A 62502-nucleotide genomic window follows, 5' to 3' on the forward strand; every position below is an offset into this window, starting at 1 on the left:
ACGCTGCCTGATCCCCAACGAGTCAAAGACTCCAGGTACAATAGATGTTGAGTTAAATATGACATCTTGTCAGTACAGTATCAGTAACATTAACAAACCAGTCTTTAACCTGTTTATGAGTATTTATAGAGACTTGGTTTGTGTTTCCAGGTCTGATGGAGAACTTCCTGGTTATCCACCAGCTCAGGTGTAATGGTGTTCTGGAGGGGATCAGGATCTGCAGGAAGGGCTTCCCCAGTAGAATCATCTATGCTGACTTCAAGCAGAGGTACACACACACACAAATCTTCTCTAAGGGTTATCCCGACATCAGAATAGCCTTATTATTTTACGTAATATAACCAACCTATTACAAGTTGACATTTCTCCTGATTCAGGTACAAAGTACTGAATGCCAGTGTCATCCCCGAGGGCCAGTTCATGGACAACAAGAAGGCTTCTGAGAAGCTGCTTGGGTCCATTGATGTGAATCACGAGGACTACAAGTTTGGACACACCAAGGTCAGTCAAATACCCCCCAAGCAAAAACAAATTTCCTTGTAAAAAACAACATGTATGAGGTGAACAAAAGTTAAGTAAAGAAATAAAAACAACTGCAAAAACATTTCTACCTGTTTCCACCTGACTGGTTCTATAATTGACCATGTCAACCTGTGTCAGGTGTTCTTCAAAGCCGGTCTGCTGGGTGTCCTGGAGGAGATGAGAGATGAGAAGCTGGCCTCTCTGGTCGGCATGGTCCAGGCTCTCAGCCGTGGATTCCTCATGAGGAGAGAGTTCACCAAGATGATGGAGAGGAGGTGAGGAAGAGTAGACATCTTGGCAACGAATTCTGTCAGCCTCCTGTATGTAATGTATAATGATTGTGTACTGAATATGCTGTGAGTTGTTCAGGATGAGAAAGTACATGTTATAATATTCTATTAAAGCAGCAGGTTGGGATTTAGCAAGCTGTTCAATTGTTATTTAACTTTGTGATATTTACCCATTAATTCTGGAATAATATGAAATGCCTCATGATCTTAGGGTTACTTGTCAGTCATTCCCATGTAGCGCTATCTATACATTTAAGAGGGGTTTCATTTCCCTAGCCCCATTCCTCAGCTGTATACAAAACATGTCAGGGTCCGTGTTTTGTTATTCTTCAAATCCCAGAATGTAGTTTTAAAGTCCTCCTCTTTAAAACTGGAGGAGATCTTTGTTCCTGTAATTGAATTATACCAATGTGTTTTCATTAATTGAATTCCCTTAATCTATTTTAATGAGAATTTGTAAGGTTCTTGTTTGCATAAAATAGACGGAGACCAGTCTTATCAATAATAGGTAACAGAATTTATTCTCGGAGCAGCGCTGCCACGTTACCACGAGCAACAGTTCATATACAATAACATGACGACACTCACCATGTCACTCACCCTGTCACTCACCATGTCACTCACCTTGTCACTCACCATGTCACTCACCATGTCACTCTATCCTTTCTGTGGACCAGAGATTCCGTCTTCACCATCCAGTACAACATCCGTTCATTCATGAATGTGAAAACCTGGCCATGGATGAAGTTGTACTTCAAGATCAAGCCCCTGCTGCAGAGCGCTGAGACTGAGAAGGAGCTGGCCAACATGAAGGAGAACTATGAGAAGATGACGTCGGACTTGGCCAAGGCTCTGGCCAAGAAGAAGGAGTTGGAGGAGAAGATGGTGGCCATGGTGCAGGAGAAGAATGACCTGGCACTTCAAGTCGCATCTGTGAGTGAGCAACAAACCTCATCAGAGCACATTTAGACCCACAAGTACACAGACACTAACACAATCGCTATGTGACTAACTCAAGAAAATGCCCGTGGTATATATTTATATTAAAAACATTTAAATAGATTTGCTCTGACTTATTTGACTAAATGAAGTCTATATTTTGATACACAAAGTGAGAACACAGGTTTTTTCTCCTGTTCTGAAACCAGGATTCAGAGAATCTGAACGATGCTGAGGAAAGGTGTGAGGGGCTCATCAAGAGCAAGATCCAGCTGGAGGCCAAACTCAAAGAGACGACTGAGAGGCTGGAGGATGAGGAGGAGATGAATGCTGAGTTGACTGCCAAGAAGAGGAAGCTGGAGGACGAATGCTCTGAGCTGAAGAAGGACATTGATGACCTGGAGCTCACCTTGGCCAAAGTGGAGAAGGAGAAGCACGCCACTGAAAACAAGGTCTTGTAGACAGTCCAACCAAACAATAATCCAAAGAGTAATCAACTCAAAACAGAAATGTAATTCAAGTCTTTTTGTGAGTGCAGTAACAATTAAGACACAAAATAGTGGAATTTCAGTTGTGGTGGACTCCCCACATTCATTACATGTTCTGCTCTCCACTCATTTATGGTTTCCATTCAGTCCACTGGCATGGAGTACATTGCCATCTAGTGTTGAATCTATAGTACAGTACTTGTTGACACATTTCTATTATCCATTTAACCACTTATGGTGAAGTGACCAAAAACACATTTTGTTGTGGCCGTTTTCAGGTTAAAAACCTGACAGAGGAGATGGCGTCTATGGATGAGAGTGTTGCCAAGCTGACCAAGGAGAAGAAAGCCCTCCAAGAGGCCCACCAGCAGACACTGGACGACCTGCAGGCAGAGGAGGACAAAGTCAACACTCTGACCAAGGCCAAGACCAAGCTGGAACAGCAAGTGGACGACGTGAGTGGAGATTGACATTCTGGCCATGATATTATACAAGATGATTTTATCTTCAGTTGTTTAGATTTGACCAACACGTCTGTTTATATCTTGTAGCTTGAGGGTTCTCTGGAGCAAGAGAAGAAGCTCCGTATGGACCTTGAGAGAGCCAAGAGAAAGCTGGAGGGAGATCTGAAACTGGCCCAGGAGTCCATAATGGACCTGGAGAATGACAAGCAGCAGTCTGATGAGAAAATCAAGAAGTAAACACAAATACATGACTACAGTATTCAACATCTTGATCAACATAATGGTTCTTCTTGGCTCATTCTTGTAATCATGAAATAGTCTTTGTATGTGATTCTTAAACGCAAAGTGAATGGTAGCTTAGGCTCCATTTACACTGTCTAACCAAAACAAACTTTACAATCAACGTGTTTGTGTTTGTTAGGAAGGAGTTTGAGACCACCCAGCTCCTCAGCAAGATAGAGGATGAGCAGTCTCTGGGAGCTCAGCTGCAGAAGAAGATCAAGGAACTCCAGGTACAGTACAGGATCTAAGCTCCAGTACAGAAAATAACTAACACATTTCTTCTGGTAAGCGTGCTGCCAGGGCCAAAAAGCAGAGGGCCGAGGCCAGTACAGGAAGATAACTGACACGTCAAGCAAAATAACTGACACATTTCTTCTGGTAGCACACATTCTTCCTGGTGGATTCTGATGGCTCAGTAAGATGGAAGATGGTGCTTCTTGCTGGTGCTTCTAATCTATGCAAAGATGTTGCTTCTTACCTTTGTTAGTTTGGATGCTGCTTGGGACAATGTCTAATGAATATAGTAAATAGGTTAGTGTAGCTGGTGTAACTGGTGTAGCTGGCTATGTATAAACACATGTATGCTAAATATACAGTACATGCTATTATTATGTAGTGAGGTTCAATTGTTTCAACTGTATTGTAGTGTTCATTCCCCCTGCTCCTGCCCCTTTTTCTAGGCCCGTATTGAGGAGCTGGAGGAGGAAATTGAGGCTGAGCGTGCTGCCATGGCCAAGGTTGAGAAGCAGAGGGCCGATCTCTCCAGGGAACTTGAGGAGATCAGCGAGAGACTGGAGGAGGCCGGAGGCGCCACTGCTGCTCAGATTGAGATGAACAAGAAGCGTGAGGCTGAGTTCCAGAAGCTGCGTCGTGATCTTGAAGAGTCCACCCTGCAGCATGAGGCCACAGCCGCCGCTCTGCGCAAGAAGCAGGCCGACAGTGTGGCTGAGCTCGGGGAGCAGATCGACAACCTGCAGCGCGTCAAGCAGAAGCTGGAGAAGGAGAAGAGTGAGTACAAGATGGAGATTGATGACCTCTCCAGCAACATGGAGGCTGTCGCCAAGGCTAAGGTGAGTAGTGATGTTTTGGTCAAGCAGTGTTGAGGATGGTCAGCTAAATTACCATTCAATAAACTGAAGTTGACAGTCCCATATGTTTCACTAACAGGGCAATCTGGAGAAGATGTGCCGTACTCTTGAGGACCAGCTGAGCGAGCTCAAGACTAAGAATGATGAGAATGCTCGCCAGGTCAACGACATCAGCGGACAGAGGGCCAGACTCCTTACAGAAAATGGTACCTCCAACAATGAACAACAAACCAATATAGTTCACCTCAGTAGTACACAATAACATGTGTCGGGGGCTGTAAATTAACTCCACACAGTTTCTGCACTACGATTCCTCAAAATAAAATTTCAATCTTCGAGAGCAGAGTCCCCATAACAAGATGTCCCTCTTTCCTTGCAGGTGAGTTTGGCCGCCAGCTGGAGGAGAAGGAAGCCCTGGTGTCTCAGCTGACCAGAGGCAAACAGGCCTTCACCCAGCAGGTGGAGGAGCTGAAGAGACTGATTGAGGAGGAGGTCAAGGTAAGGCATCCTAAATGGAAACCACCTTCCAGTTTAGAGCTTTATCTACACATAGACTGTTTCTACACCTCCCTCAGAGACTTCTACTGTCATTTGTTTTACTCTCTCTCTAATCTCTCTTTGTCTTTCTTTATCTCTCAGGCTAAAAACGCACTGGCCCATGGTGTCCAGTGTGCCCGCCATGACTGTGATCTCCTGAGAGAGCAGTTTGAGGAGGAGCAGGAGGCCAAGGCAGAGCTGCAGCGCGGCATGTCCAAGGCCAACAGTGAGGTGGCTCAGTGGAGGACTAAGTATGAAACTGATGCCATCCAACGCACAGAGGAGCTGGAGGAGGCCAAGTGAGTTGCTCTCAATAGCAAAAACTAAAATAAACGGTGTGGATGGTGAGGCTGGTTGGGGATCTGAGAAAATGTTTCTTCAATATGTAGTGCAATATTTGAAACTGGTATCATTTCCTATTTATAATTTGAATTACCGTGTTTATAATGTGAATTACCATGGTTATAATGTGAATTACTGTGTTTATAATGTGTATTACCGTGTTTATAATGTGAATTACCATGTTTTTATAATGTACCATGTTTATAAATTACCATGGTTATAATGAATTACCATGTTTATAATGTGAATTACCATGTTTATAATTGAATTACCATGTTTATAATGTGAATTACCATGTTTATAATGTGAATTACCATGTTTATAATGTGAATTACCATGTTTATAATGTGAATTACCATGTTTATAATGTGAATTACCATGTTTATAATGAATTACCATGTTTATGAATTACCATGTTTATAATGTGAATTACCATGTTTATAATGTGAATTACCATGTTTATAATGTGAATTACCATGTTTATAATGTGAATTACCATGTTTATAATGTTTATGAATTACCATGGTTTATAATGTGAATTACCATGGTTATAATGTGAATTACCATGGTTATAATACCGTGTTTATGAATTACCATGTTTATAATGTGAATTACCATGGTTATAATGTGAATTACCATGTTTATAATGTGAATTACCGTGTTTATAATGTGAATTACCGTGGTTATAATGTGAATTACCATGGTTATAATGTGAATTACCGTGTTTATAATGTGAATTACCATGGTTATAATGTGAATTACTGTTTTTATAATGTGAATTACCAAGGTTATAATGTGAATTACCATGATTATAATGTGAATTACCATGATTATAATGTGAATTACCATGTTTATAATGTGAATTACCATGTTTATAATGTGAATTACCATGTTTATAATGTGAATTACTGTGTTTATAATGTGAATTACCGTGTTTATAATGTGAATTACCATGGTTATAATGTGAATTACCATGGTTATAATGTGAATTACCATGGTTATAATGTGAATTACCATGGTTATAATGTGAATTACCGTGGTTATAATGTGAATTACCATGGTTATAATGTGAATTACCATGGTTATAATAATGTGGTTATAATGTGAATTACCATGGTTATAATGTGAATTACCATGGTTACCATGGTTATAATGTGAATTACCATGGTTATAATGTGAATTACCATGTGGTTATAATGTGAATTACCATGGTTATAATGTGAATTACCATGGTTATAAATTACCATGAATGTGAATTACCATGGTTTATAATGTGAATTACCATGGTTATATAATACCATGTTTATAAATTACCATGGTTATAATGTGAATTACCATGGTTATAATGTGAATTACCATGGTTATAATGTGAATTACCATGGTTATAATGTGAATTACCATGGTTATAATGTGAATTACCATGGTTATTATAATTACCATGGTTATAATGTGAATTACCATGGTTATAATGTGAATGGTTATAATGTGAATTACCATGGTTATAAATGAATTACCATGGTTATAATGTGAATTACCATGGTTATAATGTGAATTACCATGGTTATAATGTGAATTACCATGGTTATAATGTGAATTACCATGGTTATAATGTGAATTACCATGGTTATAATGTGAATTACCATGGTTATAATGTGAATTACCATGGTTATAATGTGAATTACCATGGTTATAATGTGAATTACCATGGTTATAATGTGAATTACCATGGTTATAATGTGAATTACCATGGTTATAATGTGAATTACCATGGTTATAATGTCTATTATCGTGTTTGTCATGTGAATTATCATAATTTCACCACTAGAGGGGACGAGGGAACACTAATCATTATGGAAGTGTATGTCTGCATTTCTTTTCGGGGGGAGGGATGCAAATTGGTTAATGATAAATCAATATCATGTTTTCTTTACTTTTTTCATGCATATATGCGTATAATCTCGGATAACCCAGGACTAAAATCTTGTGTAATTTGGTCAGATAATCGATTACCATTTGTTTTCACGTCGTCTGGCCACATTAGATTATTGTGCGCATTATCTGGGACAAAATTCAAATTTAAAAAATGTTGTATCCTGAGAACTTTGTTCTGAGAATTTCCGCCCAATCACCAAAGTGTTCTCTCTCAATTGCTACCATGTTTATGTTACCATCTTGCTTCTCCTATTTGTTTCTTATCGAAACATTTCAATTTGGGCATGTTCATATAGGCCACTTCCCCCGAGTGTAAAGGGTTAAAACTATCATGGATGATTATAATAGCTTAGTGTATGAATTGTGTAGTTAAATTTCTCCATCCTCATCCCTCAGCTGGTTACCAAAACAAGTGACCTCTGTGTTGGGGTGTCCGCTTTGATGTTGCTTAAATCCCAGATTGCTCCTTTAGTTAAAGTACAGTATTTTTATGGTATGAAAAAAGCTGTTTTCTGACAAATAAATCCACAGTCACAAAGGAAGTGTATGTAGGCCAATATGTTTTTAATCAATGCTCAACATTTCACCATGAAAATCATATTTTATGAAACACAGGAAATTGATAAGACTTTGGTCTTGTTTATTCAGCCTCTTTTCCCTGTAAGAAGAAAGAAATAACAGAATGGATCAGTATTAATAATGAACATGATGAATATATCAACACTTGGTAATAACAGAATGGCTCAAGCATTTAAGACTCAGTAAACACCTTGTACCAACTAAATTTGTTATTTTATTTACCCTGTCCTGAAATGTGTTTCTCAGAAATCTAAAATACATTTGAGTGAGTGTAAAATGTCAGAATTGTCTACTGTGAAGTCAGGTGTAGGTTTAGCAGCAGTCCTGTACCTTTCCAGAGTCACGGGTCTTGGCTCTGAGCTTGTTGACCTGAGTCTCAGCGATGTCAGCACGCTCCTCAGCCTCTTCCAGCTCATTCTGAACCTTCCGGAACTTAGACATGTGCTGGTTGGATGCTTCCTCCTGGGTGAGGAAAAGAGAGGAGAGCGAAACATCAGTATTGAAAGTTTGGAGCTTCAGGTACCAAATTAATATATATTTTTAAAATGTATTTTAACATTTTTTTTTATTGACAGATTTAAGATAGCATTGTACAGTATATATAGGGAGATAGATGATACAGAAGAGAAAGTGAGTGGTGGAACAGAGGATCAATCTGCTGCTTCCAGGGCCATGTGATCCAGGAGAGTCAGCACCACCACCAGACCAGCCCCCGGCACAAAGCTAAATAATATTCAACCCTCTCTACTTTAAATTGTTACACATAGGAAGAGGAGTCACTGTGCATACAGTTCTTCAGAAATTACTTACACTATCAACTGAGTCAATGTTGACGTTTTGCAGTAACAACACTTCAACTCAACTGACAAAACTTTTGTAATGTCTCCTTGGGAATGTAAGCTCTCAGAGGATTTGACTAAGTCTGTGACTCACCGCTTCCTCAGCCTGCCTCTTGTAGGCCTTCACTTTCATCTGCAGCTTATCTACCAGGTCCTGAAGTCTGGCAACGTTCTTCTTATCCTCCTCAGTCTGTGGGAGAAGTTACAAGAATCAATAGTCCATAGTTTAACACACAAACCAGTGTGCTTTAGTGTGTGAAGAATGCGCTTTCTCTTACCTGGTAAGTGAGCTCCTTGACTCTGCGCTCATACTTGCGGACTCCCTTGACCGCGTCTACACCTCTTCTCTGCTCGGCCTCCACCTCAGTCTCGAGCTCACGCACCTTTGTGGAAGAAATAAAGGTTGGCATTTATGTGAGGTGGTGAAGTCAGACGTAACAAATCTTTGTAAAACAGAGGAATGTTCTTCAGTTAGTCGAGGTGGCACAAGTGTTCCTATGTACTTTTACGATTTTAATTAAAGGGGTCTATAATAGAAAACAACTCATTTACATTATGTAGGTGGGTTATTGAGAGAAAAAGCCATTACACAATTCCCTGTTCATTTTCATATGATCAAATACATTTCCAGCAAACTGTTTTTCAATCCACCCTGCTGTTAACTCACCCTGGACTCCAGTTTCTGGAGCTGCTTCTTGCCTCCCTTCATGGCCAGATTCTCAGCCTCATCCAGACGGTGCTGCAGGTCCTTGACTGTGACCTCCAGGTTCTTCTTCATCCTCTCCAGGTGAGAGCTGGTGTCCTGCTCCTTCTTCAGCTCCTCAGCCATCATGGCCGCCTGGAATGGTAGTTAGTTTAATTTATGCACCAATCATAAAGCTCCTTTGGGATCTTTGGTGTGGTTAAACCAGCCCAGCGACTGCTGGCCCTTGGGGACAAATCAAGTTGATGTAATTCAAGGACTCACGTCAGTGATGGCCTTCTTGGCCTTCTCCTCTGCATTCCTGGCCTCCTGGACGATGTCGTCCACCTCTCCCTGCACCTGAACCAGGTCAGTCTCCAGCTTCTTCTTGGTGTTCGCAAGGCTGGTGTTCTGAAGGAGGAAATAAGGCGATTTGTTGGGCTCTCAAGAGAACTTACAAGTGAGAAAGAGAAAGTCACAAGGCTGAAATCGTGAAAATGTAAATGTTATGCTTGGTTGAGTTTCATTAGAAATGGCTTTGACCCGTACCTGGGAGTGCAGCAGTCCAACACGCTCGCTGGCGTCCACCAGCTCAGTCTCAGCCACTTTGCGGCCTCTCTCTGTCTGCTCCAGAGCAACTCTCAGCTCCTCGATTTCAGCCACCATCAGACCGTTTCTGCGCTCCACCATGGCTGCCTGCTCCTTCATATCTTCTGCGGCTCGGACGGCATCATCAAGGTGCAGTTGGGCATCCTGGGGTTCACAATTACATAGTATCATTAGACTTGTGGAAGTGGGGGCGATAGGATTGGTAATAAGGGGGAATGGGGGATAACTAGTCAGTTGTACAACTGAATGCCTTCAACTGAAATGTGTCTTCCTCAATTAACCCTCTGAATCAGAGAGGTGAAGGGATCTGCCTTAATCGACATCCACGTCATCGGCGCCCAGGGAACAGTGGGTTAACTGCCTTGCTCAGGGGAACAGTGGGTTAACTGCCTTGCTCAGGGGAACAGTGGGTTAACTGCCTCAGGGGCAGAATGACAGATCCAGCAACCTGTTGGTTACTGGCCCAACGCTCAAACCACTAGGCTACCTGCCACCCCAGGGGGTAATAGTCATGTTCATTGGTAAAAATGTCCCTGATATCCCTACAGTATATTAGTCTACTCTAATATCACAACCTTCCTACAGTATATTAGTCCACTCTAATATCCCAACCTTCCTACAGTATATTAGTCTACTATAATATCCCTACCTTCCTACAGTATATTAGTCTACTCTAATATCCCTACCTTCCTACAGTATATTAGTCTACTCTAATATCCCTACCGTCCTACAGTATATTAGTCTACTCTAATATCCCTACCTTCCTACAGTATATTAGTCCAGTCTATTACATTCCTCTGATCTATTATTTTCTACTAATTCACAAACAAATCCCTCCCCATGTTCAGGTTGTTGAGCCTGATGTCCAAGTCCCTTACCTTGAACTGTCCCTGGACGTTCCTCAGCTGTTTCTGGGCCTCAGCGGCCTGCCTGTTGGCATGGCTCAGCTGGATCTCCATCTCATTCAGGTCTCCCTCCATCTTCTTCTTCACCCTCAGGGCGTCATTCCTGCTCCTGACCTCAGAGTCCAGGGTGCTCTGCATGGAGTCAACCACCCTCTGGCTGTTCCTCTTGATCTGCTCCATCTCCTCGTCCTTCTCAGCGATCTTCCTGTCCACCTCACCCTTGATCTGGTTCAGCTCCAGCTGCACACGGAGAATCTTGGATTCCTCGTGCTCCAGTGTGCCCTGAACGAAGAGAAGCAGTCAGTCAAATCAACCCTTCACTCAGCTCCGCCCCCAGGTTACTGTTGCAACCTCAGACAACATTTTCCTGGGAAAAATTCCCCATTCAGCCCACTGGAATAAACCCCTTACAATAATCTCAAACTGTGTTTTTCTATACACAATGAAATTAAACACTACCCCTCAGGTATGTTGTGTTGGTCTGTCATTACAGCTGCTTCAAAGGGAATCCTGGTCAAATCATTTTTGTAGTGTGGCCACTGAATGGCTCTGAATTCACTGCCAGCATGCAGTCAAAGCTATAACTACTTTCGGAACTAACTAGTGGTCTCAAATCGTATCCTGAAGTTTAACTTAGATGGGAGATGTATTCATAACATGACTACCTGAGCTAGCCAATGTACATGATCATATATTTTGAGAAAACAAGTTATATGGCTATCTAGCAACGTTTGGTGGTCTATGAGACAGAGCTAGCTAACCAGCTGAGCTAGCAAACAATGTAACAAAATTATATTGGATGTGAAAACAACTATCAACAGGCTCTGCATTTCAGGATTCAAGTAGCAAGTCCCCCTGGTACACTGTTCAATTTTTAAACTTTCATTTTATTTTAAGAAAACTCTGTTTCTGTTTTCTTTTTCTGCTGGTTTTCATGTGTTTGAAACCAGAGTTTGTTCGATGTGTCCAACTCGACGATAGTTGCTATCCATTGGAGAACAGGGATTGGTTGCCCACAAACGTTAGGGCGGAGCTTAGCGAAGGGTCAGTACATTTGGATGTGCAAAACACAAGGAATTGCATATATATGACAACAATAAACACCAATAAGAGGGAGCATTGGATTGTAGCTGGCATTGCCAAGCGTAACACTGCTATTCCTATCAAACAGCTGTAGTTTGTACCTCAGCCTCCTCCAGAGCGGTCTGGATCTCAGACTTCTCTGTCTCCACGGTCTTCTTGGCCTTCTCCAGCTCATGGATGCTCTTGCCAGTCTCTCCGATCTGCTCAGTCAGGTCAGAGATCTCCTCTGCACACACAAACACAGAAGCTGTTTAGACTTGGGAGACTTTCAGTGGATTTCACCAATGCACTGAAGTTTATAATGAATCATAATAACAGATAATTCATTAACAGCACTTCATACTGTCTTGCAAATCTAATTGCCACAAACATCATTGGGTTGTTCGAAGGAATACCAATTACAAGTTCCAAAAAATATATTTTAAACTTTACATGAACATTCTGAGATTGTTACATAGTCATTTTTATATAATATTAATGATTACAGTTGATTCCATTTTCAAACACTGGTCAAACATCATGCAAAAATAACTGCTGTCAAATGCTCACGTTGCAGGTTCTTGTTCTCTCTCTTCAGAGTCTCCAGATGATCCAGAGCCTCCTCGTAGGAGTTCTTCATCTTGAAGAGTTCAGTGCTCATTGAGCGAGCCTCCTTCTGAGCTCCTTCCAGCTCAGCCTGGCCCTCCTCATACTTCTGCTTCCACTCTGCCAGAACCTGGGGAAATCCATGGGATTTTCATTACAACTCATTGAAAGAGAGTTTTCAATCGGAAATATGCTACAATTATAATACAACTGATCAAATAGCAGACAGAAAATATCACCCAAGAGTGAGGTTTATAAATGTTCACCTTGTCAAAGTTCCTCTGCTTCTTGTCAAGGTTGGCAGCCATGGCGTTGGCTCTCTCAACGTCAATCATGAGGTCCTCCACCTCTCCCTGCAGTCTCTGCTTGGTCTTCTCCAGGGAGGCACACTTTGAGTTGGTCGCCTCAATGGTCTCCTCAGCCTCCTGCAGACGCTGGGCCAGCTTCTTCCTGTTGGACAACAGCGGGTGGTGTTATGGTGAGTAACTTGTTGTGAAACAAATATTGCACTACATATTGAAGTAACATTTTCTCAGATCCCGTACCAGCCTCACCATCCACACCGTTTATTTTAGTCTTTACTATTGAGAGCAACTCACTTGGCCTCCTCCAGCTCCTCTGTGCGTTGGATGGCATCAGTTTCATACTTAGTCCTCCACTGAGCCACCTCACTGTTGGCCTTGGACATGCCGCGCTGCAGCTCTGCCTTGGCCTCCTGCTCCTCCTCAAACTGCTCTCTCAGGAGATCACAGTCATGGCGGGCAGACTGGACACCATGGGCCAGTGCGTTTTTAGCCTGAGAGAGAAAGAAAGACAGAGAGAGATTAGAGAGGGAGAGTAAAACAAATGACAGTAGAAGTCTCTGAGGGAGGCGTAGAAACAGTCTATGTGTAGATAAAGATCTAAACTGGAAGGTGGTTCCCATTTAGGATGCCTTACCTTGACCTCCTCCTCAATCAGTCTCTTCAGCTCCTCCACCTGCTGGGTGAAGGCCTGTTTGCCTCTGGTCAGCTGAGACACCAGGGCTTCCTTCTCCTCCAGCTGGCGGCCAAACTCACCTGCAAGGAAAGAGGGACATCTTGTTATGGGGACTCTGTTCTCGAAGATTGACATTTTATTTTGAGGAATCGTAGTGCAGAAACTGTGTGGACTGAATTTACAGCCCCCGACACATGTTATTGTGTACTACTGAGGTGAACTATATTGGTTTGTTGTTCATTGTTGGAGGTACCATTTTCTGTCAGGAGTCTGGCCCTCTGTCCGCTGATGTCGTTGACCTGGCGAGCATTCTCATCATTCTTAGTCTTGAGCTCGCTCAGCTGGTCCTCAAGAGTACGGCACATCTTCTCCAGATTGCCCTGTTAGTGAAACATATGGGACTGTCAACTTCAGTTTATTGAATGGTAATTTAGCTGACCATCCTCAACACTGCTTGACCAACACATCACTACTCACCTTAGTCTTGGCGACAGCCTCCATGTTGCTGGAGAGGTCATCAATCTCCATCTTGTACTCACTCTTCTCCTTCTCCAGCTTCTGCTTGACGCGCTGCAGGTTGTCGATCTGCTCCCCGAGCTCAGCCACACTGTCGGCCTGCTTCTTGCGCAGAGCGGCGGCTGTGGCCTCATGCTGCAGGGTGGACTCTTCAAGATCACGACGCAGCTTCTGGAACTCAGCCTCACGCTTCTTGTTCATCTCAATCTGAGCAGCAGTGGCGCCTCCGGCCTCCTCCAGTCTCTCGCTGATCTCCTCAAGTTCCCTGGAGAGATCGGCCCTCTGCTTCTCAACCTTGGCCCTGGCAGCACGCTCAGCCTCAATTTCCTCCTCCAGCTCCTCAATACGGGCCTAAAACAGGTGGTAAGAGCAGGGGGAATGAACCAGGAACCAAACTAACAAAGGTAAGAAGCACCATCTTCCATCTTACTGAGCCATCAGAATCCACCAGGAAGAATGTGTGCTACCAGAAGAAATGTGTCAGTTATTTTCCTGTACTGGAGCTTAGATCCTGTACTGTACCTGGAGTTCCTTGATCTTCTTCTGCAGCTGAGCTCCCAGAGACTGCTCATCCTCTATCTTGCTGAGGAGCTGGGTGGTCTCAAACTCCTTCCTAACAAACACAAACACGTTTGTTTTTTGGTTAGACAGTGTAAAGGGAGCCTACATTACCATTCACTCTGCTTGTAAGAATCACATAGGTCTAATTCATGATTACAACAATGAGCCAAGAAGAACCATTATGTTGATCAAGATAGCAGGGAATACTGTAGTCATGTATTTGTGTTTACTTCTTGATTTTCTCATCAGACTGCTGCTTGTCATTCTCCAGGTCCATTATGGACTCCTGGGCCAGTTTCAGATCTCCCTCCAGCTTTCTCTTGGCTCTCTCAAGGTCCATACGGAGCTTCTTCTCTTGCTCCAGAGAACCCTCAAGCTACAAGATATAAACAGACGTGTTGGTCAAATCTAAACAACTGAAGATAAAATCATCTTGCATAATATCATGGCCAGAATGTCAATCTCCACTCACGTCGTCCACTTGCTGTTCCAGCTTGGTCTTGGCCTTGGTCAGAGTGTTGACTTTGTCCTCCTCTGCCTGCAGGTCATCCAGTGTCTGCTGGTGGGCCTCTTGGAGGGCTTTCTTCTCCTTGGTCAGCTTGGCAACACTCTCATCCATAGACGCCATCTCCTCTGTCAGGTTTTTAACCTGAAAACGGCCACAACAAAATTTGTTTTTGGTCACTTCACCATAAGTGGTTAAATGGATAATAGAAATGTGTCAACAAGTACTGTACTATAGATTCAACACTAGATGGCACTGTACTCCATGCCAGTGGACTGAATGGAAACCATAAATGAGTGGAGAGCAGAACATGTAATGAATGTGGGGAGTCCAACACAACTGATATTCCACTATTTTGTGTCTTAATTGTTACTGCACTCACAAAAAGACTTGAATTACATTTCTGTTTTGAGTTGATTATTCTTTGGATTATTGTTTGGTTGGACTGTCTACAAGACCTTGTTTTCAGTGGCGTGCTTCTCCTTCTCCACTTTGGCCAAGGTGAGCTCCAGGTCATCAATGTCCTTCTTCAGCTCAGAGCACTCGTCCTCCAGCTTCCTCTTCTTGGCAGTCAACTCAGCATTCATCTCCTCCTCATCCTCCAGCCTCTCGGTCGTCTCTTTGAGTTTGGCCTCCAGCTGGATCTTGCTCTTGATGAGCCCCTCACACCTTTCCTCAGCATCGTTCAGATTCTCTGAATCCTGGTTTCAGAACAGGAGAAAAAACCTGTGTTCTCACTTTGTGTATCAAAATATAGACTTCATTTAGTCAAATAAGTCAGAGCAAATCTATTTAAATGTTTTAAATATAAAAATTTACCAAGGGCATTTTCTTGAGTTAGCCACATAGCGATTGTGTTAGTGTCTGTGTACTTGTCTGTCTAAATGTGCTCTGAGGAGGGTTGTTGCTCACTCACAGATGCGACTTGAAGTGCCAGGTCATTCTTCTCCTGCACCATGGCCACCATCTTCTCCTCCAACTCCTTCTTCTTGGCCAGAGCCTTGGCCAAGTCCGACGTCATCTTCTCATAGTTCTCCTTCATGTTGGCCAGCTCCTTCTCAGTCTCAGCGCTCTGCAGCAGGGGCTTGATCTTGAAGTACAACTTCATCCATGGCCAGGTTTTCACATTCATGAATGAACGGATGTTGTACTGGATGGTGAAGACGGAATCTCTGGTCCACAGAGAGGATAGAGTGACATGGTGAGTGACATGGTGAGTGACATGGTGAGTGACATGCTTAAAGATCTCCTCCAGTGTTTTTGTTCTTTACTCTTCCTGTGGAAAACGATCTCCCAAGTATAAATACAGTAAAGTACACACACTAAAGGGTAGAAATATATGTGTTGAAGAAAATCTTTTTTTTTAATACAACTGCAAACTTCAAGGAGTGGCATTCCCAGTATTCCTTAACTGGAAAAGTAACAAATAAAATCACTGGAAGACGTCTTTAAAGCTACATTCTGCGATTCGAAAGAATAACAAAATGGGGACCCCACCACTTTTTGCATACAGTTGAGGAATGAGGCTAGGGAAATATAATCCCTCTTAAATGTCTAGATGAAAGAACTGACAGGTGATGTTAAGATCACGAGGCATTTCATATTATTCCAGAATTAATGGATGAAAATCACTTATTTAAATAACAATTGAACAGCTTGCTAAATCCCAACCTGCTGCTTTAATAGAATATTATAACATGTACTTTCTCATCCTGAACAACTCACAGCATATTCAGTACACAATCATTATACATTACATACAGGAGGCTGACAGAATTCGTTGCCAAGATGTCTACTCTTCCTCACCTCCTCTCCATCATCTTGGTGAACTCTCTCCTCATGAGGAATCCACGGCTGAGAGCCTGGACCATGCCGACCAGAGAGGCCAGCTTCTCATCTCTCATCTCCTCCAGGACACCCAGCAGACCGGCTTTGAAGAACACCTGACACAGGTTGACATGGTCAATTATAGAACCCAGTCAGGTAGAGCGGTTGAATCCAAAGGGAGGAACAAAACCACTAGATTGATTTGAACAACATAAACATTGTAATGCTTACAAACAAACCATGAGATGGGTTGTTAATGAGTTGTAAGTTATTGTATAGTTGTAGATTAATAATGTACACTGATATAGATAACTGCAGACATACCATTCTGACATAATGCACAAGATAATGAATTGAGTACAATGTTTCTTCACATTTTTAAGAAATAATTACAAGATGGATAGATCAACTGGAGAGACATTTAATGGTTAGAGTTTAAATTATCATTGAAGTTGTGTTTTAGTTGGCATCTTTTGCTGGGGGGGTTTTGACTGACCTTGGTGTGTCCAAACTTGTAGTCCTCGTGATTCACATCAATGGACCCAAGCAGCTTCTCAGAAGCCTTCTTGTTGTCCATGAATTGGCCCTCGGGGATGACACTGGCATTCAGTACTTTGTACCTGAATCAGGAGAAATGTTTAACATGAGTCAAGTTGTAATGGGTTGGTTAAGCCTATGCTGATGCTGGGAAAACCCTTGGAGAAGATATTTCTGATGTCGGGATAACCCTTAGAGAAGATTTGTGTGTGTGTGTGTGTGTGTGTGTGTGTGTGTGTGTGTGTGTGTGTGTGTGTGTGTGTGTGTGTGTGTGTGTGTGTGTGTGTGTGTGTGTGTGTGTGTGTGTGTGTGTGTACCTCTGCTTGAAGTCAGCATAGATGATTCTACTGGGGAAGCCCTTCCTGCAGATCCTGATCCCCTCCAGAACACCATTACACCTGAGCTGGTGGATAACCAGGAAGTTCTCCATCAGACCTGGAAACACAAACCAAGTCTCTATAAATACTCATAAACAGGTTAAAGACTGGTTTGTTAATGTTACTGATACTGTACTGACAAGATGTCATATTTAACTCAACATCTATTGTACCTGGAGTCTTTGACTCGTTGGGGATCAGGCAGCGTACAAAGTGAGGATGAGTGCTCCTCAAGTTGGTCATCAGCTTGCCCAAGTTCTCCTGTAAGAGGGTTACAAACCGTGTTCTCAGAAATCATTTCTGATAATCACTACAGCTGAATATCCACATTTTAAAAGCTCACCCTGAACTGGGAGGACACAGTCTGCATGGATCCACCCTTCTTCTTGCCTCCTTTCTTGGTTGTATCTGTTATAAATGAGAGAATATCATGTTAATTTCACACTTATCTTAATGCAAGTGCTGCCAATGAGATTGTGTAAAATAACACCTGTTGAATGAGTAAATTAACCCAGTAAATCACCCTGACAAATTGTGATACATTTAAAGCAGCAATCAGCAGTTGAAACAATAACAAAGCATGCTCCCTGCCCCTGTTTCAATAAAAAACTGAGAGATAGGAATGGAGAAACATAACCACTCTAATTTATAGACAGATCTATGTATTGAAGGACTGACCATTCATGATATCAAAATGATAGTATTAATAATGTTTTGAGGCTGTAAAGTGCATGTTTCCCTTTACTTTGCTTACAAACATACGAGTAAAAGCTTATATTTCGGCTTCTGATGGGGTACAACAGCTGAATTAAGCTGATGTTCTTCAAGAAAGTTACAGTATGTTCTTCAAGAACGAATGGGTACATGTCTTAAGTCCACAAATGGATGTAGCAACTGCAGACTGACCCTTTAAAGAAAATGGGACTGATTTGTGACTAGTTCTTCATGAAGTCTTTTGATGTTCTGCTAGTCTTACCCTCAGGTGGGGCAGCGACATACAGGGTCGCCATCAGTTTGACTGAAGACTTCCCGTACAGCTGAAGAACTGAGTCGTTCAGGGGGTCCTTGTTCTTCTCCAGCCAGCCAGTGATGTTGTAGTCCACAGTGCCGGCGTAGTGCACCAGGGAGAAGTGGGCCTCTGCCTTGCCTTTGGCTGGCTTGGGCTTCTCAAACGCCTTGGTTTTGCCAAGATGCTGGGAGTACAGCTTGTCCTTGAAGGTAGTGTCTGAAGACTTGGGGAACATGCACTCCTCTTCAAGGATGGAGAAGATGCCCAATGGCTTTACAAAAAGAGATGTACATCAAATTAGTGATATTTACATTTAGGATCACATTTATTCCTTTAGCAAATACGCAATTATCAGAGTATCTTCATTTAGTGGCACAATGGGAAACATATTGAGTTCTCAACAGTCGTACCATGTGATATCTCACATCACTCCATTTGAACTTTGCTGTTGAGGTCCATTATAATCCTGACAGACAGCTTACCTTCTCAATAAGCTCAATGCAGGCAGCCAAGTCCATGCCGAAGTCAATGAAGGCCCAGACGATTCCCTCCTTCTTGTACTCCTCTTGTTCCAGGACGAACATGGTGTGGTTGAAAAACTGTTGCAGTTTCTCATTGGTGAAGTTGATGCACAGCTGCTCCATGCTGTTGTACTGTTGAAGGAATTTCAGAAGGGATCATTTCATCATCATACAAGGCTGTAATCCCTCTCAATCACAACTAATTGTCTTGTTCTGGTCTCAGACTCACGTCAAAGATCTCAAACCCGGCAATGTCAAGCACACCGATGTAGAACTGCCTTGGATTCTTGGTGTCCAACATCTCGTTGATACGGACGACCATCCAGAGGAACATCCTCTCGTAGATGGACTTGGCCAGAGCCGAGACTGAGTTATTAACCTGCAATGATAATAGCTCAAATGAATACATGAGATATTGACCATGTCTAGTGACAAGGTGCAAAGAGCTTGGGGAAAACATCATCACTATTCAAAACAAGCAATTCACTCATCACCAAAAGATGTATGGTGCTCAGAAAATGGTAGATGCTGTGTTTGGCCACCTTACCTGAGGCACAGTCTGTCCCTTGGTCACATACTCATTGCCGACCTTCACTTTGGGGTAGCACAGAGCCTTCAGCATCTCAGCTGAGTTCAGGCCCAGCAGGTAGCCGATTTTATCAGCCACTGGAGAGAGAACCAACAACAACAGACTCAGAAACACAAGATCACTTGATTCTGATGTCACACTGACAAAAGGGTTCGGACAAGTTTTTTGTGGTCTAGGTTTTTATTTGAACCCACAACCATCATTTTAAATCATTTCTGGAGGTTGGAATTTGGTCTCCATAAATGATCTCCTGCCGGACTTTGATGAGGCTCTGTCTATCTTACACGTTGTATATCTAAGTGGGACTGGGAATGGGACTAATGTTTACATATTGTATATCTATGAGTGGGACTGGGACTAATGTTTACATATTGTATATCTATGAGTGGGACTGGGACTAATGTTTACATATTGTATATCTATGAGTGGGACTGGGACTAATGTTTACATATTGTATATCTAAGTGGGACTGGGACTAATGTTTACATATTGTATATCTATGAGTGGGACTGGGACTAATGTTTACATATTGTATATCTATGAGTGGGACTGGGACTAATGTTTACATATTGTATATCTATGAGTGGGACTCACCCTCTGTGCATATTGTATATCTATGAGTGGACTCACCCTCTGTGCCGGCCTGCTCGGCCCTCCTCACGCTGCTTCTGCTTGAATTTCAAGTTGCCATGGTGCAGTACAGCTCCTGTCAGCTTGTAGATGCTATTTTTCTCATCATTACTGAAGCCCAGGATTGTAATGGCATCCTGGCATTAGACAGGAAGTACAACAGTGATGAACTGAACGGTAGTTTGCTCACATACAGTACACTACAGTTCTGTGCTCTCAGCAGAACAAATGGGATGGACATTTGACTGGCTTCTCAGATCCACGTGATTACACTTGACCAACACTGGTAGATGACAGCACAAGATACATTTGACACATTCCACAGGGACTTAGTGACACTCTCTTGTGGATGTCTTACATGTACAGTATGGGCCTCAAGGTGAAGTGTGAAGGCATGTAACTAACTGTCATCGGAATATCATAATACCTATATGTGTTCATTAATTAAATTCACTTAGTCTATTTTATGAGAATTTGTAAGATTCTTATTTGCATAAAATAGACTGAGACCAGTCTTATCAAAATGAGATAATAGTATTTATTCTCGGAGCGCGCTGCCATGAAACCACGAACAACAGTTTATGTACAAAATATGACGTCATAGGTTATAAAATGTCCTTCCTCCTATCGACCAGGACAAAACAGGTTAAATAGTTTATTCCAACCCCTAGCTTGCTCGCTCACTCCAGACACACACTTATCAAGATTCACTTCTGCAATCTTCACCTTCATCCATCACTATTTAGAAAACAGTTCCAGATGATGGAAAACCCAGGAAAACACTGCTGCCTTATCTGAACATCCCAGAGCTAAGTTGAGTCGGTTCAACCACAGGTTAACGATCCTTTCTGCTTACTTAAAACCCACAATCCAGTCCTCCCCAACCTGGTTGGAATGGTTTTTATTATGTTTAATTACCCCCTGTTTCATGCTACACAATCCCTTCCTTATGAATTAACATTATTAATCAGATATAATAAAACAGAGTAGAGTTTAATTAGTTACAGTTCTATTTAAAATGTAGATATTGTTTAGTCATTATTCATAAAACTCCTAACACTAACTCAAGGCATTTAGAATCAAACAAACAAATACATGAAAATTCCCAGCTGCCACCAGGTTGGAATTGCACAGTGCATTCAGTGTGTATGGTGGTCCTACCCATTCCATATATAGAATATGATGAACCCTTTGTTTGACTCACGTCTGTGGCATCCAGCTCTTCCTTGTCGTTGATGCTGGCCACAGTGATCTGACCCTGACTGCACATGGGGAAGTCGTAGGGGTTGGTGGTGATCAGTGACATTTCTATGGACAACAGAGGATGTCTTGTCAGTTAAATCTCTTAGAATTCTACTGTCCTACCTTTACAGTATCTCTCCTTTACTCAATAGATGGACTCAAGGATGTAGTATAAAATAAATAGCATCATCTGAGACTCGTGGACTAGTGCATCACAGTCCATTACTTGATAGATATTTCCCAAAGACCTGACCCATATCTAGATGCCTTGTTACCATGGATGTACTCATTGTAATAGTATTTATAATGGCGGTAGGAAACATTCCCCCTGAACCTCTACTTTGCCTCACCAATAATGTCAGGTTTGTGATTGGTCATCATCTGGAAGAAGATGTGGTAACCTCTCTCATCGGGAAGCTGGAAGGACACTCTGGACTTCTCCAGCAGGTCTGAGAGAGAGAGAGAATATGAGATAAAATGATATGATGATATGCTCTCCAGAATAAGAATATGTGTGAATTTAGGAAATCATTGAGAAACAATGAAAATCAACTCACAGGTCTCAATGTCAGCTTTAGCCAGTTTGCTACCTTGGAAGTGAATCCTGATGAATTTACCCTAAAGTAGAGCATGGGGGTTAGAAAGAGGTTAACTAAATACATCTAACATTTTACTTTGATAGACCCCTTTAAATGTTACCGTTTGTTGGACATCTATTGAAGTCAGAAGTGAAATACTGAAATACATTTGTCCAATATTAGATAACTTTCCCAGTGTGCCCTTCATACTTACGAAGCGAGACGAGTTGTCGTTCCTCACTGTCTTGGCATTACCGTAAGCCTCCAGCAGAGGGTTAGCAGCAATGATCTGATCCTCAAGAGACCCCTGATTGAGACAAACACAAGTTGCTCAGAAACTGGTTAAGTGGTACAGTTAGTTATTCTCGATTGCTTGAACACAGCCCACCAAACTGAAATGTGTTAAAAAAGCTGAACATACCTGCATTTTGCCTGGTTCTGCTTCCTTCTTGGCACCAGACACTGCAATGGTGGCAAAGTACTGGATGACACGCTTGGTGTTGACAGTCTTTCCTGCACCGGATTCTCCGCTGGTTAATATGACAGAGAAACAGGGGTTTTAGTCACATGTTTGAATGTCAGAATGACTTTCACGAATAAATAACATTAAAAAATACACTGTTGACCTGTTTTCTTTCATAAGTAAATCATTAACAAATATCCCCACTCATCGACTCATTCCTATGCGTAGCCTAATCCATTCATAATGTAATATATCACACCCAAGTGACACAACATATTGCAGTAGAAACATTTTCTCAAGTGAGATTTTAGTAAACAACTTACGTAATCAGGACGGACTGGTTCTCCTGGTCTGTAACAAAACAACATATTGATTATCATACTCAAGCAACATTATGGGGACATTATTGAATTCATAGCATCATCATGGATTTCATTTTGGAACCTTTTCCATTTTCCATTCAAGGCCAGCGTAGCCAGTGGAGCGTTGGACTAGTAACCGGGAGGTTGCAAGTTCAAACCCCTGAGCTGACAAGGTACAAATCTGTGTTCTGCCCCTGAACAGGCAGTTAACCCACTGTTCCTAGGCCGTCATTGAAAATAAGAATTTGTTCTTAACTGACTTGCCTAGTAAAATAAAAAAAATGAAATCAGATATTACCAGCAAACTGTTCTAACGTAGAATAGAAAACAGTAGATATATCTCTAAAGCATATTTTAACTTCCTTCCATCCATCCATCCATCCATCCATCCATCCATCCATCCATCCATCCATCCATCCTTCCATTAGAGCTCATACCAATCTGCATGAACTGAAAGGCGTTGTCAGAGACGGAGAAGATATGGGGTGGAGCCTCCATCCTCTTCTTCCCTCTGTAGGCGTTAACAACCTCCATGTCGTACACAGGAAGCCACTTGTAGGGGTTCACTGTGGCACAGAACAGCCCAGAGTAGGTCTGGATGAACGAGAATGAATCCAATTAGGGGATTAGAAAAATCAGATTGACGTTTACCTGGATTTATGTGAGGATGTGGGTGTACTATGGTATAGTAATGTAGGTCTACTGTATTGGTCTGTTTTGGTTTCTACCATGACTTTATGTGTAGTACTGTATGTGTGTGTATGTTTATACAGGTATCTTACATAGATCATCCATGCTGCATAACGCTCTTTGAGGTTATACAACACAGAGGCTTCATTCAGGTAGGTCATCATGGCCATGTCCTCAATCTTGTCGTACTTAGGGGGGTTCATCTGGTAGACGTCTGCTTCCTTGAACTCTTTTCCTGCCTGAAACAGTCAGAAATCTAGATTATACACAGATCAAACTGGACAGGACTGAATGCTTTTAAAAACAAATATATATATAAAAAACTGATTACCCCATTTAATCCAACTACTTTGTTATCAACCACTGACACATACATGGTGATACTTAACTACTCAATATAGAAAATTCAATGCCAATTTTAATTAGCAGTGATAAAAAGGATGTGTTTGAAGGTTATATTCTGCTTACAAAAAAACTAAGAAATGCTTATTAATCAATATTTTTTTTACTGATTTAATTTGTACAATTGGCATGATAAAAATGAAAAAAGTGTCTGCACAATCTTCAATTCTCTTCAAATCAGGCTTACCTCCTTAGTGCCGTTAGGATTCGTGACTGTCACAGTACACTTTCCTTCAGCCCTGGCAGTGACCAAACCCTTAAGGTAAAGCTCCTTGGTGTCTGCGACATAGCAGGCGTTCTTTGAATCAAAGGGTGCGGTTTGTGCCTCCATCCTCTCCTTCTCAGGCTTACGGAGGTATATGGCAGCCTTGCCGTAGATTTGCATCTCCGCGTCCGTACTCATGGTGACGGATCACTAGGAAAGAGGTCGAAACAAGAAATATGATTGACTCTGTGGTGCTTCCTCCACAGTCAAGAGTTGTGAGGGGTTTCTCTCACAGAACATTTGCCACTTTTCTTATGAAGACTCAAACTATGTCTCACCTTCTTTCCCCCTTCTACAGATGAATTAGTACTTCTTGGAGAACCCTGGGAAACATTAGGTTGTTGTGAATACGTACAAGTCTAAAGCATTATCATTTAGCCCCCCGAAGAGGTAGAAAACCTTTAGAACAGTATAATTCAACCCAATCATGACAACCTTGTCCAATTCAACTACAGGTGCAACTAGAGACTTCCATTTTCCTGGTGAAAACTCACTTAACTACACATTCTGTCAAGAATTCAAATAAATACCCCCTGAAAACCCAGTTACATTATAAACCAACCCCTCCATTTATAAACAGCAGGAGAACCACTTTTGACCGTAAATGAAATTTACAGATTTGAATAGAAAACACATTTAAAGTTAAGCACATTTTAAATAAAACATTTTAAATCAATGCCACTTGATTGCATAATGTAAATAAAAAATCTAACAAGACACATGTAAGATTCTAAGCACACAAAATGTTGGCAAATGTAAACATCTAAGGAGGTGGAGAGAGTCTTACCACAGAGAAGAAGGTGTCTGACGTATGGATGCTGGGGTCTCAGCCTGCTTATATCTGGTTGAAACTGACAACCAGGCAAAAGTTAATTATGGACCACTCTGGTAAAGGAAATGGATTGACTGAGAGACCTCTGTGTTTCTGTGTCTCACTAGCGCCACCAACTCCCAGGAGTGCCACACTCCCATTACATTACTTTTAATGCAATAGTTGGTTTTAAATTGAATTTCAGGTAGAAAAAATCAAATGTTATTTGCCACATGCGCCAAATACAACAGGACCTTACAGTGAAATGCTGACTTACAAGCCCTTAACCAACAATGCAGTTTTTAAGAAGAAAAAAATTGTGAAGTAAAAAATAAGATCATAATAAAATATTAATAATTATGACAATACCAATATAACAATAATCATGACGCTGCCACTCAAATACTGTAATGACACTACAATTGTAATAAAAATATAATCTTACTTAATTTAGTTTAATTTTTGTGGCATTAATCCTTATCAACAGCTTTCTTTATATTTAAAAAAATAGATCTATTATTTTGCTTTCAAACACATCTAAACGGTCTCCTCAGTCACCTCATGCTTGTGAAGGAGTTGGCTGTTACTTTGTGCTTTGCTTAGTTTGATTTGTCACCCTGGTAAAACCATATTGTAAAACTGATTTTAAAGCTACAACAGAAACATTTAGGCTTTCAATTACAGCTCATAAAAGTGTTAAATCAACGGTGTAGTTATTTATCTACAGTATGATCTATTGAAGATGCTGCAGGAGCTTTTTTATGTCTCACATTTCAGTTGTCTAAAACGGTCCAGGAGGATTCTTCAGGCTTACATAACATCAGTACAGTATTTAAATCATCTTATCCACTCAGATTTCTGACAGCCATGTAGCTGCCTCAAACTTTTATTACACTCTGAGGTAAACCGTTTAGCAGCTGGCTTCTATAAAACTGCTTTAAAATGACTATATAGTTACAATAAAGTAACAGATTCCTTTCCATTTCCATGACAGTTTAATTAATCCTTTACAATACAGTTTTAATGTCTTTCTAACAGACAGCTGTAGCAACTTGTGAGGGAGCCACCATCAGCAGAGACATTTCTTTAACCTATTTTTAACACATGTAATTCAGCAACGTAATGCACACACACTAGATGTTAATGTTTTTAAATGTATGTAAATCCTAAAGTCTTTGGTCTGTAATGTCTCTTTTGGTTGTGTGTCAGACTCCAGTAAGACTACCTGTCACCATTGGCGTCGGCCAATAGGGATCCTAATAAATCACATCAGGAAGTTGTTCTTTCAAGTCAGGCATTTCACATTCTTCAATATCTATCTCATCTTTGCTTTTATCAAACTTCTGCATTTAATAGTTGTTTAAATGTTATTTGTGTCTAATATTGTGCAGCCATATTAATGTTCAATAGCGTGAAACCTTACACAGGGCCGGCCCTGGCCTTTTGGGGCCCTAAGTGAGATTTGGGCCACAGTGGAAGTCATGGCCCCTGCGTCCCCGGCCGGTTTAGGCCATGATTACTACTAGTGTAGATAGCTGACTAGATTCATTTACCAATCTAAAAATTAGCTGACATGGCTAATTCAGTGACTGATATAAGAACAGAAAATTGCTGAGGCACAACCATTCTATCTCTGCTGGATGCACAAGTTGAGCAGGGGGCTGACCATCTGGGAGGACCATCAAGGCCATTTAATTTTTTGGACTGTGCTCTAGTCTTCACTGCGGCCAAGGTTTATTGTTTGGTTTCTCTGCCAACATTTCCACATAGCCAAAATCTGGCTCCGTTGCCACTGCTATTAGACAGAAGATATTTACTTGGCGTGTTTGTGGGTGGAGAGAACATCAACACCATGCAGACTAAGACTTTATGACATTCAAGTTATTTTAATGTGCAAAGATCTGGCATGACACATGACCGGTGTTTCTGTATCTGAGGGACATGTTTTCTCTAAGCTCCAAACTTGTTACCATCCGCAAATCGGTGGGGTGGACATGTCAGAGGAATAGACAACTGTGAATTTGGCCACAAACACCTCAACTGACTTTACAGCCATGGGTCTCCTCACAATGCACTGTATCGAGATCAGGGCTGAGGTCATTTCGAGTCAATTTAGGAATTGACCTGCAATTATTTCTCATTAAAAGCATTGTGAAATATTGGAATTTCAGTTCACTTCCTGAATGAACTGAGTTGTATTTCTTCATTAACACGCTGAACCTGATTTTAGGTAATTAGGGGCTAAATTGAAGAGAATGATCCATTGATTTAGCTAAACCCGCTATGTTAGCGCTGGGGTGGAACACGAGCCTGCACACCATGTAGATGGGCTGTCCAGAACAGGAGTTGCAGGCCTCTGACATACTGTTAACTGGCAGATGTCATTAAACAGTTGAGTAAACTGTCATTATAAAACTGTCATTGTACATATTTGACGTATTGTGGCAGGCCCTTCAGAGGATCAGACATTAACAGTTCATCCAATACATTTTAAGGGTGCTTTAATTCCTCAGGCAGAGCCGGCTCTAGCCACTAAGTGGCATAACTGGCATAGGGGGCCCCCGACCCCCCCCCCCCCCCCCCAAAAATAAGTAAAAAATAATAATAATTAGGAAATCTGTCGGGTTCTCAAGTTACTATTATGAGTTAGAATAGTAGAATACCCAAGGTGCAATTTAAAAATGTGGTTGTACATTAGCAGTTTTTCTCTTGTTATGTCTGTCACAGAATTAAAGGTCTTCACGGGTCCACCCGATTACCCGGGACCCGAACCGGTCCGAAATTCCATAGAAAGACCCTCGGATCTAGGTCGGGTCCTGTTTGATGGCCATTACTTTAGATGCAACAGAAAATGGATGTGTGAAACCATTTCGGACGAATCTTGGACATGTTTCAGGTCAGGATCTGGTCAACCTCGGATCCAAATCCAAGATCCAAATGGCCATTGATCTTCAAAAAATGGATGTGTGAAACCATTTGGAATTTTGTGGTTCCAATCTTGGACATGTTTCAGGTCAGGACCCAAGAAAACCTCTATCACTGACAGTCCTTATTTTAGATGCACATGTCAGTTCAGATTTTGTAGCTTGCTGAGATAGATCAGCTATATCATTTGTAGTAACCATGGTTGAATTGGTTATTGCCAGGTAGACCTGGTGGTTAGAGCTGTTGGATTTTGTGGTTCCAAAAAGGTTGAGTCTCTCAGGATTGAAGAAAACCCTATCACTGACAAGGTAAAAGCAATGTCAGTTCAGATTTTGTAGCTTGCTGAGAACTAGCCAGCTATAACATTTGTAGTAACCATGGTTGAATTGGGGTGCCTAGCCTAGTGGTTAGAGCTGTTGGACTAGTAACTAAAAGTTTAGATTGAACCCTGACAAGGTAAAAAATGTGTCGTTCTGCCCCTGAACAGGCAGTTAACCCACTGTTCCTAGACCAGACCAGTTACCCACTGTTCCTAGACCAGTTAACCCACTGTTCCTATGCCGTCATTGAAAATAAGAGTTTGTGCTTCACTGACTTGCCTAGTTAAATAACAAATCAACCGGGCTCGCAGGGCATGAGCTCAGGGGCCTTGACCTCCAGGGGGCCCCCATTGATTTTGTTTGTCACTCTCACTCATATATCATATTAACATTCCATAAGTCACGTAAAAATGTATAGAATTGCAGAGAATGTGTTATAAAATTGGGGGGGGGCAACAACATTTAGTTTAGGGTCCCCAAAAGGCTAGGGCCGGCTCTGGAGTTACCCTGAGACACCCTAGCGCCTTGGCTCACATCAGCATTTTTTTTTTTACACGGTTCAAACCATTAAAATGTCACAGCAGTAAAACTCTATATCTGGATATGAAATGTCTGTGGCATGGATCCACAAAACAACCGAGCAGGGTTCATTCAGATCTTATTTCCAGGTCACATATCTCGCTATACATTTAGTATGGGAGGGGCCAATGTCAGCAATGTGAGGACCTCGTGGTCAACTAATAAGGTCTAAATAATGTGCTGTTCTGAACCGGATCTCTCTGTGATCCACATTACAGGTTATGAGTTCTAAATAATGTGCTGTTCTGAACCGGATCTCTCTGTGATCCACATTACAGGTTATGAGGTCTAAATAATGTGCTTTTCTGAACCGGATCTCTCTGTGGTCCACATTACAGGTTATGAGGTCTAAATAATGTAAGCAATGTGAAGTCAATGTAATATTAATCTCAGAAATGTTCAAGGATAAACACATGGAGATCGGTTGTGTTTTCCATGAAGCTTTATAGATCTTTGGACAAACAAGTAGTCCAAATGGTCCCCCCTGTCAGCAGCCTTCTCCCGCCAATCGCCCTGTTCCCGAAACTGGAAATCAGAATTACATGCAGCTGATTGCTTTATGATCATCTGTCATAGAGATGTCAAAGTATCAAACCCCAACTGCTGAGCTGTTGTTGAAACTCCAATTTCATCCCATACAGTCGACAGCAGAGTTACAAGAAGTACAGTCTACCAAAGCAACAGATGAGTTACGAGCCCAATATGGCCATGTTCAGTGTCAGAAATACATCCAGCTTCCACAGCAATCTCTAAGGTAATTTAGCATTGCTTCGTTGCTTTGTTGGCAGATCTACTGCTATTTGAGCCATGCACCAGAGGACATTAACGTAAAGGAAGCAGACTTATACCTGATATGGCTATTAAACGGACCAGTCAATATATCTGCTTATTCTTGGACAGCTTTATTTGTACACTTTCAAATGTAAAGACAACAGAGATTGTAGAAAAATACAGTCAAGGACAAGAAAAGTCCATAACAGAGAACATCAATAAAACTGGGAATCCCACAACTCCCCTTCAGCTGAAGCTGTTGGAACATAAGCGTCTGGGGGAGCAGGTGTGTGTGTGTGTGTGTGTGTGTGTGTGTGTGTGTGTGTGTGTGTGTGTGTGTGTGTGTGTGTGTGTGTGTGTGTGTGTGTGTGTGTGTGTGTGTGTGTGTGTGTGTGTGTGTGTGTGTGTGTGTGTAAGTGTGTGTGTGTGTGAGTAAGCTGAGATATGATATCTTTGTTTTCATTATTATTTGGTTAGGTCAGGGTGTGACGGGTGATTTGTGTAGTTTTGTACTGTCTAAGGGTTTTGGTTTATTTATAGTGTTTAACTAGTCGAGGTGTTTATATGTCTATGGTTGCCTAGATTGGTTCTCAATCAGAGGCAGCTGTTTATCGTTGTCTCTGATTGGGGACCATATTTAGGCAGCCATATTCCTTGGATAGTTTGTGGGTTGTTATTCTATGTTTAGTTGCCTGTTTGCACTAGTCATAAAGCTTCATGGTTCGTTTTGTTGTTCGTTCTTGTCATTAAAAGAGTTATGTACGCTTACCACGCTGCGCATTGGTCTCCTCATTATGACGACCGTGACACTAAGGGGTTAATCTGGGATATTGCGGATATAGACAGGTATTGACCTCTCCATGGTAGCAGGATCTTGTCGATTTTTTACAAGTTTTCTATTGAAATTCTACAGATATTACCGTGTTTATAATGTGAATTACCATGTTTATAATGTCTGTTACCATGTTTATAATGTCTGGTACCATGTATGTTTATAATGTCAATTACCGTGTTTATAATGTGAATTACCGTGTTTATAATGTGAATTACCGTGTTTATAATGACTGTTACCATGTTTATAATGTCTGGTACCATGTATGTTTATAATGTCAATTACCGTGTTTATAATGTCAATTAACGTGTTTATAATGACTGTTACCATGTTTATAATGACTGTTACCATGTTTATAATGGCTGGTACCATGTTTATAATGTGTATTACCGTGTTTATAATATGAATTACCATGTTTATAATGTGAATTACCGTGTTTATAATATGAATTACCGTGTTTATAATGTGAATTACCATGTTTATAATGTGAATTACCGTGTTTATAATGTGAATTACCATGTTTATAATGTGAATTACCGTGTTTATAATGTGAATTACCGTGTTTATAATGTGAATTACCGTGTTTATAATGTGAATTACCGTGTTTATAATGTGAATTACCGTGTTTATAATGTGAATTACCGTGTTTATAATGTGAATTACCGTGTTTATAATGTGAATTACCGTGTTTATAATGTCTGTTATCGTGTTTTTGTCGTGAATTATCGTAATTTCACCACTAGAAGGGACGAGGGAACACTAATCATTATGGAAGTGGATATCTGCATTTCTTTTGGGGGGGGTGGAAATTGGCAAATGATAAATCAATATCATGTTTTCTTTACTTTTTTCATGTATATATGCGTATAATCTCGGATAACCCAGGACTACATTAGATTATTGTGCACATTATCTGGGACAAAATTCAAATTTAAAAAATGTTGTATCCTGAGAACTTTGTTCTGAGAATTTCCGCCCAATCACCAAAGTGTTCTCTCTCAATTGCTACCATGTTTATGTTACCATCTTGCTTCTCCTATTTGTTTCTTATTGAAACATTTCAATTTGGGCATGTTCATATAGGCCACTTCCCCTGAGTGTAAAGGGTTAAAACTATCATGGATGATTATAATAGCTTAGTGTATGAATTGTGTAGTTACATTTCTCCATCCTCATCCCTCAGCTGGTTACCAAAACAAGTGACCTCTGTGTTGGGGTGTCCGCTTTGATGTGGTTTAAACCCCAGATTGCTCCTTTAGTTAAAGTACAGTATTTTTATGGTATGAAAAAAGCTGTTTTCTGAGAAATAAATCCACAGTCACAAAGGAAGTGTATGTAGGCCAATATGTTTTTAATCAATGCTCAACATTTCACCATGAAAATCATATTTTATGAAACACAGGAAATTGACAAGACTTTGGTCTTGTTTATTCAGCTTCTTTTCCCTGTAAGAAGAAAGAAATAACAGAATGGATCAGTATTAATAATGAACATGATGAATATATCAACACTTGGTAATAACAGAATGGATCAGTATTAATAATGAACATGATGAATATATCAACACTTGGTAATAACAGAATGGATCAGTATTAATAATGAACATGATGAATATATCAACACTTGGTAATAACAGAATGGCTCAAGCATTTAAGACTCAGTAAACACCTTGTACCAACTAAATTTGTTATTTTATTTACCCTGTCCTGAAATGTGTTTCTCAGAAATCTAAAATACATTTGAGTGAGTGTAAAATGTCAGAATTGTCTACTGTGAAGTCAGGTGTAGGTTTAGCAGCAGTCCTGTACCTTTCCAGAGTCACGGGTCTTGGCTCTGAGCTTGTTGACCTGAGTCTCAGCGATGTCAGCACGCTCCTCAGCCTCTTCCAGCTCATTCTGAACCTTCCGGAACTTAGACATGTGCTGGTTGGATGCTTCCTCCTGGGTGAGGAAAAGAGAGGAGAGCGAAACATCAGTATTGAAAGTTTGAAGCTTCATATTATTATTATTTTTTTATTCATATCATTATTTTAAAGGTATTTTAACTTTTTTTTTATTGACAGATTTAGGATAGCATTGTACAGTATATATAGGGAGATAGATGATACAGAAGAGAAAGTGAGTGGTGGAACAGAGGATCAATCTGCTGCTTCCAGGGCCATGTGATCCAGGAGAGTCAGCACCACCTCTCTACTTTAAAATGTTACACATGGGAAGAGGAGTCATACATTTCTTCAGAAATTACTTGCACTATCAACTGAGTCAATGTTGACGTTGTGCAGTAACAACACTTCAACTAATCTCACTAAATGTTTTGTAATGTCTCCTTGGGACTGTAACCTTTCAGAGGATTTGACTAAGTCTGTGACTCACCGCTTCCTCAGCCTGCCTCTTGTAGGCCTTCACTTTCATCTGCAGCTTATCTACCAGGTCCTGAAGTCTGGCAACGTTCTTCTTATCCTCCTCAGTCTGTGGGAGAAGTTACAAGAATCAATAGTCCATCGTTTAACACACAAACCAGTGTGCTTTAGTGTGTGAAGAATGCGCTTTCTCTTACCTGGTAAGTGAGCTCCTTGACTCTGCGCTCATATTTGCGGACTCCCTTGACTGCGTCTACACCTCTTCTCTGCTCGGCCTCCACCTCAGTCTCGAGCTCACGCACCTTTGTGGAAGAAATAAAGGTTGGCATTTATGTGAGGTGGTGAAGTCAGACGTAACAAATGTTTGTAAAACAGAGGAATCTTCTTCTAGTGGTCAAGAAATGTTGTCTGCTCCTATGAACTTTTACGATTTTAATTAAAGGGTTCTATAATGAAAACAACTACTTTTCATGATGTAGGTGGGTTATTGAGAGAAAAAGCCATTACACAATTCCCCTGTTCATTTTCATATGATCAAATACACTTCCAGCAATCTGTTTTTCAATCCACCCTGCTGTTAACTCACCCTGGACTCCAGTTTCTGGAGCTGCTTCTTGCCTCCCTTCATGGCCAGATTCTCAGCCTCATCCAGACGGTGCTGCAGGTCCTTGACTGTGACCTCCAGGTTCTTCTTCATCCTCTCCAGGTGAGAGCTGGTGTCCTGCTCCTTCTTCAGCTCCTCAGCCATCATGGCCGCCTGGAATGGTAGTTAGTTTAATTTATGCACCAACTGGCACCAATCATGAAGCTCCTTTGGGATCTATGGTGTGGTTAAACCAGCCCAGCGACTGCTGGCCCTTGGGGACAAATCAAGTTGATGTAATTCAAGGACTCACGTCAGTGATGGCCTTCTTGGCCTTCTCCTCTGCATTTCTGGCCTCCTGGACGATGTCGTCCACCTCTCCCTGCACCTGAACCAGGTCAGTCTCCAGCTTCTTCTTGGTGTTCGCAAGGCTGGTGTTCTGAAGGAGGAAACAAGGCGATTTGTTTGACTCTCAAGAGAACTTACAAGTGAGAAAGAGAAAGTCACAAGGCTGAAATTATGAAAATCTAAAAGCAAGCACTGTTGAATTCTATATGTGTGTAAATAGTTTGCTTGGTTGAGTTTCATTAGAAATGGCTTTTGACCCGTACCTGGGAGTGCAGCAGTCCGACACGCTCGCTGGCATCCACCAGCTCAGTCTCAGCCACTTTGCGGCCTCTCTCTGTCTGCTCCAGAGCAACTCTCAGCTCCTCGATTTCAGCCATCATCAGACCGTTTCTGCGCTCCACCATGGCTGCCTGCTCCTTCATATCTTCTGCGGCTCGGACGGCATCATCAAGGTGCAATTGGGCATCCTGGGGTTCACAATTACATAGTATCATTAGACTTGTGGAAGTGGGGGCGATAGGATTGGTAATAAGGGGGAATGGGGGATAACTAGTCAGTTGTACAACTGAATGCCTTCAACTGAAATGTGTCTTCCTCAATTAACCCTCTGAATCAGAGAGGTGAAGGGATCTGCCTTAATCGACATCCACGTCATCGGCGCCCAGGGAACAGTGGGTTAACTGCCTTGCTCAGGGGAACAGTGGGTTAACTGCCTTGCTCAGGGGAACAGTGGGTTAACTGCCTTGCTCAGGGGCAGAATGACAGATCCAGCAACCTGTTGGTTACTGGCCCAACGCTCAAACCACTAGGCTACCTGCCACCCCAGGGGGTAATAGTCATGTTCATTGGTAAAAATGTCCCTGATATCCCTACAGTATATTAGTCTACTCTAATATCACAACCTTCCTACAGTATATTAGTCTACTCTAATATCCCAACCTTCCTACAGTATATTAGTCTACTATAATATCCCTACCTTCCTACAGTATATTAGTCTTCTCTAATATCCCTACCTTCCTACAGTATATTAGTATTAGTCTATTAATATCCCTCAGTATATTCTACTCTAATATCCCTACCTTTCAGTATTTAGTCCAGTCTATTACATTCCTCTGATCTATTATTTTCTACTAATTCACAAACAAATCCCTCCCCATGTTCAGGTTGTTGAGCCTGATGTCCAAGTCCCTTACCTTGAACTGTCCCTGGACGTTCCTCAGCTGTTTCTGGGCCTCAGCGGCCTGCCTGTTGGCATGGCTCAGCTGGATCTCCATCTCATTCAGGTCTCCCTCCATCTTCTTCTTCACCCTCAGGGCGTCATTCCTGCTCCTGACCTCAGAGTCCAGGGTGCTCTGCATGGAGTCAACCACCCTCTGGCTGTTCCTCTTGATCTGCTCCATCTCCTCGTCCTTCTCAGCGATCTTCCTGTCCACCTCACCCTTGATCTGGTTCAGCTCCAGCTGCACACGCAGAATCTTGGATTCCTCGTGCTCCAGTGTGCCCTGAACGAAGAGAAGCAGTCAGTCAAATCAACCCTTCACTCAGCTCCGCCCCCCTAGGTTACTGTTGCAACCTCAGACAACATTTTCCTGGGAAGCCCAATTCCCCATTCAGCCCACTGGAATAAACCCCTTACAATAATCTCAAACTGTGTTTTTCTATACACAATGAAATGAAACACTACCCCTCAGGTATGTTGTGTTGGTCTGTCATTACAGCTGCTTCAAAGGGAATCCTGGTCAAATCATTTTTGTAGTGTGGCCACTGAATGGCTCTGAATTCACTGCCAGCATGCAGTCAAAGCTATAACTACTTTCGGAACTAACTAGTGGTCTCAAATCGTATCCTGAAGTTTAACTTAGATGGGAGATGTATTCATAACATGACTACCTGAGCTAGCCAATGTACAGGATCATATATTTTGAGAAAACAAGTTATATGGCTATCTAGCAACGTTTGGTGGTCTATGAGACAGAGCTAGCTAACCAGCTGAGCTAGCAAACAATGTAACAAAATTATATTGGATGTGAAAACAACTATCAACAGGCTCTGCATTTCAGGATTCAAGTAGCAAGTCCCTCTGGTACACTGTTCAATTTTTAAACTTTCATTTTATTTTAAGAAAACTCTGTTTCTGTTTTCTTTTTCTGCTGGTTTTCATGTGTTTGAAACCAGAGTTTGTTCGATGTGTCCGACTCGACGATAGTTGCTATCCATTGGAGAACAGGGATTGGTTGCCCACAAACGTTAGGGCGGAGCTTAGCGAAGGGTCAGTACATTTGGATGTGCAAAACACAAGGAATTGCATATATATGACAACAATAAACACCAATAAGAGGGAGCATTGGATTGTAGCTGGCATTGCCAAGCGTAACACTGCTTTTCCAATCAAACAGCTGTAGTTTGTACCTCAGCCTCCTCCAGAGCGGTCTGGATCTCAGACTTCTCTGTCTCCACGGTCTTCTTGGCCTTCTCCAGCTCATGGATGCTCTTGCCAGTCTCTCCGATCTGCTCAGTCAGGTCAGAGATCTCCTCTGCACACACACACACAGAAGCTGTTTAGACTTGGGAGATTTCCAGTGGATATCACCAATGCACTGAATTTTATAATGAATCAAAATAACAGTTAATTATTGAACAGCACTTCATGCTGTCCTGCAAATCTAATTGCCACCCCCCCAAATTATTGGGTTGTTCAAAAGAATACCAATTACAAGTTCCAAATATATATATATTTTAAAATGTATATAAAAATTCTGAGATTGTCTAATAGCAAATTGATATAATGTTGATGATTACAATCGATTCCATTTTCAAATACTGGTCAAACATCATGCAAAAATAACTGCTGTCAAATGCTCACGTTGCAGGTTCTTGTTCTCTCTCTTCAGAGTCTCCAGATGATCCAGAGCCTCCTCGTAGGAGTTCTTCATCTTGAAGAGTTCAGTGCTCATAGAGCGAGCCTCCTTCTGAGCTCCTTCCAGCTCAGCCTGGCCCTCCTCATACTTCTGCTTCCACTCTGCCAGAACCTGGGGAAATCCATGGGATTTTCATTACAACTCATTGAAAGAGAGTTTTCAATCGGAAATATGCTACAATTATAATACAACTGATCAAATAGCAGACAGAAAATATCACCCAAGAGTGAGGTTTATAAATGTTCACCTTGTCAAAGTTCCTCTGCTTCTTGTCAAGGTTGGCAGCCATGGCGTTGGCTCTCTCAACGTCAATCATGAGGTCCTCCACCTCTCCCTGCAGTCTCTGCTTGGTCTTCTCCAGGGAGGCACACTTTGAGTTGGTCGCCTCAATGGTCTCCTCAGCCTCCTGCAGACGCTGGGCCAGCTTCTTCCTGTTGGACAACAGCGGGTGGTGTTATGGTGAGTAACTTGTTGTGAAACAAATATTGCACTACATATTGAAGTAACATTTTCTCAGATCCCGTACCAGCCTCACCATCCACACCGTTTATTTTAGTCTTTACTATTGAGAGCAACTCACTTGGCCTCCTCCAGCTCCTCTGTGCGTTGGATGGCATCAGTTTCATACTTAGTCCTCCACTGAGCCACCTCACTGTTGGCCTTGGACATGCCGCGCTGCAGCTCTGCCTTGGCCTCCTGCTCCTCCTCAAACTGCTCTCTCAGGAGATCACAGTCATGGCGGGCAGACTGGACACCATGGGCCAGTGCGTTTTTAGCCTGAGAGAGAAAGAAAGACAAAGAGAGATTAGAGAGGGAGAGTAAAACAGATGACAGTAGGAGTCTCTGAGGGAGGTGTAGAAACAGTCTATGTGTAGATAAAGATCTAAACTGGAAGGTGGTTTCCATTTAGGATGCCTTACCTTGACCTCCTCCTCAATCAGTCTCTTCAGCTCCTCCACCTGCTGGGTGAAGGCCTGTTTGCCTCTGGTCAGCTGAGACACCAGGGCTTCCTTCTCCTCCAGCTGGCGGCCAAACTCACCTGCAGGGAAAGAGGGACCTCTTGTTATGGGGACTCTGTTCTCGAAGATTGACATTTTATTTTGAGGAATCGTAGTGCAGAAACTGTGTGGAGTTAATTTACAGCCCCCAACACATGTTATTGTGTACTACTGAGGTGAACTATATTGGTTTGTTGTTCATTGTTGGAGGTACCATTTTCTGTCAGGAGTCTGGCCCTCTGTCCGCTGATGTCGTTGACCTGGCGAGCATTCTCATCATTCTTAGTCTTCAGCTCGCTCAGCTGGTCCTCAAGAGTACGGCACATCTTCTCCAGATTGCCCTGTTAGTGAAACATATGGGACTGTCAACTTCAGTTTATTGAATGGTAATTTAGCTGACCATCCTCAACACTGCTTGACCAACACATCACTACTCACCTTAGTCTTGGCGACAGCCTCCATGTTGCTGGAGAGGTCATCAATCTCCATCTTGTACTCACTCTTCTCCTTCTCCAGCTTCTGCTTGACGCGCTGCAGGTTGTCGATCTGCTCCCCGAGCTCAGCCACACTGTCGGCCTGCTTCTTGCGCAGAGCGGCGGCTGTGGCCTCATGCTGCAGGGTGGACTCTTCAAGATCACGACGCAGCTTCTGGAACTCAGCCTCACGCTTCTTGTTCATCTCAATCTGAGCAGCAGTGGCGCCTCCGGCCTCCTCCAGTCTCTCGCTGATCTCCTCAAGTTCCCTGGAGAGATCGGCCCTCTGCTTCTCAACCTTGGCCCTGGCAGCACGCTCAGCCTCAATTTCCTCCTCCAGCTCCTCAATACGGGCCTAAAACAGGTGGTAAGAGCAGGGGGAATGAACCAGGAACCAAACTAACAAAGGTAAGAAGCACCATCTTCCATCTTACTGAGCCATCAGAATCCACCAGGAAGAATGTGTGCTACCAGAAGAAATGTGTCAGTTATTTTCCTGTACTGGAGCTTAGATCCTGTACTGTACCTGGAGTTCCTTGATCTTCTTCTGCAGCTGAGCTCCCAGAGACTGCTCATCCTCTATCTTGCTGAGGAGCTGGGTGGTCTCAAACTCCTTCCTAACAAACACAAACACGTTTGTTTTGGTTAGACAGTGTAAAGGGAGCCTACATTACCATTCACTCTGCTTGTAAGAATCACATAGGTCTAATTCATGATTACAACAATGAGCCAAGAAGAACCATTATGTTGATCAAGATAGCAGGGAATACTGTAGTCATGTATTTGTGTTTACTTCTTGATTTTCTCATCAGACTGCTGCTTGTCATTCTCCAGGTCCATTATGGACTCCTGGGCCAGTTTCAGATCTCCCTCCAGCTTTCTCTTGGCTCTCTCAAGGTCCATACGGAGCTTCTTCTCTTGCTCCAGAGAACCCTCAAGCTACAAGATATAAACAGACGTGTTGGTCAAATCTAAACAACTGAAGATAAAATCATCTTGCATAATATCATGGCCAGAATGTCAATCTCCACTCACGTCGTCCACTTGCTGTTCCAGCTTGGTCTTGGCCTTGGTCAGAGTGTTGACTTTGTCCTCCTCTGCCTGCAGGTCATCCAGTGTCTGCTGGTGGGCCTCTTGGAGGGCTTTCTTCTCCTTGGTCAGCTTGGCAACACTCTCATCCATAGACGCCATCTCCTCTGTCAGGTTTTTAACCTGAAAACGGCCACAACAAAATGTGTTTTTGGTCACTTCACCATAAGTGGTTAAATGGATAATAGAAATGTGTCAACAAGTACTGTACTATAGATTCAACACTAGATGGCACTGTACTCCATGCCAGTGGACTGAATGGAAACCATAAATGAGTGGAGAGCAGAACATGTAATGAATGTGGGGAGTCCAACACAACTGATATTCCACTATTTTGTGTCTTAATTGTTACTGCACTCACAAAAAGACTTGAATTACATTTCTGTTTTGAGTTGATTATTCTTTGGATTATTGTTTGGTTGGACTGTCTACAAGACCTTGTTTTCAGTGGCGTGCTTCTCCTTCTCCACTTTGGCCAAGGTGAGCTCCAGGTCATCAATGTCCTTCTTCAGCTCAGAGCACTCGTCCTCCAGCTTCCTCTTCTTGGCAGTCAACTCAGCATTCATCTCCTCCTCATCCTCCAGCCTCTCGGTCGTCTCTTTGAGTTTGGCCTCCAGCTGGATCTTGCTCTTGATGAGCCCCTCACACCTTTCCTCAGCATCGTTCAGATTCTCTGAATCCTGGTTTCAGAACAGGAGAAAAAACCTGTGTTCTCACTTTGTGTATCAAAATATAGACTTCATTTAGTCAAATAAGTCAGAGCAAATCTATTTAAATGTTTTAAATATAAAAATTTACCAAGGGCATTTTCTTGAGTTAGCCACATAGCGATTGTGTTAGTGTCTGTGTACTTGTCTGTCTAAATGTGCTCTGAGGAGGGTTGTTGCTCACTCACAGATGCGACTTGAAGTGCCAGGTCATTCTTCTCCTGCACCATGGCCACCATCTTCTCCTCCAACTCCTTCTTCTTGGCCAGAGCCTTGGCCAAGTCCGACGTCATCTTCTCATAGTTCTCCTTCATGTTGGCCAGCTCCTTCTCAGTCTCAGCGCTCTGCAGCAGGGGCTTGATCTTGAAGTACAACTTCATCCATGGCCAGGTTTTCACATTCATGAATGAACGGATGTTGTACTGGATGGTGAAGACGGAATCTCTGGTCCACAGAGAGGATAGAGTGACATGGTGAGTGACATGGTGAGTGACATGGTGAGTGACAGGTGAGTGACATGGTGAGTGACATGCTTAAAGATCTCCTCCAGTGTTTTTGTTCTTTACTCTTCCTGTGGAAAACGATCTCCCAAGTATAAATACAGTAAAGTACACACACTAAAGGGTAGAAATATATGTGTTGAAACTTCAAGGAGTGGCATTCCCAGTATTCCTTAACTGGAAAAGTAACAAATAAAATCACTGGAAGACGTCTTTAAAGCTACATTCTGCGATTCGAAAGAATAACAAAATGGGGACCCCACCACTTTTTGCATACAGTTGAGGAATGAGGCTAGGGAAATATAATCCCTCTTAAATGTATAGACGGCGCTCTAGATGAAAGAACTGACAGGTGATGTTAAGATCACGAGGCATTTCATATTATTCCAGAATTAATGGATGAAAATCACTTATTTAAATAACAATTGAACAGCTTGCTAAATCCCAACCTGCTGCTTTAATAGAATATTATAACATGTACTTTCTCATCCTGAACAACTCACAGCATATTCAGTACACAATCATTATACATTACATACAGGAGGCTGACAGAATTCGTTGCCAAGATGTCTACTCTTCCTCACCTCCTCTCCATCATCTTGGTGAACTCTCTCCTCATGAGGAATCCACGGCTGAGAGCCTGGACCATGCCGACCAGAGAGGCCAGCTTCTCATCTCTCATCTCCTCCAGGACACCCAGCAGACCGGCTTTGAAGAACACCTGACACAGGTTGACATGGTCAATTATAGAACCAGTCAGGTGGAAACAGGTAGAGCGGTTGAATCCAAAGGGAGGAACAAAACCACTAGATTGATTTGAACAACATAAACATTGTAATGCTTACAAACAAACCATGAGATGGGTTGTTAATGAGTTGTAAGTTATTGTATAGTTGTAGATTAATAATGTACACTGATATAGATAACTGCAGACATACCATTCTGACATAATGCACAAGATAATGAATTGAGTACAATGTTTCTTCACATTTTTAAGAAATAATTACAAGATGGATAGATCAACTGGAGAGACATTTAATGGTTAGAGTTTAAATTATCATTGAAGTTGTGTTTTAGTTGGCATCTTTTGCTGGGGGGGGGTTTTGACTGACCTTGGTGTGTCCAAACTTGTAGTCCTCGTGATTCACATCAATGGACCCAAGCAGCTTCTCAGAAGCCTTCTTGTTGTCCATGAATTGGCCCTCGGGGATGACACTGGCATTCAGTACTTTGTACCTGAATCAGGAGAAATGTTTAACATGAGTCAAGTTGTAATGGGTTGGTTAAGCCTATGCTGATGCTGGGAAAACCCTTGGAGAAGATATTTCTGTGTGTGTGTGTGTGTGTGTGTGTGTGTGTGTGTGTGTACCTCTGCTTGAAGTCAGCATAGATGATTCTACTGGGGAAGCCCTTCCTGCAGATCCTGATCCCCTCCAGAACACCATTACACCTGAGCTGGTGGATAACCAGGAAGTTCTCCATCAGACCTGGAAACACAAACCAAGTCTCTATAAATACTCATAAACAGGTTAAAGACTGGTTTGTTAATGTTACTGATACTATACTGACAAGATGTCATATTTAACTCAACATCTATTGTACCTGGAGTCTTTGACTCGTTGGGGATCAGGCAGCGTACAAAGTGAGGATGAGTGCTCCTCAAGTTGGTCATCAGCTTATGTAAGTTCTCCTGTAAGAGGGTTACAAACCGTGTTCTCAGAAATCATTTCTGATAATCAGTTCAGCTGAATATCCACATTTTAAAAGCTCACCCTGAACTGGGAGGACACAGTCTGCATGGAACCACCCTTCTTCTTGCCTCCTTTCTTGGATGTATCTGTTATAATGGAGAAAAGTTCAACATAATTATAAATGAGAGGGATCTCAGGTTATCTTCACACGTATCTTAATGCAAGTGCTGCCAATGAGATTGTGTAAAATAACACCTGTTGAATGAGTAAATTAACCCAGTAAATCACCCTGACAAATTGTGATACATTTAAAGCAGCAATCAGCAGTTAACAAAGCAATAACAAAGCATGCTCCCTGCCCCTGTTTCAATAAAAAAAAACAGAGAGATGGTCTGGAGAAATGTAACCACTCAAATTTATAAACAGATCTATGTATTGAAGGACTGACCATTCATGATATCAAAATGATAGTTTTAATAATGTTTTGAGGCTGTAAAGTGCATGTTTCCCTTTACTTTGCTTACAAACATACGAGTAAAAGCTTATATTTCGGCTTCTGATGGGGTACAACAGCTGAATTAAGCTGATGTTCTTCAAGAAAGTTACAGTATGTTCTTCAAGAACGAATGGGTACATGTCTTAAGTCCACAAATGGATGTAGCAACTGCAGACTGAGCCTTTAAAGAAAATGGGACTGATTTGTGACTAGTTCTTCATGAAGTCTTATGATGTTCTGCTAGTCTTACCCTCAGGTGGGGCAGCGACATACAGGGTCGCCATCAGTTTGACTGAAGACTTCCCGTACAGCTGAAGAACTGAGTCGTTCAGGGGGTCCTTGTTCTTCTCCAGCCAGCCAGTGATGTTGTAGTCCACAGTGCCGGCGTAGTGCACCAGGGAGAAGTGGGCCTCTGCCTTGCCTTTGGCTGGCTTGGGCTTCTCAAACGCCTTGTTTTTGCCAAGATGCTGGTCATACAGCTTGTTCTTGAAGGAAGTGTCTGAAGCCTTGGGGAACATGCACTCCTCTTCAAGGATGGAGAAGATGCCCAATGGCTTTACGAAAAGAGATGTACATCATATTAGTGATATTTACATTTAAGATCACATTTGTTCTTTTAGCAAGTACGCTATTATCAGAGTATCTTGAGGTATATATGAGGTCCATTATAATCCTGACAGACAGCTTACCTTCTCAATAAGCTCAATGCAGGCAGCCAAGTCCATGCCGAAGTCAATGAAGGCCCAGATGATTCCCTCCTTCTTGTACTCCTCTTGTTCCAGGACGAACATGGTGTGGTTGAAAAACTGTTGCAGTTTCTCATTGGTGAAGTTGATGCACAGCTGCTCCATGCTGTTGTACTGTTGAAGGAATTTCAGAAGGGATCATTTCATCATCATCCAAGGCTGTAATCCCTCTCAATCACAACTAATTGTCTTGTTCTGGTCTCAGACTCACGTCAAAGATCTCAAACCCGGCAATGTCAAGCACACCGATATAGAACTGCCTTGGATTCTTGGTGTCCAACATCTCGTTGATACGGATGACCATCCACAAGAACATCCTCTCGTAGATGGACTTGGCCAGAGCCGAGACTGAGTTATTAACCTGCAATGATAATAGCTCAAATGAATACATGAGATATTGACCATGTCTAGTGACAAGGTGAAAAGAGCTTGGGGAAAACATCATCACTATTCAAAACATGCAATATACTCATCACCAAAAGATGTATGGTGCTCAGAAAATGGTAGAAGCTGTGTTTGGCCACCTTACCTGAGGCACAGTCTGTCCCTTGGTCACATACTCGTTGCCGACCTTCACTCTGGGGTAGCACAGAGCCTTCAGCATCTCAGCTGAGTTCAGGCCCAGCAGGTAGCCGATTTTATCAGCCACTGGAGAGAGAACCAACAACAACAGACTCAGAAACACAAGATCACTTGATTCCGATGTCACACTGACAAAAGGGTTTGGCCAAGTTTTTTGTGGTCTAGGTTTTGATTTGAACCCACAACCATCATTTTAAATCATTTCTGGAGGTTGGAATTTGGGCTCCATAAATGATCTCCTGCCGGACTTTGATGAGGCTCTGTCTATCTTACACGTTGTATATCTAAGTGGGACTGGGAATGGGACTAATGCTCTACATATTGTATATCTATGAGTGGGACTGGGACTAATGTTTACATATTGTATATCTATGAGTGGGACTGGGACTAATGTTTACATATTGTATATCTATGAGTGGGACTGGGACTAATGTTTACATATTGTATATCTATGAGTGGGACTGGGACTAATGTTTACATATTGTATATCTATGAGTGGGACTGGGACTAATGTTTACATATTGTATATCTATGAGTGGGACTGGGACTAATGTTTACATATTGTATATCTATGAGTGGGACTGGGACTAATGTTTACATATTGTATATCTATGAGTGGGACTGGGACTAATGTTTACATATTGTATATCTATGAGTGGGACTCACCCTCTGTGCCGTCTGGCTCGGCCTGCTCCTCACGCTGCTTCTGCTTGAATTTCAAGTTGCCATGGTGCAGTACAGCTCCTGTCAGCTTGTAGATGCTATTTTTCTCATCATTACTGAAGCCCAGGATTGTAATGGCATCCTGGCATTAGACAGGAAGTACAACAGTGATGAACTGAACGGTAGTTTGCTCACATACAGTACACTACAGTTCTGTGCTCTCAGCAGAACAAATGGGATGGACATTTGACTGGCTTCTCAGATCCACGTGATTACACTTGACCAACACTGGTAGATGACAGCACAAGATACATTTGACACAGTTCCACAGGGACTTAGTGACACTCTCTTGTGGATGTCTTACATGTACAGTATGGGCCTCAAGGTGAAGTGTGAAGGCATGTAACTAACTGTCATCGGAATATCATAATACCTATATGTGTTCATTAATTAAATTCACTTAGTCTATTTTATGAGAATTTGTAAGATTCTTATTTGCATAAAATAGACTGAGACCAGTCTTATCAAAATGAGATAATAGTATTTATTCTCGGAGCGCGCTGCCATGAAACCACGAACAACAGTTTATGTACAAAATATGACGTCATAGGTTATAAAATGTCCTTCCTCCTATCGACCAGGACAAAACAGGTTAAATAGTTTATTCCAACCCCCTAGCTTGCTCGCTCACTCCAGACACACACTTATCAAGATTCACTTCTGCAATCTTCACCTTCATCCATCACTATTTAGAAAACAGTTCCAGATGATGGAAAACCCAGGAAAACACTGCTGCCTTATCTGAACATCCCAGAGCTAAGTTGAGTCGGTTCAACCACAGGTTAACGATCCTTTCTGCTTACTTAAAACCCACAATCCAGTCCTCCCCAACCTGGTTGGAATGGTTTTTATTATGTTTAATTACCCCCTGTTTCATGCTACACAATCCCTTCCTTATGAATTAACATTATTAATCAGATATAATAAAACAGAGTAGAGTTTAATTAGTTACAGTTCTATTTAAAATGTAGATATTGTTTAGTCATTATTCATAAAACTCCTAACACTAACTCAAGGCATTTAGAATCAAACAAACAAATACATGAAAATTCCCAGCTGCCACCAGGTTGGAATTGCACAGTGCATTCAGTGTGTATGGTGGTCCTACCCATTCCATATATAGAATATGATGAACCCTTTGTTTGACTCACGTCTGTGGCATCCAGCTCTTCCTTGTCGTTGATGCTGGCCACAGTGATCTGACCCTGACTGCACATGGGGAAGTCGTAGGGGTTGGTGGTGATCAGTGACATTTCTATGGACAACAGAGGATGTCTTGTCAGTTAAATCTCTTAGAATTCTACTGTCCTACCTTTACAGTATCTCTCCTTTACTCAATAGATGGACTCAAGGATGTAGTATAAAATAAATAGCATCATCTGAGACTCGTGGACTAGTGCATCACAGTCCATTACTTGATAGATATTTCCCAAAGACCTGACCCATATCTAGATGCCTTGTTACCATGGATGTACTCATTGAAATAGTATTTATAATGGCGGTAGGAAACATTCCCCCTGAACCTCTACTTTGCCTCACCAATAATGTCAGGTTTGTGATTGGTCATCATCTGGAAGAAGATGTGGTAACCTCTCTCATCGGGAAGCTGGAAGGACACTCTGGACTTCTCTAGCAGGTCTGAGAGAGAGAGAGAATATGAGATAAAATGATATGATATGATGATATGCTCTCAGAATAGAGAGAGACAGAGAGAGAGAGAGAGAGAGAGAGAGAGAGAGAAGAGAGAGAGAGAGAGAGAGAGAGAGAGAGAGAGAGAGAGAGAGAGAAGAGAAGAGAAGAGAAGAGAAGAGAAGAGAAGAGAAGAGAAGAGAAGAGAAGAGAAGAGAGAGAGAAGAGAAGAGAAGAGAAGAGAAGAGAAGAGAAGAGAAGAGAAGAGAAGAGAAGAGAAGAGAAGAGAAGAGAATTGGATAAATCTTATCTCCCCAAAAAGTCTGTGTGAATTTAGTAAAGAATTGAGAAATAATCCAAATCAACTCACAGGTCTCAATGTCAGCTTTAGCCAGTTTGCTACCTTGGAAGTGAATCCTGATGAATTTACCCTAAAGTAGAGCATGGGGGTTAGAAAGAGGTTAACTAAATACATCTAACATTTTACTTTGATAGACCCCTTTAAATGTTACCGTTTGTTGGACATCTATTGAAGTCAGAAGTGAAATACTGAAATACATTTGTCCAATATTAGATAACTTTCCCAGTGTGCCCTTCATACTTACGAAGCGAGACGAGTTGTCGTTCCTCACTGTCTTGGCATTACCGTAAGCCTCCAGCAGAGGGTTAGCAGCAATGATCTGATCCTCAAGAGACCCCTGATTGAGACAAACACAAGTTGCTCAGAAACTGGTTAAGTGGTACAGTTAGTTATTCTCGATTGCTTGAACACAGCCCACCAAACTGAAATGTGTTAAAATGGCACTCAGAAGCTGAACATACCTGCATTTTGGTGGGGTCTACTTCCTTCTTGGCACCAGACACTGCAATGGTGGCAAAGTACTGGATGACACGCTTGGTGTTGACAGTCTTTCCTGCACCGGATTCTCCGCTGGTTAATATGACAGAGAAACAGGGGTTTTAGTCACATGTTTGAATGTCAGATTGGCTTTCACTAAGAAATAACATTGAAAAATACACTGTTTTCCTACATAAATTAACAAATATCCCCACTCATCAACTAACTTCTATGCGTAGCCTAATCCATTCATAATGTCATGTATTTTCATCACACCCAAGTGTCCCAACATATTGCAGTAGAAACCCTTTCTCAAGTGAGATTTTAGTAAACAACTTACGTAATCAGGACGGACTGGTTCTCCTGGTCTGTAACAAAACAACATATTGATTATCATACTCAAGCAAACATTATGGGGACATTATTGAATTCATAGCATCATCATGGATTTCATTTTGGAACCTTTTCCATTTTCCATTCAAGGCCAGCGTAGCCTAGTGGTTAGAGCGTTGGACTAGTAACCGGGAGGTTGCAAGTTCAAACCCCTGAGCTGACAAGGTACAAATCTGTCGTTCTGCCCCTGAACAGGCAGTTAATCCACTGTTCCTAGGCCGTCATTGAAAATAAGAATTTGTTCTTAACTGACTTGCCTAGTAAAATAAAAAAGTGAAATCAGATATTACCAGCAAACTGTTCTAACATAGAAAACAGTAGATACATCTCTAAAACATATTTTAACTTCCTTCCATCCATCCATCCAATCCATCCAATCCATCCATCCATCCATCCATCCATCCATCCATCCATCCATCCATTAGAGCTCATACCAATCTGCATGAACTGAAAGGCGTTGTCAGAGACGGAGAAGATATGGGGTGGAGCCTCCATCCTCTTCTTCCCTCTGTAGGCGTTAACAACCTCCATGTCGTACACAGGAAGCCACTTGTAGGGGTTCACCGTGGCACAGAACAGCCCAGAGTAGGTCTGGATGAACGAGAATTAATCCAATTAGGGGATTAGAAAAATCAGATTGACGTTTACCTGGATTTATGTGAGGATGTGGGTGTACTATGGTATAGTAATGTAGGTCTACTGTATTGGTCTGTTTTGGTTTCTACCATGACTTTATGTGTAGTACTGTATGTGTGTGTATGTTTATACAGGTATCTTACATAGATCATCCATGCTGCATAACGCTCTTTGAGGTTATACAACACAGAGGCTTCATTCAGGTAGGTCATCATGGCCATGTCCTCAATCTTGTCGTACTTCGGGGGGTTCATCTCATAGACATCTGCATCTTTGAACACTTTTCCTTCCTGAAACAGTCAGAAATCTAGATTATACACAGATCAAACTGGACAGGACTGAATGCTTTTAAAAACAAATATATATATAAAAAACTGATTACCCCATTTAATCCAACTACTTTGTTATCAACCACTGACACATACATGGTGATACTTAACTACTCAATATAGAAAATTCAATGCCAATTTTAATTAGCAGTGATAAAAGGATGTGTTTGAAGGTTATATTCTGCTTACAAAAAAACAAAGAAATGCTTATTAATCAATATTCTTTTTACTGATTTAATTTGTACAATTGGCATGATAAAAATGAAAAAAGTGTCTGCACAATCTTCAATTCTCTTCAAATCAGGCTTACCTCCTTAGTGCCGTTAGGATTCGTGACTGTCACAGTACACTTTCCTTCAGCCCTGGCAGTGACCAAACCCTTAAGGTAAAGCTCCTTGGTGTCTGCGACATAGCAGGCGTTCTTTGAATCAAAGGGTGCGGTTTGTGCCTCCATCCTCTCCTTCTCAGGCTTACGGAGGTATATGGCAGCCTTGCCGTAGATTTGCATCTCCGCGTCCGTACTCATGGTGACGGATCACTAGGAAAGAGGCGAAACAAGAAACATGATTGACTCTGTGGTGCTTCCTCCACAGTCAACAGAGTTGTGAGGGGTTTCTCTCACAGAACATTTGTCACTTTTCTTATGAAGACTCAAACTATGTCTCACCTTCTTTTCCCCTTCTACAGATGAATTAGTACTTCTTGGAGAACCCTGGGAAACATTAGGTTGTTGTGAATAAGTCTAAAGCATTATCATTTAGCCCCCGGAGGGCCAGAAAACATCATTCAACTCAATCATGACAACCTTGTCCAATTAAACTACAGGTGCAACTGGTAACTTTCATTTCCTGGTGACAACTCACTTAACTACACATTCTGACAAGAATTCAAATAAATACCCCTGAAAACCCAGTTACATTATAAACCAACCCCTCAATTTCTAAACAGCAGGAGCACCACTTTTGACCGTAAATGAAATTTACAGATTTGAATAGAAAACACATTTAAAGTTAAGCACAATAAATAAAACATTTTAAATCAATGCCACTTGATTGCATTTGAAAAATCTAACAAGACACATGTAAGATTCTAAGCACACAAAATGTTGGCAAATGTAAACATGTGAAGAGGTGGAGAGAGTCTTACCACAGAGAAGAAGGTGTCTGGCTTATGGATGCTGGGGTCTCAGCCTGCTTATATCTGGTTGAAACTGACAACCAGGCAAAAGTTAATTATGGACCACTCTGGTAAAGGAAATGGATTGACTGAGAGACCTCTGTGTTTCTGTGTCTCACTAGCGCCACCAACTCCCAGGAGCGCCACACTCCCATTACATTACTTTTAATGCAATAGTTGGTTTTAAATTGAATTTCAGATAGAAAAAATCAAATGTTATTTGCCACATGCGCCAAATACAACAGGACCTTACAGTGAAATGCTGACTTACAAGCCCTTAACCAACAATGCAGTTTTTAAGAAGAAAAAAATTGTGAAGTAAAAAATAGATCATAATAAAATAATAATAATTATGACAATACCAATATAACAATAATCATGACGCTGCCACTCAAATACTGTAATGACACTACAATTGTAATAAAAATATAATCTTACTTAATTTAGTTTAATTTTTGTGGCATTAATCCTTATCAACAGCTTTCTTTATATTTAAAAAAATAGATCTATTATTTTGCTTTCAAACACATCTAAACGGTCTCCTTAGTCACCTCATGCTTGTGAAGGAGTTGGCTGTGACTTCGTGCTTTGCTTAGTTTGATTTGTCACCCTGGTAAAACCATATTGTAAAACTGATTTTAAAGCTACAACAGAAACATTTAGGCTTTCAATTACAGCTCATAAAAGTGTTAAATCAACGGTGTAGTTATTTATCTACAGTATGATCTATTAAAGATGCTGCAGGAGCTTTTTTTTGTCTCACATTTCAGTTGTCTAAAACGGTCCAGGAGGATTCTTCAGGCTTACATAACATCAGTACAGTATTTAAATCATCTTATCCACTCATATTTCTGACAGCCAAGTAGCTGCCTCAAACTTTTATTACACTCTGAGTTAAACCGTTTAGCAGCTGGCTTCTATAAAACTCCTTTAAAATGACTATATAGTTACAATAAAGTAACAGATTCCTTTCCATTTCCATGACAGTTTAATTAATCCTTTACAATACAGTTTTAATGTCTTTCTAACAGACAGCTGTAGCAACTTGTGAGGGAGCCACCATCAGCAGAGACATTTCTTTAACCTATTTTTAACACATGTAATTAAGCAACGTAATGCACACACACTAGATGTTAATGTTTTTAAATGTATGTAAATCCTAAAGTCTTCTGTCTGTAATGTCTCTTTTGGTTGTGTGTCAGACTCCAGTAAGACTACCTGTCACCATTGGCGTCGGCCAATAGGGATCCTAATAAATCAAACCAGGAAGTTGTTCTTTCAAGTCAGGCATTTCACATTCTTCAATATCTATCTCATCTTTGCTTTTATCAAACCTCTGCATTTAATAGTTGTTTAAATGTTCTTTGTGTCTAATGTGGTGCAGCCATATTAATGTTCAATAGCGTGAAACCTTACACAGCCCCCCTTTTTGGGCCCTAAGCGAGATTTGGGCCACAGTGGAAGTTATGGCCCCAAGGACATGCCCTGCGTGCCCAGCCGGTTTAGGCCATGATTACTACGAGTTTAGATAGCTGACTAGATGAATTTACCAATCTAGAAATGAGCTGACATGGCTAATTCAGTGGCTGTCAGTGACTGATATAAGAACAGAAAACTGCTGATGCACAACCAAATTGCACCTTGTGTGCTCTACCATTCTATCTCTGCTGGATGCACAAGATGAGCAGGGGGCTACACCATCTGGGAGGACCATCAAGGCCATTTAATTTCTTGGACTGTGCTCTAGTCTTCACTGTAGCCAAGGTTTATTGTTTGGTTTTTCTGCCAACATTTCCACACAGCCAAAATCTGGCTCCGTTGTCCCTGTTATTAGACAGAAGATATTTACTTGGCGTGTTTGTGGGTGGAGAGAACATCAACACCATGCAGACTAAGAGTTTATGACATTCAAGTTATTTTAATGTGCAAAGATCTGGCATGACACATGACCGGTGTTTCTGTATCTGAGGGACATGTTTTCTCTAAGCTCCAAACTTGTTACCATCCGCAAACCGGTGGGGTGGACATGTCAGAGGAATAGACAACTGTGAATTTGGCCACAAACACCTCAACTGACTTTACAGCCATGGGTCTCCTCACAATGCACTGTATCGAGATCAGGGCTGAGGTCATTTCGAGTCAATTTAGGAATTGACCTGCAATAATTTCTCATTAAAAGCCTTGTGAAATATTGGAATTTCAGTTCACTTCCTGAATGAACTGGGTTGTAATTCTTCATTAACACACTGAACCTGATTTTAGGTCATTAAGGGCTAAATTGAAGATTATGATCCGTTGATTTAGCTAAACCCGCTATGTTAGTGCTGGGGTGGAACACGAGCCTGCACACCATGTTTATGGGCTGTCCAGAACAGGAGTTTCTGGCCTCTGAAACACTCTCAACTGGCAGATGTCATTAAACAGTTGAGTAAACTGACATTATAAAACTGTCATTGTACATATTTGACGTATTGTGGCAGGCCCTTCAGAGGATCAGACAGTAACACTTCATCCAATACATTTTAAGGGTGCTTTAATTCCTCAGGCAGAGCCGGCTCTAGCCACTAAGTGGCATAACTGGCATAGGGGGCCCCCGACCCCCCCATCCCCCAAAAATAAGTAAAAAATAATAATAATTAGGAAATCTGTCGGGTTCTCAAGTTACTATTAGGAGTTAGAATAGTAGAATACCCAAGGTGCAATTTAAAAATGTGGTTGTACATTAGCAGTTTTTCTCTTGTTATGTCTGTCACTGAATAAAGGTCTTCACGGGTCCACCCGATTACCCGGGACCCGAACCGGTCCGAAATTCCATAGAAAGACCCTCGGATCTAGGTCGGGTCCTGTTTGATGGCCATTATTTTAGATGCAACAGAAAATGGATGTGTGAAACCATTTCGGACAAATCTTGGACATGTTTCAGGTCAGGATCGGGTCAACCTCGGATCCAAATCGAGTTGGGTATTGATCTTCAAAAAAATGACCTGGTCCTGTCGAAGTCGGGTTGGAATTTTGTGGTTCGAATTTGGTGCGGGTCTCATTTTCAGGACCCAAACAAACCTCTATCACTGACAGTCTCTTAATTAGCCCATGTCAGTTAAGATTTTGTAGCTTGCTGAGATAGTCTAGTAACCATGGTTGAATTGGGATGCCAGGTAGCCTAGTGGTTAGAGCTGTTGGACTAGTAATCTAAAAGGTTGCTAGATTGAATCCCTCAGCTGACAAGGTAAAAAATGTGTCGTTCTGCCCCTGAACAAGGCAGCTAACCCACTGTTCCTAGACCAGTTAACCCTCTGTTCCTAGACCAGTTAACCCACTGTTCCTAGACCAGTTAACCCACTGTTCCTAGACCAGTTAACCCACAGTTCCTAGACCAGTTAACCCACTGTTCCTAGACCAGTTAACCCACAGTTCCTGAACCAGTTAACCCACTGTTCCTATGCCGTCATTGAAAATAAGAGTTTGTTCTTAACTGACTTGCCTAGTTAAATAACAAATCAACCGGGCTCGCAGGGCATGAGCTCAGGGGCCTTGACCTCCAGGGGGCCCCCATTGATTTTGTTTGTCACTCTCACTCATATATCATATTAACATTCCATAAGTCACGTAAAAATGTATAGAATTGCAGAGAATGTGTTATAAAATTGGGGGGGGACAACATTTAGTTTAGGGTCCCCAAAAGGCTAGGGCCGGCTCTGGAGTTACCCTGAGACACCCTAGCGCCTTGGCTCACATCAGCATTTTTTTTTACACGGTTCAATCCATTAAAATGTCACAGCAGTAAAACTCTATATCTGGATATGAAATGTCTGTGGCATGGATCCACAAAACAACCGAGCAGGGTTCATTCAGATCTTATTTCCAGATCACATATCTCGCTATAAATTTAGTATGGGGGGCCAATGTCAGCAATGTGAGGACCTCGTGGTCGACTAATAAGGTCTAAATAATGTGCTGTTCTGAACCGGATCTCTCTGTGATCCACATTACAGGTTATGAGGTCTAAATAATGTGCTGTTCTGAACCGGATCTCTCTGTGATCCACATTACAGGTTATGAGGTCTAAATAATGTGCTGTTCTGAACCGGATCTCTCTGTGATCCACATTACAGGTTATGAGGTCTAAATAATGTGCTGTTCTGAACCGGATCTCTCTGTGATCCACATTACAGGTTATGAGGTCTAAATAATGTGCTGTTCTGAACCGGACCTCTCTGTGATCCACATTACAGGTTATGAGGTCTAAATAACGTGCTGTTCTGAACCAGATCTCTCTGTGATCCACATTACAGGTTATGAGGTCTTCACTTTTCCTGCATGCAGTGTGAAGTCAATGTAATATTAATCTCAGAAATGTTCAAGGAGAAACACATGGGGATCGGTTGTGTTTTCCATGAAGCTTTACAGATCTTTGGACAAACAAGTAGTTCAAATGATTCCCCCCCTGTCAGCAGCCTTCTCCCGCCAATCGCCCTGTTCCCGAAACTGGAAGTCAGAATTACATGCAGCCGATTGCTTTATGATCATCTGTCATAGAGATGTCAAAGTATCAAACCCCAACTGCTGAGCTGTTGTTGACACTCCAATTTCATCCCATACAGTCGATAGCAGAGTCACAAGAAGTACAGTCTACCAAAGCAACAGATGAGTTACGAGCCCAATATGGCCATGTTCAGTGTCAGAAATACATCCAGCTTCCACAGCAATCTCTAAGGTAATTTAGCATTGCTTCGTTGCTTTGTTGGCAGATCTGCTGCTATTTGAGTCGTGCACCAGAGGACATTAACGTAAAGGAAACAGACTTATACCTGATATGGCTATTAAACGGACCAGTCAATATATCTGCTTATTCTTGGACAGCTTTATTTGTACACTCTCAAATGTAAAGACAACAGAGATTGTAGAAAAATACAGTCAAGGACAAGAAAAGTCCATAACAGAGAACATCAATAAAACTGGGAATCCCACAACTCCCCTTCAGCTGAAGCTGTTGGAACGTAAGCGTCTGGGGGAGCAAGGTGTGTGTGTGTGTGTGTGTGTGTGTGTGTGTGTGTGTGTGTGTGTGTGTGTGTGTGTGTGCGTGTGTGTGTGTGTGTGTGTGTGTGTGTGTGTGTGTGTGTGTGTGCGTGCGTGCGTGTGCGTGCGTGTGTGTGTCTACAATTATATTTCATACAGGCATGGTCATGCGAATAGGACCCCATTGAGTTGTTTGGCGGCCATATTAGAAAAAGTCTTCTGTGATTGTCTTGTAATCTACAAATCTTTTTAGAAACCTGTTCTAGCCGTGTGTATGTAATTCGGTGCTTATGTCACCAAAGTTACCATCCAAAAACGTAACCTCCAACATTCTTATGTCAATTGCACAATATGGGCTAATTTTAAACAATATTTGAAGGTGTTGCTGTCAAATTTGGTGATATTATATACATTTGAACGGTGATGTCATGACCTGTCAGCTCCACTTGTATTAGGGTTTCCTTTTTTAAAGCGATTCATACAGGTAATTCTGATATGTACCCTAGATGTCAAAGGTCAAAGTTCTGTTGACCTGAACATTCCCGAAAATGTGTCTAGTGGATAGCTGTGAATCAATGCTTTTCAATTATATACTGTATGAGTATTGGGTGTTTGTGAGCAATAATTTGTTGTGTACGGACATTGTTTGTGACAGGGTAAAATCCCTACCCTCTCCTATGGGGGAAACTAATAGGATGGAAGGATGAATGAAAATGTGAAAACACAGTGAAAGCTACCATTTCTGCACTGCTATCACACGTGTTACAACTCCAGGGACATATACCTTCAACGAAATCACTGTGAGACACCCCAAGTGAACCCTACGACCCAAATGTGGGGGTCTGGCCCATGGACTGTTTCTGGGAACGACAGCCTGCAGTACCCAGGTCGGCCTTGAACTGCATGGCTTCAATGAGAGGGGCGCAGTCGTTCTCCCCTGATTTCGGCTGACTGTTTGGCTTTCATTCCAACCTTTCCTGCCACTGTGGATATATTTATAGCCCCCTCATAAAAGTCGGAGGGCTCCGCTATGTGTCTGATATGCTGACAAAGCTATCTAGCCTCTAACTCATTGCAATTTGAACCCTCTGGAAAATGTGGATAAGTCTAATGTTACTGAATACATGAAATGCTTTTTTTCCTGAATGGGTATAGACTTGTTATTGCTTGTGTTTGCAGATGGGGGGATCTGTGAAACTCACTCCTCAGTCTGACGTGTCTCCTCTTGCGCTGCCAAATAGAAACATTAGCATTACCATTAACAATAACGTTTAATGAACTTCATTCATCCCTGAGGGGCATTTCTGGCAGGCATAGGATACAGATAAAAGACAATAAACATACACTTGAAGGCCCCGAACAGTCAAAATCATGTTGGAATCACATTGAAAGGCCCCGAACAGTCAAAATCATGTAGAAATCATGTTGAAATGCACTGAACAGTCAAAATCATGTTGAAATCATTGAAAGGAACAGTCAAAATCATGTTGGAATCCCTGAACAGTCAAAATCAGGCCCCGAACAGTCAAAATCATGTTGAAATCATGTTGAAATGCACTGAACAGTCAAAATCATGTTGGAATCATGTTGAAATCATGTTGAAAGGCCCCGAACAGTCAAAATCATGTTGGAATCATGTTGAAAGGCCCAGAACAGTCAAAACAGTCATGTTGAAATGCACTGAACAGTCAAAATCATGTTGAAATCATGTTGAACAGCCCAGAACAGTCAAAATCATGTTGAAATCATGTTGAAAGGCCCTGAACAGTAAAAATGTTGAAAGGCCCAGAACAGTCAAAATAATGTTGAATCATGTTGAACAGCCCAGAACAGTCAAAATCATGTTGAAATCATGTTGAAATGCACTGAACAGTCAAAATCATGTTGTCAAAATCATGTTGAAATCATGTTGAAAGGCCCCAAACAGTCAAAATCATGTTGGAATCATGTTGAAAGGCCCCGAACAGTCAAAATCATGTAGAAATCATGTTGAAATGCACTGAACAGTCAAAATCATGTTGAAATCATGTTGAAAGGCCCCGAACAGTCAAAATCATGTTGAAATCATGTTGAAATGCACTGAACAGTCAAAATCATGTTGGAATCATGTTGAAAGGCCCTGAACAGTAAAAATGTTGAAAGGCCCAGAACAGTCAAAATAATGTTGAACTCATGTTGAACAGCCCAGAACAGTCAAAATCATGTTGAACTCATGTTGAAAAGCCCAGAACAGTCAAAATCATGTTGTAAGACCCAGAACAGTCAAAATCATGTTGAAATCATGTTGAAAGGCCGTGAACAGTCAAAATCATGTTGAAATCATGTTGAAAGGCCCTGAACAGTCAAAATCATGTTGAAATCATGTTGAAAGGCCCTGAACAGTCAAAATCATGTTGGAATCATGTTGAAAGGCCTAGAACAGTCAAAATCATGTTGAAATCATGTTGAACAGCCCAGAACAGTCAAAATCATGTTGTAAGACCCAGAACAGTCAAAATCATGTTGAAATCATGTTGAAAGACCCTGAACAGTCAAAATCATGTTGAAATCATGTTGAACAGCCCAGAACAGTCAAAATCATGTTGAAATCATGTTGAAAGGCCCAGAACAGTCAAAATCATGTTGTAAGACCCAGAACAGTCAAAATCATGTTGAAATCATGTTGAAAGGCCCTGAACAGTCAAAATCATGTTGGAATCATGTTGAAAGACCCTGAACAGTCAAAATCATGTTGAAATCATGTTGAAAGACCCCAGTGAACAGTCAAAATCAAAATCATGTTGAAGACTGAACCCAGAACAGTCAAAATCATGTTGAACAGTCAGAATCATGTTGAAATCATGTTGAAATCATGTTGAAAGGCCCTGAACAGTCAAAATCATGTTGAAATCATGTTGAAAGGCCGTGAACAGTCAGAATCAAAGTAATCAAATTGGATGATGTTTGGATGATAGGCGTACTTTACATAGCTTGCTAGTCTACTGGTGTGAAAACCTGACTGCAGGGTGTTAGCAAAGATACGTATGTTTCCCCTATTCATCTGTGGTGAGTCTACTGGTGTGAAAACCTGACTGCAGGGTGTTAGCAAAGATACGTATGTTTCCCCTATTCATCTGTGGTGAGTCTACTGGTGTGAAAACCTGACTGCAGGGTGTTAGCAAAGATACGTATGTTTCCCCTATTCATCTGTGGTGAATGGTGTAGTCAAGAATCAATATCATGCTAATTCATTTAACACTGATTCATTCATTTAAACACTGAGTAATGCTATGCATTTCATGAAATACAGTGCCTTGCGAAAGTATTCGGCCCCCTTGAACTTTGCGACCTTTTGCCACATTTCAGGCTTCAAACATAAAGATATAAAATTTTATTTTTTTGTGAAGAATCAACAACAAGTGGGACACAATCATGAAGTGGAACGACATTTATTGGATATTTCAAACTTTTTTAACAAATCAAAAACGGAAAAATTGGGCATGCAAAATTATTCAGCCCCCTTAAGTTAATACTTTGTAGCGCCACCTTTTGCTGCGATTACAGCTGTAAGTCGCTTGGGGTATGTCTTTATCAGTTTTGCACATCGAGAGACTGACATGTTTTCCCATTCCTCCTTGCAAAACAGCTCGAGCTCAGTGAGGTTGGATGGAGAGCATTTGTGAACAGCAGTTTTCAGTTCTTTCCACAGATTCTCGATTGGATTCAGGTCTGGACTTTGACTTGGCCATTCTAACACCTGGATATGTTTATTTTTGAACCATTCCATTGTAGATTTTGCTTTATGTTTTGGATCATTGTCTTGTTGGAAGACAAATCTCCGTCCCAGTCTCAGGTCTTTTGCAGACTCCATCAGGTTTTCTTCCAGAATGGTCCTGTATTTGGCTCCATCCATCTTCCCATCAATTTTAACCATCTTCCCTGTCCCTGCTGAAGAAAAGCAGGCCCAAACCATGATGCTGCCACCACCATGTTTGACAGTGGGGATGGTGTGTTCAGTGTGATGAGCTGTGTTGCTTTTACGCCAAACATAACGTTTTGCATTGTTGCCAAAAAGTTCAATTTTGGTTTCATCTGACCAGAGTACCTTCTTCCACATGTTTGGTGTGTCTCCCAGGTGGCTTGTGGCAAACTTTAAACAACACTTTTTATGGATATCTTTAAGAAATGGCTTTCTTCTTGCCACTCTTCCATAAAGGCCAGATTTGTGCAATATACGACTGATTGTTGTCCTATGGACAGAGTCTCCCACCTCAGCTGTAGATCTCTGCAGTTCATCCAGAGTGATCATGGGCCTCTTGGCTGCATCTCTGATCAGTCTTCTCCTTGTATGAGCTGAAAGTTTAGAGGGACGGCCAGGTCTTGGTAGATTTGCAGTGGTCTGATACTCCTTCCATTTCAATATTATCGCTTGCACAGTGCTCCTTGGGATGTTTAAAGCTTGGGAAATCTTTTTGTATCCAAATCCGGCTTTAAACTTCTTCACAACAGTATCTCGGACCTGCCTGGTGTTCCTTGTTCTTCATTTTTATTTTTATTTTTTATTTCACCTTTATTTAACCAGGTAGGCTAGTTGAGAACAAGTTCTCATTTGCAACTGCGACCTGGCCAAGATAAAGCATAGCAGTGTGAACAGACAACACAGAGTTACACATGGAGTAAACAATTAACAAGTCAATAACACAGTAGAAAAAAAAGGGAGTCTATATACAATGTGTGCAAAAGGCATGAGGGGGTAGGCGAATGATTACAATTTTGCAGATTAACACTGGAGTGATAAATGATCAGATGGTCATGTACAGGTAGAGATATTGGTGTGCAAAAGAGCAGAAAAGTAAATAAATAAAAACAGTATGGGGATGAGGTAGGTGAAAATGGGTGGGCTATTTACCAATAGACTATGTACAGCTGCAGCGATCGGTTAGCTGCTCAGATAGCTGATGTTTGAAGTTGGTGAGGGAGATAAAAGTCTCCAACTTCAGCGATTTTTGCAATTCGTTCCAGTCACAGGCAGCAGAGTACTGGAACGAAAGGCGGCCAAATGAGCTGTTGGCTTTAGGGATGATCAGTGAGATACACCTGCTGGAGCGCGTGCTACGGATGGGTGTTGCCATCGTGACCAGTGAACTGAGATAAGGCGGAGCTTTACCTAGCATGGACTTGTAGATGACCTGGAGCCAGTGGGTCTGGCGACGAATATGTAGCGAGGGCCAGCCGACTAGAGCATACAAGTCGCAGTGGTGGGTGGTATAAGGTGCTTTAGTGACAAAACGGATGGCACTGTGATAGACTGCATCCAGTTTGCTGAGTAGAGTGTTGGAAGCCATTTTGTAGATGACATCGCCGAAGTCGAGGATCGGTAGGATAGTCAGTTTTACTAGGGTAAGCTTGGCGGCGTGAGTGAAGGAGGCTTTGTTGCGGAATAGAAAGCCGACTCTTGATTTGATTTTCGATTGGAGATGTTTGATATGAGTCTGGAAGGAGAGTTTGCAGTCTAGCCAGACACCTAGGTACTTATAGATGTCCACATATTCAAGGTCGGAACCATCCAGGGTGGTGATGCTAGTCGGGCATGCGGGTGCAGGCAGCGATCGGTTGAAAAGCATGCATTTGGTTTTACTAGCGTTTAAGAGCAGTTGGAGGCCACGGAAGGAGTGTTGTATGGCATTGAAGCTCGTTTGGAGGTTAGATAGCACAGTGTCCAATGACGGGCCGAAAGTATATAGAATGGTGTCGTCTGCGTAGAGGTGGATCAGGGAATCGCCCGCAGCAAGAGCAACATCATTGATATATACAGAGAAAAGAGTCGGCCCGAGAATTGAACCCTGTGGCACCCCCATAGAGACTGCCAGAGGACCGGACAGCATGCCCTCCGATTTGACACACTGAACTCTGTCTGCAAAGTAATTGGTGAACCAGGCAAGGCAGTCATCCGAAAAACCGAGGCTACTGAGTCTGCCGATAAGAATATGGTGATTGACAGAGTCGAAAGCCTTGGCAAGGTCGATGAAGACGGCTGCACAGTACTGTCTTTTATCGATGGCGGTTATGATATCGTTTAGTACCTTGAGTGTGGCTGAGGTGCACCCGTGACCGGCTCGGAAACCAGATTGCACAGCGGAGAAGGTACGGTGGGATTCGAGATGGTCAGTGACCTGTTTGTTGACCTGGCTTTCGAAGACCTTAGATAGGCAGGGCAGGATGGATATAGGTCTGTAACAGTTTGGGTCCAGGGTGTCTCCCCCTTTGAAGTGGGGGATGACTGCGGCAGCTTTCCAGTCCTTGGGGATCTCAGACGATATGAAAGAGAGGTTGAACAGGCTGGTAATAGGGGTTGCGACAATGGCGGCGGATAGTTTCAGAAATAGAGGGTCCAGATTGTCAAGCCCAGCTGATTTGTACGGGTCCAGGTTTTGCAGCTCTTTCAGAACATCTGCTATCTGGATTTGGGTAAAGGAGAACCTGGAGAGGCTTGGGCGAGGAGCTGCGGGGCGGAGCTGTTGGCCGAGGTTGGAGTAGCCAGGCGGAAGGCATGGCCAGCCGTTGAGAAATGCTTATTGAAGTTTTCGATAATCATGGATTTATCGGTGGTGACCGTGTTACCTAGCCTCAGTGCAGTGGGCAGCTGGGAGGAGGTGCTCTTGTTCTCCATGGACTTCACAGTGTCCCAGAACTTTTTGGAGTTGGAGCTACAGGATGCAAACTTCTGCCTGAAGAAGCTGGCCTTAGGTTTCCTGACTGACTGCGTGTATTGGTTCCTGACTTCCCTGAACAGTTGCATATCACGGGGACTATTCGATACTATTGCAGTCCGCCACAGGATGTTTTTGTGCTGGTCGAGGGCAGTCAGGTCTGGAGTGAACCAAGGGCTGTATCTGTTCTTAGTTCTGCATTTTTTGAACGGAGCATGCTTATCTAAAATGGTGAGGAAGTTACTTTTAAAGAATGACCAGGCATCCTCAACTGACGGGATGAGGTCAATGTCCTTCCAGGATACCCGGGCCAGGTCGATTAGAAAGGCCTGCTCACAGAAGTGTTTTAGGGAGCGTTTGACAGTGATGAGGGTGGTCGTTTGACTGCGGCTCCGTAGCGGATACAGGCAATGAGGCAGTGATCGCTGAGATCCTGGTTGAAGACAGCGGAGGTGTATTTGGAGGGCCAGTTGGTCAGGATGACGTCTATGAGGGTGCCCTTGTTTACAGAGTTAGGGTTGTACCTGGTGGGTTCCTTGATGATTTGTGTGAGATTGAGGGCATCTAGCTTAGATTGTAGGACTGCCGGGGTGTTAAGCATATCCCAGTTTAGGTCACCTAACAGAACAAACTCTGAAGCTAGATGGGGGCGATCAATTCACAAATGGTGTCCAGGGCACAGCTGGGAGCTGAGGGGGTCGGTAGCAGGCGGCAACAGTGAGAGACTTATTTCTGGAGAGAGTAATTTTCAAAATTAGTAGTTCGAACTGTTTGGGTATGGACCTGGAAAGTATGACATTACTTTGCAGGCTATCTCTGCAGTAGACTGCAACTCCTCCCCCTTTGGCAGTTCTATCTTGACGGAAGATGTTATAGTTGGGTATGGAGATCTCTGAATTTTTGGTGGCCTTCCTGAGCCAGGATTCAGACACAGCAAGGTCATCAGGGTTAGCAGAGTGTGCTAAAGCAGTGAGTAAAACAAACTTAGGGAGGAGGCTTCTGATGTTGACATGCATGAAACCAAGGCTTTTTCGATCACAGAAGTCAACAAATGAGGGTGCCTGGGGACATGCAGGGCCTGGGTTTACCTCCACATCACCCGCGGAACAGAGAAGGAGTAGTATGAG

At 42.0% G+C, this 62502-nt stretch overlaps 2 protein-coding genes and 1 pseudogene across 3 annotated transcripts; 1 reads left to right on the forward strand and 2 right to left on the reverse strand.

Annotated features, from left to right (window-relative positions):
• Positions 1–4: 4 nt before the first annotated feature.
• Positions 5–4928, forward strand: LOC121843517 (myosin heavy chain, fast skeletal muscle-like; the record flags this gene model as incomplete). The annotated part of the gene is made up of 13 exons (XM_042313149.1): positions 5–35; positions 151–268; positions 378–501; positions 661–797; positions 1490–1745; positions 1961–2203; positions 2518–2694; positions 2791–2936; positions 3125–3215; positions 3666–4055; positions 4153–4279; positions 4453–4571; positions 4713–4928. Coding segments are annotated over 13 exons (2160 nt in total), but the record flags the coding sequence as incomplete, so codon positions are not given.
• Positions 4929–7427: 2499 nt separating this feature from the next.
• LOC112259632 lies at positions 7428–24541 on the reverse strand (annotated as a pseudogene).
• Positions 24542–31786: 7245 nt separating this feature from the next.
• LOC112259631 (myosin heavy chain, fast skeletal muscle-like) lies at positions 31787–49032 on the reverse strand. 2 transcript variants are annotated; one of them, XM_042313147.1, is made up of 39 exons: positions 48805–49032; positions 48309–48455; positions 47964–48120; positions 47477–47504; positions 47121–47229; positions 46904–46996; positions 46669–46729; positions 46209–46307; positions 45821–45924; positions 44613–44751; positions 43894–44012; positions 43576–43725; positions 43308–43478; positions 42888–43172; positions 42204–42314; positions 42034–42121; positions 41801–41918; positions 41544–41667; positions 41016–41152; positions 40120–40375; positions 39662–39904; positions 39171–39347; positions 38929–39074; positions 38662–38752; positions 38101–38490; positions 37877–38003; positions 37585–37703; positions 37245–37441; positions 36912–37095; positions 36610–36775; positions 36156–36280; positions 34940–35248; positions 34010–34213; positions 33712–33837; positions 33402–33572; positions 33013–33117; positions 32829–32924; positions 32265–32396; positions 31787–31901 (listed from the first exon to the last, which is right to left on the reverse strand). In XM_042313147.1, the coding sequence occupies exons 1-39, from the start codon at positions 49018–49020 to the stop codon at positions 31884–31886; spliced, it is 5838 nt and encodes a 1945-aa protein (XP_042169081.1). In that variant the 5' UTR covers positions 49021–49032; the 3' UTR covers positions 31787–31883. The 2 variants fall into 2 exon arrangements, with proteins under 2 accessions (XP_042169081.1, XP_042169082.1); XM_042313148.1 differs by having other exon boundaries at positions 42204–42268; positions 42860–43172.
• Between the last annotated feature and the right edge of the window lie 13470 nt (positions 49033–62502).

The sequence above is a fragment of the Oncorhynchus tshawytscha genome, unplaced genomic scaffold (genome assembly GCF_018296145.1).
Source record: "Oncorhynchus tshawytscha isolate Ot180627B unplaced genomic scaffold, Otsh_v2.0 Un_contig_2813_pilon_pilon, whole genome shotgun sequence".
Taxonomy (NCBI): Eukaryota; Metazoa; Chordata; class Actinopteri; order Salmoniformes; family Salmonidae; genus Oncorhynchus; species Oncorhynchus tshawytscha.

What these genes read in the sequence shown, in the direction of transcription:
- LOC112259631 (XM_042313147.1), bottom strand. Translation starts at nt 49,020, where the DNA reads ATGAGTACGGACGCGGAGATGCAAATCTACGGCAAGGCTGCCATATAC. An exon ending in ATGCAGCATGGATGATCTAT is followed by an intron (nt 48,121 to 48,308) that starts GTAAGATACCTG and finishes TCGTTCATCCAG; the next exon opens with ACCTACTCTGGGCTGTTCTG. An exon ending in CTTTCAGTTCATGCAGATTG is followed by an intron (nt 47,505 to 47,963) that starts GTATGAGCTCTA and finishes GTTTTGTTACAG; the next exon opens with ACCAGGAGAACCAGTCCGTC.